This window comes from Nelumbo nucifera, chromosome 1, assembly GCF_055504915.1.
Source record: "Nelumbo nucifera cultivar China Antique chromosome 1, China Antique-T2T, whole genome shotgun sequence".
NCBI classification, from domain to species: domain Eukaryota; kingdom Viridiplantae; phylum Streptophyta; class Magnoliopsida; order Proteales; family Nelumbonaceae; genus Nelumbo; species Nelumbo nucifera.
Genome location: NC_142649.1, coordinates 71,479,597 through 71,551,685, shown reverse-complemented (window position 1 = coordinate 71,551,685; position 72,089 = coordinate 71,479,597). Strand labels below are relative to the sequence as shown.

The 72,089-nt window shown below is 40.2% G+C and overlaps 2 protein-coding genes, 1 non-coding gene and 1 pseudogene across 3 annotated transcripts; 2 read left to right on the top strand and 2 right to left on the bottom strand.

The window, feature by feature from the left end:
- The first annotated feature begins 15,645 nt into the window (after nucleotides 1–15,645).
- On the top strand, nucleotides 15,646–15,840 carry LOC148803412 (U2 spliceosomal RNA). The gene has a single exon (XR_016081501.1). It is a non-coding gene; the product is annotated as a U2 spliceosomal RNA (small nuclear RNA).
- Nucleotides 15,841–18,788: 2,948 nt separating this feature from the next.
- LOC148803411 (fasciclin-like arabinogalactan protein 17 pseudogene) lies at nucleotides 18,789–21,053 on the bottom strand (annotated as a pseudogene).
- A 19,574-nt stretch (nucleotides 21,054–40,627) lies between these two features.
- On the top strand, nucleotides 40,628–43,403 carry LOC109115859 (uncharacterized). The gene is made up of 7 exons (XM_088895658.1): nucleotides 40,628–40,653; nucleotides 40,759–41,385; nucleotides 41,489–41,723; nucleotides 41,843–41,948; nucleotides 42,078–42,147; nucleotides 42,233–42,285; nucleotides 43,198–43,403. The coding sequence occupies exons 1-7, from the start codon at nucleotides 40,628–40,630 to the stop codon at nucleotides 43,401–43,403; spliced, it is 1,323 nt and encodes a 440-aa protein (XP_088751784.1).
- A 5,429-nt stretch (nucleotides 43,404–48,832) lies between these two features.
- On the bottom strand, nucleotides 48,833–49,526 carry LOC104612811 (uncharacterized). The gene has a single exon (XM_010280397.2). It carries the CDS (start codon nucleotides 49,436–49,438, stop codon nucleotides 49,058–49,060), a length of 381 nt encoding a protein of 126 aa, XP_010278699.1. The 5' UTR covers nucleotides 49,439–49,526; the 3' UTR covers nucleotides 48,833–49,057.
- Nucleotides 49,527–72,089: the final 22,563 nt, after the last annotated feature.

The following is a 72,089-nucleotide window of genomic DNA, read 5'->3' as shown; positions in this document are numbered from 1 at the left end:
GCAATTGAAAGTTTAGGTACCTATCAATCACTTCCCCCAAAGTACAAGGTATCATTTACCCTATAATATATTATAAATTATTGTTAGATTATAATATATCTAAAATATATAATTATATATAATATTAATTACATGCATATTTTCAAAATATATAATTATATTATTCTATAGCATATATATTTTATTTTAGTTTCACTTTTTTATATTAAAAATTAATATTTGAAGCAAAAATGGCATTTTTAGCAAACCAATGCAGCAAAGCGCCTTTTGCACCTTGGAAACATGTAGATCTCAAAAAGTTGTCCAGAATAAAAAAGAAAAAAAAAAATAAATAAAGATCACTCCAATTAGACATCTGAATGCAAACTTATGGCGTTTAGAAGTTTACATTTATGTGCAAAAAAATTGTCAAAAAACCGTTTGATCTTTTAAAACAAGGACTGGGTCGCCGGTTTTCTGGTTTGACCATCCGAGTCACCAATTTTTAGCGAACTACAGTTTTGGGGGTATGACCGAATTGGCTAGGTCTGGGTCACAGTTCAATTGATCGAACTGACCGGTCCGGTGTGGTTTTCTAAACATTGCTATTGAGCTTTACAATATGCTGGAGAAAAGCAAATGAACGACAAAAATGGAGTCCAACCACATCCACAACACAACCTGAATAAGCTCACAAAGTTGAAGGGCTTAATGTTTTCAGTCTATCGATTTGGATTACTAACATTGCTAGTGTTTGCATGGTGACTCCATGAAGTTGAACGGTTCTATTTTTAGAATTCTGATTTTGGTTATATTGCGCAAAACCCAGAAATGTAGATATGAATGGAACCCAAAAAATGAAATAAAAACGGAAATAAAGAGAAGCAAGCAAAGGGGACAGAGATTTATGTGGTTCATCTTACAGCCTACGTCCACGAGCGAAGGAAGAACAAAAATCTACTATGTAATCTATAATGGAGAGAAATACAAAATTGTGCACTCACAACCTCACTCACAAAAAATCCTAAACCCCAAATACACCCCAAGTCTCATACCTTTCTCGCACGACAAAGACTAAGTATACAAGAGAAAAAGGCCCCAAAATACCTAACTTTTCATATTCAGTTCAGACCCATCAAGTATTCTCATTATACATACATCAATATTTGGGTCTCTCAATCATCTAATGGATAACCTAGTGAAGCCCTACACGTGAGTTTCTTGAACCGATCCTTCACACCTTGGGGTGTTAATGGACAAGGTTTGGGTTGGATCCATCCGAATCAAAACCAATTTGTACGCATTGGACGGTCTAATTAATAAAACATATTGAATTGGATCAGTCCAGACTTGATGATTCATAGTATGTATTGGACTGGGTTGGACCTGGTCCATCTGTATTGGATTAATATTAGACTGGATTGGGTTAAACCAATATCCAATCCATTGATAGAAGATAAGAATAGGGGTGTCAATGGACCAGGTTTGAGTTGAACACAATCTGAATTATAACTAATTTGAACAAGTTGGAAAGTCCAATAAGACATTGAATTGGACCAGTCCAATCCAAAATATTTATCAGATTGGATTGGACCTGATCCTTCTGTAACAGACTCATGTTAGATGAAATCAGGTCCAGGTTGGACCAATATCCGGTCCATTGACAGTCCTATTAGCACCTACTAAAAGATATACAGAGAGGTAGCTGCATGCAACTGAAAATTAAAAAGAAAAAAGAAAGAAAGAAATCCTTCTTTATGAGGTTCTGCATAAAGATGGATGAAAGCACATTCTCATTTTCATTTTTGAGAGCTTTGAAGGCACTCAGGCACAATGTTAATACCAATTTAGAGAGTCCATCATGATCAAGTAGTTCTCAGAATTTGAGAACACTTCACAAATAAATGATTTACGACGACCTTCGTTTGGTTGAGTGAAAGACGCCCAGTTGCTTGGAGTTGATACTATAAATTACCAAATCAAAGATTCTTAACCAGCATGCATCTCCAGCTGGTTCTTCAGTCATCCACCCACCATTCATGTGATATTGTAATTCAACCACATCCCTTCGTGGCTCACTTTTTCTTTTCTCAAATATTTGTCCGTATTATATACCATGATTTTCTTTTTAGTCAAACAAAGTTACTTTTTAGTACAAGAGTAGTACGGCAACTAAATATTAACAAAGTTATTTTCTTTCTTCGAATGACTATAAATCTAATATCTAATTATCTAGATGATTCTTCGTATGTTTTCTTTCTTCTAAATTGGCCATTTGAATTATTTGAGAAATTTGCATTTTGGGACATAAAATGTAAAATATTTATAATTGTTAGTTGATTCATTATTATTTTATTTAATACTTAACCTCTGAAACATATTGTTAATAAAATTTTATTTCATAAATATTTATATCCTCCATTAATTTAACTTGATATATTACATGTTATTTTTGTCAATTTATTAACTTTAACTCATTTTATTCTTAAGCTTTGAGGCTTACATCTCACAATGCCTTAAGGCTTATGTCTTACCTTTTTTGGCTATTACGCCTCAATTACACCTTTAGCCTTTTAAAATCTTGATGATGGATAGAGTTTTTTTTTTTTATATATAAAAAAACAGCCCCTAATTTACACATGTGAAATAAATAAGCGTCATTTTACTTTGGCCGTTAATTAATGTTGCTTATGTTGACAAAGTTTAGGGGGTATTTGCAAATTTTTGAAGTGTAGGTAGTAAATTGATAGACCCCCATAGCATGGATGGGGGGTTTTGGAGTTTATCCTATAATTTAATCAAAAGTTAGGTATGATTTAGTAAATTTCCGAGGCTAGCTGTAAGGGAAAAAGAAAGTAACTTAAGTAGGAGTGAGAAATTCTAGTTTTATTATCGATGGACACGTACATAGAAATGCCATAATATTGAAGACTCTCTCTAGAGTCTAGCCGGGGACTATTGAATGTACTGCTCCAGTAAAATAGCAAACTGTTGTGTTGGGCATCCACAGACTTGATTGAAAAGAAGAAAGAAAGAGAGAAAGAAAGAAGCAGAAGAATTTTGAGCTGACACAGGTTGAAACTTGCATCTTTTCCCAAGTGCAATTGTTATTCTTGAGGGCATTCTATTCCAAGCGAATCTGATTCAGGTTTGCAGCTGTTGGTTTTCTTCACCTATTTAGGACCATTTTATTCAACCGCAAGAAGGGAATCTTTGAACAACCATGCTTCATTAAATAGAGAATCAGATTCGGTCGGTGATTAGTAGTGTTTGAAGCTACTTCTCCTGTTACATTGCTGTTGACTACATCACCTTTGATCTGACACCTGCAACGTTTAATTTGGTTCCTTTTACAACTCAAGATATATAGAAGAATTAAGGCAATCAGGAAGATGCTTCTTATCTGCTCTTCACTGATGGAGGATTTCTAATTCTCCACCACAAGAGACAACTGGAGTGGGTTCCAAATCGGGAATTCATCTACCTGAGTAATTAACCAGACCAGGCAATTGTTGTTGCTAGTGATGAGTGATTAGATTCTCGTTTGAAAATGATAGATAGAGAAAGAATCACCAGATGGAGCACAAGTGTTTCTTTCGTTTTATTTTTTTTTTTAATTCCTGGATAATGATACTGCCCAAACTCAGTTCGACGAGTAATAGATGAGGTGTCCTCAGTGGTGGAGCCAAGAATTCTCTTGGCGGAAGGGGGCAGATACACTTGCATTCATGGTTTTAAAAAACGATCTGGAAATGAAACCGTTGCGGCCACCGATTTCCAACTCAACGATTTGACCATCCAATTCGAACAAACAGCCTGTTCTGACAAAAAAAATTAAAAAAAAAATAGCAAAAAACCATTAAATAGGTCAACGGTTCAATCGCCCGAATCAACAGGTCATTGACTGATTCAGGGACCGAGTCTAGGGTAAAATGGAACCAATTGCCTGGACGGTTCCCAGGCCGAACTGTCCAACTGTCCAGGTCAACAGCGGACAGCGGTTCGAAAATCATGCTTGCATATATGCTTAAAAATGTATAATATGGACAGGACAATCTTTTGGTCGCCCTAATAATCAAGCATTCTTTGATGAAATTCTCCACCAGTCCATCTCTCATATTCCCAATTTACACCCATGATTTTCTTGCATGGCAAAAACTTACAACAATAAATTTGCTCGTTTCTCTTGAACCTTCTTTATACAACTTGTTACATATTATCCACAAGAATCATGAATTAATATGATCGTGGGAAATTTCCAGACTTCTGATAGTGATTCATTTGAACTGAGAACTAGATCTCGGGATGATACCAGTTGGATATGCCAGATGAATACTTCAACAAAATTCCCCTCCCTATTCAGATATGTCGAAAATTCTGCTTTGAGGATGGAAAACATGCCGTTATGATAAGAGGAGCACAGATGGCCTATGTAAGAGAACTACACCAATGTCATCAAAGCCACCAAGAAAGCCACGATAAGAGGAACCATCAGGTCTTCTCCGCATGTGCCTGAAAAAACAAGTATTTTGAGAAAGATTAATCTTTGTCCTTTATCAGACTGATAACCAGTTCAAGTCAAACATGTGTAAAAGGACAAAAGGACAACCCCCCCCCCCCCCCCCCCCGCACCCCACCCCACCCACCCCCCTCAGAACACCCTCACATCCCCCAACCAAACCAAATATACAGATCAGTAAGTAGGGAGATGGAGTATGCCTTTCTGACATTAAAGGTATGAAATTTCATGACTCATGACATGAAATTTATCTCAGACATTATGTGGAATAGATTGACTGGAGAGGATACTGGATACGGGGATACGACTCCATTTCCTAAAATTCTTAGTTCCAAAGCACCCTAATTAACTTACCCACCTCAAGTGCAGACTGATAAACTGAGAAACAGCTAATGGTAGAATTAATTGTTAGATTTTCCATTGGAAAATGGAAAGCATTATATAAAACTATATGCATAATTGCAAAAATAGAATCCATATAAAGACAAGCCTCTTAACTTTTCATTAGAATCATTAAACAAAATCTTGTTTAACTTTCTTATCAATGCCACCCATAAAAATCGATTGAATTTCTGTAACAGCCGAGCATAAAGAAAAAAAATACTGTAAAGATATTCTAGGTAAGAATTCATTAGCATCCTTACTTATTTGTGCAGATGTGGCAGCTGGAAGTGCTGGAAGTTTGATTGCTGCAGTTCCATGGGATTACCATAAAATCAGCTTCAGGGATAAATCAGTAAAAAAAAACCATAAAAAAAAAGCCAACAAAGATTGGAATGCAAGCTACTTTCAATGGTGAAAAGAGATGCTGTAACCCATGAATAATCGCATCTGTTCTATCAAAATAATAATATACATGCATATAAACAGATAAAAGACAAACCCATCCAAAAGAAGACATAACATGTGTAGCATACTTTTGTTGCAGGAAGAAGATGGTAATTGAGATGTAGATGGCCAAGGGGCTGCAATGTTGTCATTCAAATCACAAAGGAAACTGATCCCTGAAGACTTGTCAAAAGTTGCATCTGAAGGTAAGCTTGGCAGAAGGCATCCAGACTCTGTTACCAAAATGACCGGGTAATATTAGAAAGGAGTGCAATACAAGGAGAAGTTTATAAAATGAGTTCAAATAAAACTTTAAAAATACATTGACAGTATGCAAGATACTATTCAAACTCAAATTCATAAAAAAGGGAGATAAATGATAAAACAAGATTAACATGACCAAAATCCATGAGATGTAATAAGTAGTAAAGGGCTACATCTGGAACATCAAAATCAACCAATGGGGTGAAAATGTCAGCTAGATGTCACGACCTGACTGCTCCAGTTGGCTAAGTCATGTGGCACTCACTTCGCCCTCCAAGCAAGTCAGCCAAACTGCACGCCCAAGACCCTTCTTGCCAGGTTGCTTAAGTGCTAAGGACACACACCAAGGAACACAAGAGCACACCAAGTATTGGAGGAAGAGATTGTATTGCACTAGAAGAAAGCTTACAACTCAAAGAATGTTCTTACAATAAGGATGCCTCTTGCAAATGAAGGAGGGAACCCCTATTTATACACCAACCCCCTCAAGGAATCCTCTATAACTATGTACACTTGACATCATCTAGAAGCACCTCTAGAACATTCTACCTTCTACACTCTTCTAGACGATGCCCATTCCATAAGATACAAGAACACTCTAGAGTAAATCTAGATAACTCCCAACCCTTCTAGGGTGTTTCACACAAACCTGGATTGTTCCACAAGGTTCTAGAGAGTTCCACCAACATCTAGCCCCTTCTAGACACATGGAGAACACTCTAGAACACCCCAAAACGCTCCAGAACAGCCCTGAAACATGCAGAATTAGCTAGGAGCCTTACGAAACATCTAGAAAACCTCTAGCCAAGCAACCTATTATGTCACCCCGTGACATTCTCCCCCACCTGATTGTGCAACACCCTCGTTGCACTCAGTTGGCTTGTGCATCCCATTACTTGATCAAGTCCTCGTGGTTGGCTGCAATCAACTCGTCCGCTCATACATATGATGCTTCTAATGTAGGCAACACCTTCCACTTGACTAAGTACTCCACCCATAGAGTTACCTCGGGAAAAGTGGCCATGGTTTCACCAATAATCTCCTCAAGTTCTCTGCCCTTTGGATATTTGGCCTGCATTGCTGCTATAGCTGCCCATTTGCTCCAACCTTGATCAATTGCCTGGCCCTTGCCAATATCCTTGCCTCAGCGTTTGCTTTGGCTTGTGCATACACGACTTTGTCCTTGCCTTGGGCCTGCTTGTCCTGTTGTGCTACCCTTGGTTGCTTGTCCACCCCTGGATTAGATTGGCCCCCATTGCCCCATGCCCAGTCATAGGGATGATAACTTCTTCACCATTGCACATATCCCATCCGCCAAAGGGACCATGCAAGAGGCTCCAGCCTCCATGATGCACAACACCCGCACATAAGGTATGGGCATAGCCCACACATTGTTGAAGAAGTTCATACCTAATATCATCTGGTAGTCATCCATTGGCACCATAGTTACATCTATGGCACCTTGCCAGCTCCCTAGCTAGATGCTCACCCCTAAAGCAATGCCCTTGATCTCTCGTGCTTGGGAATTAGCTGCCTTGATCATGCATGTGCTCTTTGTGATCTTTAAGCCCAAGCACTTTGCCTCCCCAGTTGAGACAAAGTTGTGAGTCGCCCCTATGTCGATCATGGCCAGGATCTTCTCACCATTGATCAACACCTCCATGTACATCAGCCTTGACCCGGCCGTGGTCTTGGCTGCCCCCTGAGCAGGCCCCTCCAGGCAAAGTAATTGTAGTGACCCACAATCTTGGCCTCCTCATGGCCATCTTCCTACTGCCCCATCTGTGCCACCAATGCACTAAGCACCTTGCGCTACAGACAATCACGAGCATAGTGGTCCCCTTCACAAATGAAGCAACTCAGCTTTGCCTTGCCCCTATCCTTTGACTTACGCAGATTTGTCTTGTCGTCCCGAGCTTTGGTCTGGGCCTCCTTGCCTTGGTAATCACTCTACATGCCCCGATCGTCCCTGTCGCTATGGTGATCTCCCCCACCTATGTTGTGGCCACCCCTTGCAGACTTGGGCTCCATTGAGCTACCCATGTTGCTCTCCCCCAACTTCTCCGCCTTGGCCATGGCAGTGGCTAGATCCTACACGCCCCTATGCTGTAGCTCAATTTCTGCCTACGGCTGAAGTCCATCCATGAAGTTGAACAGCTCCTTGTCATCCATGTCAAGTATCTCAAGCATGTGCCGAGAACTCCCGTACATAGTCCCTAACCGACCCAATATGCTTCAACTTCCTCAAGTTGCATCGCGCCAATTACTATACGTTCTCCGAATAGAATTGGCGCTTGATGTCTGCTTGAACTCATCCCATGTGTCAATGCGACACTGCCCCTTCTCCATGCTTGCACAACGCCACCTCCACCACAAGACAGCTGTATCGGTCAAGTACCTAGTGGCAACACGTACCTTGGCCTGCTCATCCCTTATGTGCATGGCTTCAAAGTACTGCTACATGTGCCATAGGAAGTTTTTTTTTTTTTTTTTTTGATGAGTAAAATTTTATTAAACCAACAAATAAGAGTTACATGCAACCCATAGAAAGGCACGAGATGTGACCTTTCCTTTAAAGCTAGTTACAGAATTATAAGTACAAAAGAAATTACACAGAAGCCCAAAATAAAGTATCCCAGAGAACCCCTTGTTTTGCAAGTGAATCAGCCATTGAGTTTGCTAATCTGCCTACCCATTGAACTCTGATTGTCATATTCCTTGTTAACCATTTAACCTTTTTGAGAAGATCTCTAAAACCCCAAGTCACAGTGTCTGGATCCTTCATCCAACCCACTATCACCTGGGAATCCTCTTCAATAATCAGATGCTCTATGCCTAGCTGATTTGCAAGCTGGATTCCTTGTACAGTAGTAAGTAATTCGGCCCTTAAAGAGTCTCCCACACCTGTAAGACCTAAGTACAAAGATATAATGTTACTATCTTTGTTTCTCAACACTCCTATTCCTGAAGGTCTTGGATTTCCTCGGCTACTCCCATCAAAGTTCAGCTTGATAAACTCCTCCCCTAGTGGCATCCATTCAACCCTGTGTCTGTCCTTCCTGGTAGAAGTATTAGCCACTACTAACCAGCTTCTCCATAGCTCATCAAAAGAGTATGCATCAAAGAGCTTTAGAGTTTTCAGCCACTGAATTCCCTTGTCAGAATACATTCTTTAACTTCCGAGAAGCTCCTTTCTTTTTCACAAAAGATTCTGGTGTTCCTTTCTTCCCAAACTGTCCACAACAAAGCTGCTCTTATGCACTTCCACATAATTCTCCCTCTCTGTGTGCCATTCAAAAATATACAGACTAAACAACAAGCTAGTATCAGATGGCAGGTTCCACCTACACTCAAACAATAAGAATCCAATTCCATAAAGCTGTAGCAAAGGTGCAAGAGATCAGTAAGTGGTGACAGTCCTCATTCTGAGATCTATAAAGAACACACCAATTAGGGGATAAGCACCAATTTGGTCTCCTCTTTTGTAGGTTTCCAAAGGTATTAATCTTACCATAATAAACTTCCCAACAAAAAACAACAATCTTTGGGGGAATGGGCCTAGTCCAAAATTCTTTAAATGGAAAATTCTGAGGTGCAAAAGTGGAACAAAGGGACGTGAAGAAAGAGGAGCAAGTGAAAAAACCTTTCGGGTTAGGGGTCCAAATTCTTGTGTTAGGTTTGAGGGGATCTAAACAAATAGACTCAAGTGAAGACAATAAATCTGAAACATAAGCACTTTTATCATCACGTAACCCTCTACGGAAACCAAAATCCTAGTTTAGGGTCACAGAAGAAGCCGAGGAGGAAATAAAACTAGACACCGACTCTTCCTTATAAAGGGAAAGAGAGTAAAGAGAGGGAAAAAGGTCTTTAAGAGGTTGGTTGCCCACCCAAATGTCTTCCCAAAAAAGAACATTGTTTCGAGAATTAACATCATACCTGACCAGATTGAGAAAATGGGGTAGAATTTTGTGAATTGCCTTCCAAGGTGTAGCAAGAGTCGTCCGTCAAGATGGCATCCCAACCGTTCTGCAAACAGTCATGAATACTATTCACCACCTTGTGCCACAACCTCTCTCTCTCTCTAACGGCCATCTCCAAAGCCACTTCCCTAGTAGAGCTTCATTCTTAAGATCTAGATTTCCCAATCCTAATCCCCCTTCTTCCTTATTCCTACTGACTATCTCCCACCTAATCAAATCACCCTTCTTCTCTTCCCCTAGCTCCCACAAGAAATCCCTCATCTTCTTTTCTAGCTTCTTGTCTTCCCTTGAGGGTATCTTGAATACAGAAAGGAAATAAACCAGAAGACTAGCAAGTGTCACCCTAATCAAGGTTACTCTACTCCCTATCGAAATGTAACTTTTTTCCAAGAAGCCAGCCTCTTTTCAAACTTTTCCACAATTGGATACCAGAACTGACTTTCTTTTGGGTTAGCTCCTAACGGAAGACCCAAGTAGGTTAAAGGCCAATCAGACATGGAACACTCTAGAGAACCCGTTATAGCCTCTACCTCCCAAACTTCCAAATTGATTCCCACCACACAACTTTTGTCAAACTTAATCGTTAGGTTTGAAGCAGACTCAAAGGATTTAATAAGATCTTTTAGGTTCCTCACTCTCCCTAAGTCTCTCCCTTCACAAAAGATGATGATATCATCAATAAACTGAAGATGAGTCACTGTGACACTATTCCTGCCTATCCTCCAACCCCTTATTAGCCCTTCCCTATCTACTTTAAAAATCATTCTACTGAGCACAACTGCAACAAGTGTGAACAAAAAGGGGGAAAGAGGATCTCCTTGCCTGAGCCCTCTACATGCTGGGAAGAAATCCTTGACCCCTCCATTAACTAGAACTGAAAATTTGCAAGATGTTATGCATTCACTCACCCACCTGCACCATCTATCCCCAAGTCCACATTTCCTTAACACTTCTAATAGAAAATCCCAATCCACTGAATCATAGGCCTTCTCAATGTCCAGCTTACAAATAAAACCTTGATTGCCTGATCTCCTCATTTCCTCCACACATTCATTTTCTATAAGGATCTGATTTCTAATTTGCCTATCTTGGACAAAAGCACTTTGGGTTTGAGTAATGATAGATGGAAGGACCTTTTTAATCCTTAAAGAAAGCACTTTTGCCACAATCTTGTATATGCTGGTCACCAAACTGAACGGCCTGAAATCTTTAGGGTGTTTGGCTTCTAATCTCTTTGGGATGAGAGTTAAGAAAGTGGCATTAACTCCACAACTAATCACATAGTTGTTTTCAAACTCCCTAAACACCTCAAACAAATCTTCTTTAATAATGTCCCAACACTCTTGATAGAAAGCCATGGTCAAACCATCTGGTCCAAGAGCCTTTGAGCTGTCCATAGAGAAAACAGCTTGCTTTATCTCTTCCTCTTCAAAGTCTCTTTCCAACCAAGCTGCCTCAACGATTGATAGACCTGGCCAATCTAGATCTTCCACTCTCACCCTTCTCTCCAGCAGCCTACTCAAAATGGATTTGAAGTGAGTTACAAAGCAATTGGCTATCTCCTCTTGTGACTCAATTTCTACTCCTTCAACCTCAATGTTGGCCACAAAATTTTTTCTCCTTCTCCCATTGGCCATAGCATAAAAGAACTTGGTATTCCCATCCCCTTCTTTTATCCATTTATGCCTAGATTTTTGCCTCCAGGATATCTCTTCCCTCAAAAGGACCTTTTCCAAATCTTTCTTCAACTTCCATCTCAATTCTCTTTCTTGTGCACCCATGGTCCTTTGATGTTCCTTTAAATCTAAATCCTCAATTTGGGCTGTCAATCTAGCTTTTAACTCTTCCAATCTCCCAAATTCCTCTTTTTCCAATCCCTTATTTTGGACCTCGGACTTTTTAATTTCTTGTGGAATCTAACCCCTTTCCACTTGACTCCCATAATCTCTCCTCTCCACCATTCCTTCACTATATGCACAAACTCCGGGTGTGTCAACCACATGTTCTCGAACCTAAAGGGTTTAGGTCCAATCCCAAAAGTCTCTTGGCCTAGCTCTATAGGGCAATGATCCGAGGTAACTCTAGGCAGAGCTCTAGCCACCAAACCCCTCCAGGGTGCTTCCCAACTTTCATTGAAGAGGAATCTATCCACATTTGCCAATAGGAAGTTGTCCAACACCCGTGCATCCCTGGCACCATTGAAGTGAGGTGGCTCAAGTTCCCTTACCTTTGGCACGTCCTGTAAAGTCCCCATGTCATCTCGTGCTAGCAACTTCTTGTAGAGCACCACATTTGCCTTCAGCTTATCAGCATTAGCTTGGACCTTGGCCAGGCTTCCCATCAGCTTCCAAGCTTCCCATCAGCTTGGCTTCCAACCCTTCCCATTCTTTGTCTTCACCATGCCAGGCAAGATTCACGACCTCTTCCATGGTTGCCTTGAGCTCCACCAGCTTGCCCTCCAGACTATCAACTCGACTGCCCATATTTGTGAACTTGTCTTACATGTCTCCCATGGCAAGCTCCAACCTTGCCATCCTGGCCTCCAAGGCAGCAAGGATGTCCCTTGTCTTCTTTGAGTGGCCCTTCTCCCGCTCGGGTGTCTTGCTATTGTCGAGTCTGTCCAACATCATGTCCACACACCCCTAGCAAAGTTGCTCTGATACCACTTATCACAACCTGACTGCTCCCATTGGATAAGTCATGTGGCACTCACTTGGCCCTCCAAGCAAGTCAGCCAAACTGCACACCCAAGACCTTTCTTACTAGGTTGCTTAAGTGCTAAGGACACACTAAGGCACACAAGAGCACACCAAGTATTGTAGGAGGAAGAGATTGTATTACACTAGAAGAAAGCTTACAATTCAAAGAATGCTCTTACAACTTGGATGCCTCTTGCAAATGAAGGAGGGGACACCTATTTATACACATACCCCCTCAAGGAATCCTCTAGAACTATGTACACTTGGCATCATCTAGAAGCACCTCTAGAACATTCTACCTTTTATACTCTTCTAGGGGATGCCCACTCCATAAGATACAAGAAAACTTTAGAGTAAGTCTAGATTACTCCCAACTCCTCTAGGGTGTTCCACACAAACCTGGATTGTTCCACAAGGTTCTAGAGAGTTCCACCAACATCTAGCCCCTTCTAGACACATGGAGAACACTCCAAAACACCCCAGAACACTCTAGAACAGCCCAGAAACATGCAGAATTGGCTAGGAGCCTCAAGAAACATCTAGAAAACCTCTAGCCATGCAACCCATTATGTCACCCCATGACACAGAGCTAACTAGATGCATTTTTAAGGTGAGGCCTGGACCTGGTTTAAATCCTGTCTTCAACCCCTAATCATTAACCACAGACTTGTTTACCCACCAAAATCAAAAACAGTGAAATTAAATACAAGCCAAGCATATTATGACTTGCAAATATACTCTTATTTAGAAAATAATGTTTTCAGTGACAAGGAGGTTATCAGACATGAAGTCTTCTAACTGTATCAAATGGTTAACTAAAATAATTTGTGAGCTTTTCATTAGTATCTTAAACACTGAGAATTAAAATGGTGAAGATACTTACTGCATCCATGGAATGTAACATACAGTCAAGATCATGGGACCCCCTTAAAGCACAACATATCTTATGTTCATATAATTGGAAGCCAATGGGTCCCACCTAAGAAACTCCCTATACCAAAAGTAGCATAATCTAACAGCTTTTAACCATCTGATTGTTGCATTTATTTCAAGAGATTTTATGGACTTCAATATAACTTTTCCATTATTCAAATAAAAATAAATAAAGAGATAATTAAATCATTCTTTCAATTTAACTAGTGACAAGTAACACTTAGATCAGACACAAAATAAGATAAAGAACACAAAAGCGGAAGCATCCCTTGCTGTACCCCTAGATCAATTCCATATGGAGCTAGGGGTACAGCAATTCAACGGCCAGGAGCTTTTGTTGTGAAGTTATTCACTTGGGACCCTAAAGAAAGGGGGCTGAGAACCCTTAGATAGGACCTACTCAGCGGTCTCAGTCTTGGATTTTTATGGGGGACCGACTGCTCCAGACTGTTCTACATGGTCCTATAGCTTCAAACCCAACAAAGTGCCTGAAAAAAGATTTATACTGAATATGAGTACCCATTACAAAAGGATGGATGATGATGAAGAGGATCAGTATCCATTACTGTTCAAACAAAAAGAGGATCCATTACATAAGTTACAGTTAAATGGAGTTAAGCAAGGACAGCCACCATGCTGCATCAATCAAAATAATGCTCAATAAGAAAAGAAGAAAGAAACTTGAGAACAAATAAAGATATTTAGGGAAATATAGATGCAAACTATAGAACTTCCTTGCTCTTAAGTTAACCGCCCCAGGAGCAGGAGAGCTAAAAGGAGTATAAGTGCGTAATATATTGAATACAAAATGATTAAATAAGCATTGAAATATATTAAAAAAAGACCAGTTTCATGAAAGCATACAAGGATTTTAAAAGCAAATCCAAGATATAAAGGGTGCCACATTACCTTGTGATCCAACTGATGTGATCAATTGTAGAATCCACCATATCCAAAAAATGAAAAGAACAATGAATCAGGTATTAGTATTAAATAACAATGAGTGGGTATTGGTAACAATGAAGACTTCAAACTTTTCCTAGACAAGGGGCATAAAACAACAACACCAACCTTGAAGAGAGAAATCCTTCAGTGTTATATGACAAAGGCTATAAACATTCTTGGTAATATTAGCCTTCTGTAACTTAATGCCAAGCATTGCGGCACAGTCAAGAGCTTGCAAGTTGGTTATGAATCTCTGACTTTGCAAACGAGAGACATAATTCCCCATGGTTCTGCAGCAAGCTGTCTGGTTACTTATCCCATTCCCACAGTCCTTTGTGACATTTCCCATGTCAGGGAAAACTAGTGGACAAACTGAAGCAGAAGAAAAAAAGAATAGATATCAGCGGAGTTAGCTTTACAAATAACAAGACAAAATTGAGGGGATACAAACAGTAAGATAACTTGAAGTCTACAACAGCAGTTATTGCTTGGTGCAATGGTCAATCGGTAATCGTGGGCATCCAAGCAAGAGAATGTGAGTAAGATTATCAGAGAGGCCACTTCATGAAAGTATGCTCCTCCCAAGACCCTGATAGCAGGGACCAATAACAGTGTGTTATGGCCCTATCACTTGGAAGTTTACAACATTAAAGCTGAACAAAACAGATTTTTCCATGAACCAACAACGTTTAATGGCTGTTGAAGATTAAAAGGAGAAATAAGAAAGGCAATGACTTCTCTATGAACAGTTTCCAAATTGAAAATTCTAAGAATTTGGACAGCCATCGTCAGTTTGTAAAATCCCCAATACAATTTCAGAGACATTTAGAGCTAATATCAACATTTAGGAGTGAGGACAAGGCCAATCCCAAGGAGGCCCCAAATGATGGCGAGTCTGGATCAACCGCATGATTCCTTTTTGTTAGAAATAGGTGGGTTCATCATATTAATTTACATAAATTACTCAATTAGGAAACATTTTTTTCCATAGGCATTCTTCATTTTTCTATTGCAAAAGAAATGAGTTAAAATTATGAAAGTGTGATAGTCCTGCAACCCCCCTAAATTGAGATTTTCAATGGATCAGGATCCACTGAACAATCCGATATGACAAACCTGGATGAAAGACTATTATATAGCTAATAGTGAAAATGATGTAATTTAAAATAATAATGAGATTCCAAGACCCTTCCCTCTGATTTAATTGAAAAGGATTCTCGAAATATTGCTGATCCTGGTTGTTTGTTTTTCATTAACAGAATTAATTCGGTCCACCCTCATGCCCAGATTGGCAGCTTACCAAGCCAAAAATAAAATAAAAAGAATTTATATGGACCCATATGGTTGACAAGGCAGGCTTTGAATTTGTTAGACAAATTCAATTATAATTGGATAATGACCAGATCCATAGATTGTGATCTGATTAGATGAAAGACCTGATCAAGTTCCATTTAATTGACTTCATCATTATCTTTAGGTTTACAGGTTCAATTTTTTAACTATAATTGGCTTTTGGCTAAGATCAAGTGTAGTATCTGTTCTTATCAGTTTAATATCTGATATTGCGCCATCGGCCTACATGATATTAAATTTATTTTTTAAGGGAGAAGACCCACCACAGTAGCTTGCTACTGGGGTCTTTGCACGTGACCCATGTGTTGCACTATTGCACGGGCCTGGCACACCCCATAAACAAAAAAAAAAAAAAAATCATTATAATTGGTTCGACTCTCACCTAATAAGTTCGGAGATTTCCTAGGATCCACCCACTAATATAGGCTATAAATATTTATGAAAGTGATTCCATAAAAGGTGTTTCTTCCCAAGCACCCCAAGCATACCTTTATTAACATTGCAATTGGAAAGCCCTCTAAGAACTTTATTTGCAGGAGAAGGATCAAGCCTACTAGCCAGCCATCGGAGGACAATACTTTTACAGTCATCAACCCTAGATGAGTGCCCAGGTAAGAGGTTGGCTTCATCTACGCTTGATAGACCATAATCCTTCAAGGCAATCACTCTTGCAGCTTCTGATATTGCATTCTGACAAATTTGGCTACAACATTCTTTTACAGGATCAATTGTTTCACAGGCAGCCAAAAGCTTAGATGTATCCACAACACTCTCGAACTCATTAACATTTTTTACAGGGCAAGAGGCTTCAGTGAGGTTCAATGGATGAACTGAGCATATATTTTGAAGATCTGTGCTTGCACCCTGACTTGCTAGAATCTTCTCAACATCTGAGAGGCAGTGCTTTGCATGGGTTCCATCCAAAGCAAGAACCCCGGTATCTTTGCTGGATTGCCCCATAAGAACTACAAGGGTGGATTCCAACTGTGGGCAACATATCACATTTGCCAGAAATGGAGCAAACACAGCCCAGCAATCAGTAGCTGTTGTGCTCATCATACTTTCAGCTGCAGAAAAATTTAAGGTACAAAATCCTGCAACAGATAAAGCAGCATGAAGTTACATTCACGATCATGCCTTTCAACCCATTTGGCTTCAAGTATATAATTCTACAAGGCTATGCATAATGCACCTGATAAACTTGGCACAGTGCTGTTTGTGAATGGTGCCAGTGGTGAAGGTGCCAAAAGAGGGAGAAAGGGCTGAGGAGTCCCACTTGGGGGCATAGCAGGCAACATGGCATTTCCCTTTCTATAGAATCGAGCAAAATCTTTCCGAGACCCCAATTGACTGCAGTGGCATTGAAACAAACCTAGATAATACGTGAACAGAATCATTAAAAAGAGAAAAGATATATGATTTTATTTATGTGTTCATGTCATTATAGCTAGGACATATAAAATCTGCTTATGTAACCTACCTATCACATACATAACTGAAGCACAGCGGTGTGAAATTGGATGGCCAATGTACAAAGTACAAAAAGTATGCATAGGTTCTTACTAGTAAAGGAATGAGTGTCTTAGAAACTCTACTAACAAATGTTCTAAAACCAAAGAATGCAACCTAGGATATGAGCAACAGCCATGTTTGAACATTATAATACGAAAGTCACTAGGAATTAGAGCAAAACCAAGTCATGGTTCCTAATAAAAGTCAGTTTTTGGAAATGGTTCCCATTCAGAGAGAATTAGGGCCATGATAGTGATAGAAAAGGATGCCACAATTTGAAGTGGTCTAAATTTAAATTTAACAAAAAAATACAAGTCAGTAATAAGACCTGGCTCCAAAAAAAATTGCACACTATCTGCACTGTGGATGGGGGTTGCACCTTAACAGAGCAAAGCAGACAACCGCTGTACGGTCGTAGTAAAATAGATCTATATCACTTGGCTTTCTTGATTTTCTTGCCGTTGCTAATGGACCCAGTAAAAGAGATCCATGTAGTTAACAGGCTGGCATCAGAACAGAAAGGTAGCAAGAAAAACGGAAAAAGATAGAATCCCAAGCTCACTTGCTAGCCCCGGAAGATAGCTCAAGATAAGCATACACGAGTTCAAAAGTGTTCCAACTTCCAAGAGCTCTGATAACCAACTCGGAGTTAAAATAATCCACTGTTGATTAAGAGATGCTTCCCAATTTTAAAAATAATGCACCTTTAGACTATCCAAGCAGGCATTTTTGAGCTAATAATTTTCAACTTGATGCTGTTCCAAGTTTGCAGCACAAATCTCGTTTGTCTGTCAAATATGTTCTCTGACAGTGTTGAAACAAAATCAAAACCGTCTTTTTTGTTTTCATTTCAGTAACGAGTTAAAAGAAGCGTCGACGTTTACACTTTAGAAACGAAGCAATAGAAATTGCGCATAAATGTCTACTTCAGCTCAAAAGCCTAACCCTAGCATTAGCTTAACCCGGAAGCACTGCAAAAGTCGTTTGTGAGAATAACAAAGTCCATGAGTGTGACTCGATACAAAAAGAAATGCAGGAAACACAAGAAAACAAAGTCCAAAGGAGTTACATTCCATAACCAATTTCCCCAAGTCCAACAAATTACAGAACAAAAGTCAAAACAAACCACCAAAAATCATGACCCAAACACCATACGAAGACATCAAGTTCCAAAGCCATCTCTTTAAACCCACGAAATAACACAAAAAAAAACACCAAATCCAGTAACTTCAAATCGATAATGCCCCAATTTCAAGATGACCCAAGTGATAAAATCCACAGATCATGGAAGAAAATAATCGAAATGGACGAAAAAGAAGAAAAACAGTAAAAGCGAAAGACTCGGTGTTGAAATGAAGGGACAGGCCATGAATACTTACAGATGAACAAGAGAAATACGCGTGGAAGATTGAGATTAAGATGGAATGGCACCCCTCCTTTCATGTTTGCAGTTGAGTATTCACAGTAACAGAGAAGCAACGTTATCAGAAAGAGAACGAAAGAAAGAAAGAGAACAGGCTATGACATATCCACCACGAATTTGCTAGACAGCGAAAGGGTAATGGATGGATGAGAAGAGAGGAGAGGTGGTGGTGCAGGGGAAGGGAAAGAGCGTTCAAACGCCATGAATGAGCTTTGTAGGTGCGCGGGGACAAAAGCAGTTCCAGCAACAGCTGTCCTTTGGAGAAGGCGAGGGACCCACACCGCAACTGAGACACCACCAACGCCATCAATACACTCTCTCTCTCTCTCTCTCCAGTCTCCAGTAGGCAGTAAGCTCAGCTGTAGCTCCCAGTCCCACACTCCACACTTCACATTCACACGTACCAGAGCTGAGCAATGCTAGCACCACGGGCCCTTGTCCTTCACGGTGATGCCAAATCAAGCGAGTAAACACTAAAGACTAAAAACAGGAGGTGTTAACTGTTAAGAGTTGAGTCTTGTTCTTTTGTGAGTTTAAAGAGGAGACAGTCCTCTCTCGGATGCTAGAATTCGAATCCGCCCGACCCCATACGCACGTGCTGGTGTCTCGGGCATTGCTAAAAGGCGTGTGATTTGTACGTTGTGGGGACGAGTCTGTGTTCCCTAAATCTGTAGCAAAATTGCTCTTTGACCCGTTCCAAATCAAACTTCAGACACAGAGGGGTAAAACGGCGCCTTAATGAGTTCTATTTGCAATTGGATGGGAGTGGATTTATACCCGATTGCACAGTTTCAATGTTTTAAAATTCACATGGGTGTGGGTCAACCTCAACCCGCCGACTAATTAGAAAATCCGAGCAATTCTATCTCAGAGTCAGAGTAGATTTCTCCTTAATACAGGTTCAATTGTATAGTGGGCCAACTAATAAGTCAACCAATTTGTCAGTGTTACTTAATTATTTGTCCAGATCTACTACATTACTTAATGTGATTAATCGAAGAAATTTTTGCGGTTCAGTTCAGCTTTCCTGTTCCTGACTCCTGAGTCTGCATCCGGTTCAGCTTGTAGGTCTGAACCTGAACCCTAATTAATTCAACCCTCAAGTAAAAAGGAATTTGAAAACTAATTTAATCAAATATTGGCTTAAGAATAGTATTTAAGGGTAAATTTATAAAAATACCCTTATATGATTTAATTAATTAATTAAGTGTACTCTTACTGTTTGAAAATTGACTGTCCTACCTTTATTGTTTCTGATAATTCTCTAAATCTTTACTAAATCGTTAAACATGGACAAAAAAGTCAAATGTCCATTTTACCTTTCTGCAAAATTACATTTGTGTCCCTTATTATAACTTAACTTAAAACCCACACTCGCCCCATCAGTCGAAAGAGGGAGGGAGCTCCATCCATCAACACGGCGGTCGCTTCAACTTCCAAACGGCATAATCATCACGAGAGACGACAACAGGTCCCAACACCCAACACTACATGGATTCCAGCAACCGGACCCAAGGTCTTAATAGTAAATGCCTGGGTTCCGGTCGCAACGCCTCACATTTCGATTCGTTGCTTCCTAAACTATTGTAGATGCAATGACGGATGAAAGACAATACTAATTAGAAGGATGAAAACATGAACCTCTCCTTGCTTTTACATAAGTCTTGGAAGGATTGACCGTTTCTGTTTTTGTTGTTTTCGTTTCGGGTTTCGACTGCTACTATTTTGGTGGGAACAACACACCGTCAATGCCCTGCACTAAAATCCAATCGTCCGTGTAGATATCTGGATTGAACAAATAGGCAGACCCATCGCCATGCCCAAATTTCACAGACTCATCAACCTCCTGCTTGGAGAATTCGATGACGATTGAAGTCTTCCTGCACGGGTCGCGGAATCAATAACCGTTCAGTCCCGTGGATAACACCATCAGGGCGGACTACAACGTCGGGGTGGATAACAGTCGCAAGATCAACGACCTTCTTGCCGGAATCCTTACAACACATCAAGTGGAGGTGATCGTTGGAAAGCGTCTGATGTTTGGCTAACTTGGTTGCAATCTTCGGCCACTCATCCGACGCTATCTGTTTTGAGAATAATGTGAAACATCAAAAGAGTCTGAAGAAACTTGAGATTACTAGGGTCAAGAAGGAACCACTTGAACTTAGGATCGAGGTCGCGTTCAAAGCTTCATTTTTTGGAGCAAAAATGGTGATGTTATACTTCCCGACCACTTCTTCTAGGGTTTGCAAAAGGAGAGCTTTCTCGACCAGCTCAGAGAGTTCGATATAATGTGAGTCAAGGAGGGCCAATAGGATGGAAGAAGAGTTGATTTAGCCAGAGTTAGATGGAGAAGACTGCTTTACACCCGAGTTTTCCGACAATACAGTGCCGCTTGCAGCAAAGAAGAGAAGGAACAACAAGTAGAACAATTTAGGCACGCCATAAATCTCAGAATTCATGGTGACCGAAGAGGGGAACCAGTTTCAGAGAGGTGCAAAATTTGACAGAAAAACCAGAGAGGCTTGAATCCTCAATGCTTGTCTCTACTCCTTTTGTTTTCTTGTCCAAGTCAAATGGGCATTTTTGACCTAATACTTTGGGTATTATGTAACATTAAATCAAACACGTGAATTCATATATAAACGGTCTTTAATGGAGAGTTAACGGTAAGAAAAGATTTAAATAATTATCAATAACGATAGTCAATTTTTAAACAATAAAAGTACATTTAATCAATTAACTAAACTGATAATTTAAGAAATTTACCATAGCCGAAGCCAAAAACCAGAGTAGGAAGTATTAATGTGTTGATGGAGTGATGGCACGAGGAACTAGATGAGGACCAGCAAAATAAAACGGTGACCCCACCTGGACCCACTTTGTAAGGCAAATTAAGCAGTATAGCTCTGAAAGTCATAATATATGGGGTGATAAAAGATGTTGGGCATCTCAACATTGAATTAATTTGTCCTTATTTTTTTTATGTGATTGTCTGCATCTTCTCTCCTGGACTAGGAGGAAAGCCAAGCCATAGAAGAATCTTATACCTTGTTTTTGTCCTTCCTTTCCCTCTCCTCCCCTTTAACCTTTTCTTTTCTCGCTCAAGACAAAAAAAAAAGTTTGAACAGAAGAGAGAAGAATATTTGAGTAAGAAGTTAGAACCTGATCCTCTCTCTCTCTCCACCCATTAGGCGTCTAGGCCACTAATTAAAGTATTAAACAACGACCATGCGTCCATACATGGAAGATTGCATTCAGATATCGATGTACGGACTGTACCAAAGCCCCACCAACCGTGAATATTTCATCGGGCCCACTTATTGATCAACATCCGAATCCGATGCATATTTTGAGCCCCACCAATCAGCCCCCCGGTTCTGTTTTGTACTGTTACCAAACAAATCAACAATTGTTTTATTGAGTAATTGCTTGTTTTAAACCTTAACAGAGGAGAGGAGAATCAGCGAGTCAGGTGATCAAATTAATCAAATGGGGATGTCAGGACTGCGGTCCAGGTGAAATAAAGAAAGGCATCTTCCAAGGAGCATTCATTTGTATTGGTTGTCAATTAAATGATACAAATTCTCAACAGCCACTTGTCTTCAACTATAAGCATTGAATGAGGGCCTTTAATCCCCATTGCCAGCTTAGCTTGTTGGGCCTCTCTCTCTCTCTGCTGCATTTAATATTTTAGCACCAAATCTACATAAGAGAATCCTATTTTATTTATTTCCTTCTGCTGAGAAATCACTACACCATTCACATGCAACCTGGTCATGGTTCATGATCATCCTCTCAACCGGAGGTGTAAAACGGGCTGTGCTGGGCCGATATGGCACGGCCCGCATGTAGTCCGCGGGCTGTTCTGGGCCGTGCCTCTTTCTCCTGGAATATTTTGGGATCAGTCTGGTATGGCCCACAGTCCGAATCCGTGTGGATTGAGTGGGTTGATCCGTGGGTTGAGTTTTGGGTCAGGTTGAGTTGTGGATCGGGTCAAAGTTATTTATTTAAAAAAACTTAAAATTTTAATTTTATATGAATTTTGACATATACAATAATTAAATAAAATAATATGATATAATTAAAAAATATAATTATTTTATTAATATATTATATACTATATATTATTATATTATTATATAATTATAATTTATATAATACATTATATTATATATATAAAAATATATAACTATATATATGGGTCGTGCCAACCTATGGGCCACAGGTGCCATGCCAGCCCGGCCCACTGACCTGAAACCCCAAGCCCAGCATGGTCCATTAGCCCATACAGTCATGTTTGGCTGCGGTACGGCCTGTGGACCATTGGGCCAGGCCGGCTCAAAATCATGCCTGGTCGTGTCCCAACTTAAACAACCTCTCCTACAAAAGTTTGATCACTCCAAAACTAGCACCAACACATCAAATTACTGTCCATCGTTTACTGTTCTTCTGATGAAAAGAACAGGGAAAGGAAAAATACTTGATGCAAATACAAGGTACCAACGTGCACTTTGGATTGTAAATATTGCACCCACAGCTTTGTAATGCAATACCCAAGATCAATGCACATGGGGTATAGTCAAGACATCCCATACGGACCAATGCACATATCGGGTATTTCGATCATGCACTAATTAGTTTTTTTTTTCAAAATTTTACAGGGATAGATCTTAGGAAGGTCTATTCTCTGAAAACAACAAAAACGCATAACACTAGTATCTAGTGTATCAATGTTAATTGTTTTGAACCTTGAATGATTGAAGATTATTTAGGGGCATTCTTTTGTTAGATTTTGAGAGAAGGGAAAGTTGGTCAGGGAAAGTTTATGCGGGGATCAAGGAAAGTTTATTTTATACCCATTTTCTAGGTGAATAAATAATTTTCCCACTTAGGAGGAAGTTGCCAACACTTGAATGGGACAAAAATGCCTCTTTTAATAATGAATTTTTATGTCTAAAATGGTCATTACCTTATTTGCATGACAAATAAAGAATATGGGTAAATGCACTTACCCAGGTAAGTGTTTCTCATGAAAAACTTACCCTGTATTTATCTGAATAAGTAACTTATCTAAAAGCAAACGGGGCCTTAGTATGAATTACATGTATTGAGTGTTGTTACTAGGGTGTAATTCAGGCAAGCTTGTTGGGATTTTGTCAAAATTTTAGTAATATAGCCGAAACAATGTAAAATATTAACTTGGGCCAACCCGAATAATTGGTACCCTCCATGACACCAGTCTGTTTACCACATGAATGGATATCATTTCACCATGGACCACAGGTTATGTATATAGGTGCTGCCTTCAATGGCAACAGGGTATATACCTCTTTCTCCATATGAGCTTATACCTAAAGAGGCAAAAATGAAAAGTAATAATAACAAAGCTTACAAGAACAAAAATAAAGATCCCTTTGTCCAAAAAATATATATATATATATATATATAATAACAAAATTGAAGAGGAAATCAATGAATAGGGAAAAGGAAATAAAGGGAAAAAGAATTAAGAGCACCAAAATGTATAAAAAAAAAACTTGGTTGAAGGAATTTTAATAGGTATTTGGCATTGGTGCTGGGAATACTGTACCATTTTCTCATAAAAATGTTGCTAGGCATATGTGAGTTGTAAGCACTTTGTTTGGAAGCGGTGTTGTTACATAAGCTATTTTTTAGGAAAATAACACTGGTTTTGTTTGGTATCGGTGCTGTAGAACTGTTTTCACCATTGGTCATATTATCCAACATCCAAGATGATGCCACATCATTACACTGCTAGCAGCAATGAACTATTTTTTGAGAAAACATCAAATTTGGCATTGTTTCATACCGCACTTTTCTGATTTACAAAGTATGGTATGAAGCAACGTTTTTTTATGAAAAAACAGTACCAAATAAGAAGTCGTTTTCTGAAACATCGCTTTTTTGATCTGGGGCCTATTTCTAATGCCAAACACCCACTTAAAGATGAAAGAGACTAAGAAATTGGTAGGTGGTTTTAAATTTACCAATTGAATGAATATTTTGGATTACCAAAAATGTCACATATTACTTGACAAGGGCAATCTTATTCCCCTGCTTTCTAGAGCAAATTCAAGATATAACCCACTATTGTAAAGAAAATTTATAGCACATGCTTTGGTGCTACTTCTACATTTCTAATAAGGACTTTTTAGTGAGAAAGATCACACTACTAGTGTGAACTTACTAGGTTCTTTAGTGAATTTCCACCTTTCACTCCTGTTTAGTAGTTATGATTTATGAAGTGCAATACTTTGAATGATAAAACTTTGGAAAAAGCAAAGCACCAGAAGGTTTTATAATGGAGCATGATGCCAAAATCAAACTTATAAAAGAGGTCCCACTGCAGGGGAAGTCCAAATCTATTAGACACAACATTATAAGCACATTCAATGAACACTTAATAAATATTATAAATTGTATCAAAAGTGCTTACCCACTGTACTTTGTGTGCCTACCTGATCTGGACCCAACGGCTTCCAGTCTTTCACATGAATTATTAATTATACTCGATAACAATTAAATGACCTGGTTGCGAGTTGAGGCTACTTTTGTATGTGTATGTGGGTATGTATATTAATAAAAGAGGGGGGAAATTAACGAAGAACCAAATGACTTAAGGGCCAATTACCCAATAGTCGATATGGCCACATGACACCCCTCCAATTAGGAGGCATAGTGGCGTAGGATTGAACCTGCAAGCTCTCTGTGGTATGGCCAATCAACCTTAACCTTACGTGCACCCTGCTCTGACCTGCTCCAATTCTTATGTACCAACAAAAAGGACCTATGGGTAGAATAAACGCCATTCTTAAAAGAAGAAAGAAACACTACAATAACAAACAACATGCAGATCACAGTTACAAACCAACCGTCAAAGATGTGCTAGACCCAAAGGTGGACAGTGAACCACAAATTATATAGCCAATGATCGACTAGTTGAGATGGTCATCAGGTGTCCACAAAAGGAGATGTGATATCAAATGTGTGGAATTGCAGGCTCTCACTGTGTCACTGGCAGAGTTAGTGTTCCTTAGGTGCATTCTGCTCTTTCACAACACAGCTGAATGGGTCATTTCAGTTCGGTTGATGTCTTTGTCACACTCCATATTGTTGACAGATAATCTCTCTCTATATATAACCTAAAAGCAAAAGTTTGTAGCGAAAAATGCATTTGTCAAATGGAATTTTTTGTTATATAACATAAATGAAATCGTAAATTTTATAATCTCTTCCTCTTTCATATTTAATACTAAAAATATAGTTATTCACAATGATATAAACTTCTACCTTTTTCATATTTGTTAAAAATTGTTTTTATCTCTCATGTTATTTACAATTGGGTTATGTTGGGCAGTGCTGTGCAGGTTGCGCTTCCCTCCCTAGGATACTTTAGGGGGTCAGCTCGGCATAGTCCTCGACCTGAGCCCGCATAAGCCTATGTTGTGCTACGGGCCGGGTTGGTCCACGGGTCAAATCTTAGTAAAAATATATAAAAAATTAAAAAAGATCTTAAAATTTTATTTTATATCAATTTTGATGTATACAGTTGAAAATAAAATTATATATATTAATATGTTATATAATTATTGTATATAATATACTGCTTGAGCCCATGCGGGCCCGTGCTATGCCATAGGCAGGGCTGGTCTACGGGCAAAGTCTTAGGCTAGGTTGGGCCACAAACCGGGCTAATCCATGCTTTTTAAAAATTAAAAAAAAATAATGAAACTTTTAACATAAATTAAAAAAGAAAGACAAAAGATTAAAAAAGATCTTAAAATTTTATTTTAGCTCGAGCCTACACGGGCCCGTGTGGTGCCATGGGCCAAGTCTTAGGCCAAGCTGAGCCACAAACAGGACTAATCCTGTTCATGGGCTCGGTAGCTTGATAGTCCAGCCTGACCCATTAATAAGATTATATTAATTAATTAAATAATTTGAGATAGCCTTTACCAATCTTGTGTTGATAATACATAAAGTTTTATTTATTTATTTACTTATTTTACTAAATTATTTAATTAGTTAATAATTTAATAATCTAACAATTCATTATTGTTAATAAAGTAAGACATAGAATCATGTATATATTTATATACATTTACTCTCTCTCACTTGATTATCTATTTATCTCATTTATTTTACTAAATTTATTTATTTATTAAATTAAATTAACTATTTACAATTATTTCCACTATATAAAACAAAAATACAATGACAAAAGTCATCTCTCCCTCTTTCATCTATTGCCTAATGGTTGTGATTATTTATTTATTGTTTTATTGATTAAATTAAATGTATTATTATCCATAAAATTTTATTTACTTTAAATAGATCTTTTTTTTCTAATAAACTTTTAATTAAAAATTTACGTTTTGCAATTTTTTTCCTATATAATAATTTACCTTTGAGAAGCCACTTGGAAAAGGTAGATGTGAAAAATGGATTGTGTTGGGCTGGCATGGCATGGCCCGCATGCGGCCCACGCAAAGTGTGGGCCAGGTCGTGCCTCCCTCTCCTAGGATATTTTAGGGGGTTGGTCTGGCATGACCCACAGCCTGAGCCCGCGCGGGCCCGTGTTGGGTCAGGCTGGTCCATGGGCCAAGCTGGGTTGTGGATTAGGCCAAAGTTTTATTTATTAAAAAATTAAAAAAAAACTTAAAATTTTAATTTTATATGAATTTTGATGTATACAATTGCTTATATATACAATAATTAAATAAATGGTATAATATATTTGAAAAAATATTTATTTTATTAATATATTATATATTATATATATGTTATATATATCCATGCCAGCCCATGGGCCACGGGTGGCATAGCACAGCCCATTGGCCCATACCAAGGTTCAAAAAATTGACACGTATTGGCCGATACATATTGTATTAGGAGCACTCCGATACGCCCTACAGAGGGTGTATTGGGGTTTTGACTGGTTCAGGGGGTGGAGGAACCTTAAACCACCCCCTAAACCGGTTTTGAAAAAAATAAAAAGAAAGTAAAAAAAAGTACCAACACTGCCTGATACACCCTTACTGACGTATCGGGTGTATCAATATTTAGAACCTTGGCCCATACAATCGTATCGGACTGCAACACGACCCATGAACCTTCGGGCCAGGCTGGCTCAAAATTGTGCCAAGCCCCAGGCGGCACAGTCCGATTTATACCTTTAGAAAAAGGTGATCCCATGAGAAGCAGCTACTCTCCGATCAAGAAAGAGAAGATATTCTAACTGCACTTTGATAACAGATATATATGCCCTCCTCAATCCTCATATGAGTCACCGTAGCAGAGTAAATTAGAAATTTTTTGGCTTGGCGAATCCCCCTTGTAATTAGAGTCTGTCCGAAGTTCTAGGTGTAAATGCTTATTATCAACCGTGAGGCAGAAAATTTGTGCAGTTGCATTGGGTTACATTATTTCTTGATTAACCTTTTTACATCCAATCCCATCCAAATGAACTACCCAAACTGCTTCAAAATTCAAATTCAGTTTTTACTTTTCAAAAAAAAAATATCATAAAAAGCAAAAAAAAATTATGAGTAATCCATTTTATAGTTACTATCTCTCTTCACATTCTACATTTAACATAAAGGGGGTGTTCTTTTTTAGGATTTTGAGAGGGAAAAGTTGGTCAATGGGATTTTGATTCCCATTGACCAAGAATCCCATGTTCTTTTTTCAGATTAATGTGGGGATTAGAGAAAGTTTATTTTCCCAGGTACCATCTCCTAGGTGGGTAAATAACTTTTCCACTTGGGGGGAAGTTTCCAACACTTGAATGAGATAAAAATGCCCTCTTGATAACGAATTTTTATGGTTAAAATGGTCATTTCCTTTTTTACTTAGGAAATAAAAGAACATGTGTAAATGCACTTACCTGGGTAAGTGTTTCCTTAGATGATTGGTTATCACACAAACTAAACATATGAATGTTGGAAAAAACATTAAAAATAGTATTTCTTCCGATAATTGGTTATCACACAAACTAAGTATATGTTTGGCACATTGTTGTTGCTCTAGAAAACTTTGACACATCAGTGTCATGTCGGAAAAAATAGTGCTCCAGGAAACACCTGTTTGTTTGGAACCATTTTTCATAAAAAACGGTGCTCCAAGCCACACATTGGAAATCGAGAAGGCATGGTTTGGAGCAACACCGAATTTGGCATTTTCTTGGATTGCAGCTCATTGCTGCCAACAAGGACATGAGGTGGTAGTGATGTGGCATCCAACGTGGTCATTATTTGAACTGATATGGTAAAACGCTTCTCCTCTACTTTTAACGAACCTTAATCTTCTTTTGCATTTTTTCAGTTGTTGGAGGTCGAGTGCAGCTAGTCACCAGAGGTCTACCTGCGCAACCAGTCATCTGAGGTCTACCCGCGCAGCCAGTCACTGAAGAATCAAACAAAGCGTCGAAGATCTAGAGTTATACCGTATGTTCGGTCACCAGGCTTTTTTTCATTCACTGGAAGTTTGTATTCTTCAAGTTCTTTTTTCAGTCACCATCTGCTCAGTCGCCGAAGATACCAGGTTTATGTTCTTCAAGCATTTCGAGTTTTCTTTTTCTATTTTTTGGTGAATTCTAATTTTCGGTCGCCGGAGATCATGTTTTGGTCGATTAGTGTGATATTTGCTCTTTCATCACTTGGAAAAGTAGAGCGGTGTTTCCTTCACCATTGGATCCATTTGAGACTCTTATATGTTTTAGGATATATAAATTCATAATTTTTGTTTGTTGAAATCGAATTACTCTCTGATTTCAGATTAACCCATTTTCTGAAACCATATAACCTGAACCAACAACATCAAAAAAAAAAAAGAAGGATAGAGGTGACTTAAGTTTGTTGTTCTTTATTTTTTCACTATAAGTAAAATAATTAAGAATATCTTTTATAACCAAGAAAGCGATTGGCATTCATCTATTAATTGTTCTCTGTCATAAGTTAAAATTCTGGCATTTTAAAACCAAGGAAGATATCAGTATATTTCCATGGTTAACATATAGTGTAAAAGAAATAAAATAAAGACATTGGTATATATATATATATATATATATATATATATATATATATATATATTCTGTTTTTTCTTGCAATTTCATTCAATTTTCTGATTTTCATACTTTGTTCTATATTTTCCATTTGTCTAGAATTTTTCAATTTTTTTTTCATGTAATTTTCAGATTTTTTGCCATTTTCCTCATGGTTTTCTGAATTTCTTTTTTTTTATAGTTTATTCAACAATTGGGACCATAGGATGAAATAGGTGTTTTTTCCTGGAAAATTGGTATCAAACAGAAAACGTTGTTGTTGCTCCAGGAAATGTCATACCTGACAGCAATGTTTCTAAGGTAAATGGTGTTGTATCTACAGTATCAATGCCAAACATATACTAAGAAAATACAGTCTTAAGAAATAATGGTATTTCCTGACACCGTTTTTTCAAACAAACAGCCACAGAACCGAACATAGACAAATCAGCTATTGCCAACAAAATAAACAAGTCTTTTTTGAAAAATATAGGACAATTCCAGAAACAGAAAACAGCAATCGAGTTCATGGCAGTGATAAAAAAAAAAAAAGAAGTAAATGATAACAACATAGTATTTTCTAAAAGTAGATAGTCTGGGTTTCTACAGTGTAAATCCCAAACCTATAAACTCGAATAAAGAAAAAGCCACCCCACGAAAGAGAACTAAAGAATGGGATTAAATGCCATTTGACGAAATTATAAAGGCCAACAGCATCACATTGTCCTGTGTTTCTTTTCTTTTTAGCTGTGTTCCTCATCTGTTCATCATTCACTTTAAGGGGCTGTTTGCTAGCAGGTTGCAGTTACAGGTCGCTATTTCCCAATTTGGTGCAGAAACTGTATTCTAGGCCAACTTGAAAAAAAACACGAAAAAAACAAAAAAAAAAAAGAGAAAGGGAGAGGGGGATTAAGAATCTCTAGCTGGTAGCCCCTTATTCTAATCAGGGAAAAAACTGAGGGTAAGTATAGATGTGGAAATAGGGTCAGGAATAAGGAATTTTGATTCCAACTATTTGATTGGACGGAATTGAAATTCATTCCTAATGACATTCAACCATTTGAGTGAATAAACCAATGGGATCCAATTCCAACTGCCAACCAAACAGACCTGGAATTAACTAAGGCAATTTTTTATTTCTGATACATATAATTAAGGTAGTGTTTGTCAATCTCTTCATCAAGAAAAAAAAAACCCAGAGAAGTACGGATTTTGCCCAATGCAGATTTCTGATTTCCACTGCAGAGCTATAAACATTCAAAAAGTCAACAATCCACATTCTATACACCAATGTCTGCCCTTGAATTGGTATCAATTCCGAGCTGACACCTACCCCGACAGTACTTTGAGCCTACAAATTCTGATTCTGGGCTGAACCATCATTCTCCCAAAGAGAATTATCTTGGAATCACCAAAAACGTTACAAGCACTTTTTTCAGTTTTTCTTTTGACCCACGCAAACACCAGTAGATCAAATCGGATTTCCCATACTTAATACCAATCTAGAGAAGTGGATCGGGCTAGTCCGAGACACCAATAGGTAGGGTACGAAAGTGGTCACATTGGTTAGAGTAGGACTAAATGGAACGAAATCCAGATGAAAACACAAATGGGTAAATGGGTTTAGATACTGGAATAATCCAACCTTATCTCAAATTTAGGTAGGATTGAGTTTTCTGTTTTTGGTCGAGGCCCAGCCTAGCTACCACCCAAAAAAACTCAGGCCCAAGAAAAGAAAAAATATGGGTCTGTTTGGTTCATAATTGGAAGTAGAATGGGAATTAGAATAGTCTATTTACATAGTCTGTTTGGTTCAGATAGAAATTGAAATGAGAATTGAAAATCAACTGAAATGGAATTTTATTTTGAGGGGGAGGGTGAAGGAATGCCATTCCACAAAGATTGAAAATGAGATTCTGATTCTGTCCAATCAAATAGTTGGAATGAGAATTGAAATGGTCCAATTTAAAACCCCTATTCTCACAAACCAAACGCGACATAGTAAAAAGATCCAAAACCCTGCTAAATTACAGGTTGGGAGTAGGTGCTAAAGATTGATCCCAACTCTTAAAGATTGATCCCAACTCTTAAATGTTGGCAGAGAAATATAGAAACAACGCTTACTTTTGCACCAAAGCTAGCTAGCTGCCATTTCTTCTTCTTGTTAAGGAGTTCGTTGCGTGGAGCAAGGAAAAATGGAGTCTGAATCTGCTGCACTTATCTTGCACTTCATTTGATGAGTATGTGACAAGTATCCAATTACACGTTTGGTTTCGCATGTACAGATATCTAGAGACGTATATGAAATATATACATGTCGCAGACTGAATGGATGAACACAGGATAAGTGCAGTAGCAGACGGGAGCCACCCAGGTACATGTATGTCACAGACCGATTGCAGTGTGAATTAATATTCTTTTGTCATAACTCATAAAAGGGCCGTATATTAGGAATCATCTAAAAGAATTCTCTTTCAGTCTCTTGTTTGTGTCTCGGTGTCTCCATTATCCCTCTATTAGGTGAAATCACTAACTACAGTCGTACAGACACATGATGCACAGGTATGATTTGTAAGAAAATAAATAACATTGACATTTGCCATTGCTCAACACAGTAGGGTTGCATTAACTTCACTTTAAAGGTAATACTGAACGGAATTTCAAATCTTTGATGAAAGAATTCTGGGATTCTGGGCTTCATGCTCGGATGGGCTTGAAATAAAGGGCCCCTCTCATAAGATATTGATGAGGGCAGATTTGGCTCTTCAGTAAAATTGTGACACCTGGCACCTCATGCAAATTAAGTGTAGCCTTTTGACAACTAGGTAACTTGCCATGGGCAGTTCGTCATAGGCAACTTGTCATAAGTAGCTTGCCACAGGCAACTCGCCATAGGCAGCTCGCCATAGGCAACTTGCCATAGGAAGCTCGCCATAAGCAGCTCGCCATAGGCAACTTGCCACAAGCAGCTCGCCATAGGCAGCTCGCCACAGGCAGCTCGCCACATGCAGCTAGCCACAGGCAGCTCGCCATAGGCAGTTCGCCACAGGCAGCTCATCCTTAGCCTGGCAACTTAGACAACTCGACATTGCATAGGCAGCTCGCCACTAAGCAGTTCATCCCCAAGTATCGCAGGAAGATCTCCTGCCTGACAACCTGACCCAGACACCGACCCGCCGGCTGACACAGGCGCCGACCTGACAACCTAGCCCAGACATCGACCCGCCGACTGACGCAGGCGCCGCCCTGACAACCTGACCCAGGCGCCGACCTGGCCGCTTGACACAAGCGCCAGCCTGACGACCTCGAGGAGTTCAGCACCGTATCCCGGTTCTGACGAGATGTGACGAGTCTTACCGTTTGGAGGCTTTTCACCCACCTAACCCGCGAGGACTCCGGTATATAAAGACCTCACCCCCCAAGGAGGAGGGAGGGAGAAAAAAGGAGGGTAGCCCCTGCTCTCTAGCTCTCTCATTTCTCTCCAAGCTCTCTGCAATCAGAATGCTAACTTAGGCATCGGAGAGTCCCCACCGGGAAAGTACCCCCAGGTCCTCTGATTCAGTTTTCGTAGGTCCCTCAGCTCCCGCCGCCTACAAAGGAGAGGAAATCACCTCACGCGAAGGGTAGTCGGGTTGCGTTGCACCAGGGAGCTCCACCATCCTCTGAGTTGCAGGCCGCCTAGGAGCAAGTCAAGTGACGAGTCCACCAGGCAGTTCGCCACCAGGGAGTTTGCCACCAGGCGGTTCGCCACCAGGCAGTTTGCCACCAGGCGGTTCGTCACCAGGCAGTTCGCCACCAGAGAGTTCGCCACCAGGCAGTTCACCACCAGAGAGTTCGCCATCAGGCAGTTCGCCACCAGGCGATTCGCCACCAGGCAGTTCGCCACCAGGCGGTTCGCCACCAGGCAGTTCACCACTAGGCAATTCGCCACCAGAGAGTTCGCCACCAGGCAGTTCACCACCAGGCAGTCCGCCCCCATGCGGAAGAAACCCGTGCGGTGGCAAACTGGCCAAGGCAGGCCAGGACAAGCCTTTATGCGCTTAGAGGCTAGGAGTTGCCCAATGGGATGGCTCCACCAAAGTCAGTAGCACTGGATCATGACCTCAAGTCCAATGGCCGGGGCACTCTCCTGGCTCAGACCGGTCCATGGGAGGCGCCGCTTACGTGTTAAAGGGGGACAACCATAATGGAAGGCGACCATGCGCCGATGAGGTGACTTGGCACCGATGTGAAGGGTCTCCTGTATGCCGATGATGATAGGCACCTGTGTGCCATGATGATAGGCAATCGCTTGGGCCGGAACACACCCGTGCGCTAGGGGCAACGGGATAGCTCAATCAGCTTAGGCAAGGGGCTGGCGAGGTGAAGGGACATGCTTGAGCTAGGCCCGCATGCCAAGCCTCCCTTGAGTATCGGTAGCGCAGTGCCGGTCCAACACTGTCCCCATGAGCAAGTGTGCGCCCATGAGGAACCCTGGTAGCCATGCTAGCCGTTAACCAGGGCCGCCCCGCAAGGGGATGAAGGTCTAGGAGTGCCAAGGTTAGGCACCCAAGGAGGTCGACCACCCCTCCTCAAAGAGTACGTTAAGCTTTTGGTGGTTTGCCTGAATATGACATCAGTTCTCCCAAAAATCTTACAGGCGAAAAGGACGGGCATGTCCCAAACGTAAGCCTGCCAAGCGTAGGCAAGGCTAAGCCTGTGCTGAACCGTCACACCTAGGCATTTCGTCACCAAGTAGCTCATCACCAAGGCACGTCACCACCGGGTCAAATAACGAGGTACTTAGCCAAAAAAATTTATACATCACAAAAAATGGTACATGACCAAAAACGGCTACATCAATTGGTGCCGTCTGTGGGAACACGCTTCAAAAAGCTAAGTTCTCATCCTACAAAAGCTAAGTTCTCATCTTACCAAAGCTAAGTCCTCACTTTTTAGAAATTGAAGCTATCACTCTATAGTTTACATTTTTTATGAACTCAAAGACTATGCAGGGAGCTAACAGACTAAGTAGCTCTACCAACCTTACTTTCAATTCAGATAATGCCTCATCAGTCCTCTCCGCAAGGTCCCCCCTACAAAGATGAGCTCTTCATAGCTTCCGCGGGAGTTGACGGCCAACAGACTACATAGGTGCCCTTACCGGTCGAGCCTTCCAAGGCTCTCGTGTGAGTTGGCGACCTAAAGTTAGTAGTGTTGACCTCGAAGGTCGAGCTCCTAGTAGCTTCTCATAGGAGTGGGTGACCGGCATTACGAAGCTGATGCAGCACAATCATAGCTCGACACCTCACAGGCAAAGCCTACAGGCCACATTACTGCTTAAGACCCGGTCGCCTCTCTGGCATGGGCAAAGTCAAAAAAGATTAGACTACGAGTCACTCCCAAAGCCTACGGGCCACTTTACTGCTTAAGACCCGGTCGCCTCTCCGGCACGGGCAAAGTGAAAAAAGAGTAGACTATGAGTCACTCCCAAAGCCTACGGGCCACATTACTGCTTAAGACCCGGTCGCCTCTCCAGCACGGGCAAAGTAAAAAAAGAGTAGACTACGAGTCACTCCTAAAGCCTACGGGCCACATTACTGCTTAAGACCTAGTCGCCTCTCTGGCATAGGCAAAAGTCAAAGAAGAGTAGACTACAGGTCACTCCCAAAGCCTACGGGCCACACTATTGCTAAATATCCAGTCGCCTCCTCAGCAGGAGCAAAATCAGCAAAAGTGAACTATAAATCGCCCCAGAGCCTAAGGGCTACACTACTGAACTAGTGGAGACCCCTTCGCCTTACTGGCAATTCGCCACATACAGGCAGCTCCCGAAGCCTAAGGAATTGGATCGGCACTTACTAGCTCGTCGACTTACGGGCCAAAAGAAATCTACTCCCTTCGTTGAGTTACTCTCAACTCAGGAGTGGGGGGCAATTGATGAGGGCAGATTTGGCCCTCTAGTGATATTGTGACACCTGGCACCTCATGCCAACTAAGTGTAGCCTCTTGACAACTAGGCAGCTCGCCATAGGCAGCTTGCCATAAGCAGCTCGCCATAGGCAGCTTGCCATAAGCAGCTCGCCATAGGCAGCTCGCCATAAGCAACTCGCCATAAGCAGCTTGCCACAGGCAGCTCGCCATAGGCAGCTGGCCATAAGCAGCTCGCCATAGGCAACTTGCCATAGGTAGCTCGCCACTAAGCAGCTCGCCACTAAGCAGCTCGCCATAGGCAGCTCGCCACAAGCAGCTCGCCACAGGCAGCTAGCCACAGGCAGCTCGCCATAGGCAGCTAGCCACAGGCAGCTCATCCTTAGCCTGGCAACTTAGACAACTCGGCATTGCATAGGCAGCTCGCCACTAAGCAGTTCGTCCCCAAGTATCGCAGGAAGATCTCCTGCCTGACAACCTGGCCCAGACACCGACCCGCCGACTGACACAGGCGCCGACCTGACAACCTGGCCCAGACACCGACCCGTCGGCTGACACAAGCGCCGACCTGACAACCTGGCCCAGACACCGACCTGCCGACTGATGCAGGCGCCGCCCTGACAACCTGGCCCAGGCGCCAACCTTGCCGCCTGACACAAGCGCCAGCCTGACAACCTCGAGGAGTTCAGCACTATATCCTGGTTCTGACGGGATGTGACGAGTGTTACCGTTTGGAGGCTTTTCACCCACCTAACCCGCGAGGACTCCAGTATATAAAGACCTCACCACCCAAAGGGGAGGGAGGGAGAAAAAAGGAGGGTAACCCCTGCTCTCTAGCTCTCTCATTTCTCTCCAAGCTCCCTGCAATCAGAATGCTAACTTAGGCATCGGAGAGTCCCCGCCGAGAAAGTACCCCCGGGTCCTTGATTCAGTTCTCGCAGGTCCCTCAGCTCCCGCCACCTACAAAGGAGAGGAAATCACCTCACGCGAAGGGTAGTCGGGTTGCGCTGCACCAGGGAGCTTCACCATCCTCTGAGTTGCAGGCCGCCTAGGAGCAAGTCAAGTGACGAGTCCACCAGGCAGTTCGCCACCAGGGAGTTCGCCACCAGGCAGTTCGCCACCAGGCGGTTCACCACCAGGCAGTTCGCCACCAGGCAGTTCGCCACCAGAGAGTTCGCCACCAGGCGGTTTGCCACCAGAGAGTTCGCCACCAGGCAGTTCGCCACCAGGCAGTTCGTCACCAGGCAGTTTGCCACCAGGCAGTTCGCCACCAGGTAGTCCGCCCCCAGGCAGTTCATCACCAAGTAGCTCATCACCAAGGCACGTCACCACCGGGTCAAATAACGAGGTACTTAGCCAAAAAAATTTATACATCACAAAAAATATTAAGATTATTTTGATAAAAAAAAAAACAAAGACTTGCAGGATATTATTATACACTTTTCAGATATGCACACACTGCAAACATATACAATCCAAACAAATTGGGCTGGGCTGTAGAACCTAAACAAAATAGAAGTTCAAAAGATGAGCAACAAATTAAACCCAACAGCCTGGCCAATCCTGCCAAGCCCTCCTAGGCCCATCTAATAGGCCTTGTGTCACCACTCACCACGGTTCAGACTTCAGACTTCATAGCATGTAATCTCTCTTGCTAGGACCACAACTGCACAACTGGCCAGTGAAGGATTAAATATTTGCCATCGGATCGAATGTCAAGTGTCAACGTCTGTTACATGGTCCCCATCGATCTAATTCCTTAGCTGTTTCAACGTTAAAAATATAATTTCAAGCTTGTGCATACAAAACATGTAATCATCAATTGGTATTTGGAAATTATATTGGTGAGCTAGCACTAGTGTCTTATAGCTGACAAAACTAATTATTCGATAAATTTTTTTCTTTATTTTTAATGTGCCACTGGTCCATTTAGATCAAATGGTAATGCATAATTCATATAAATCTAATTAATAATAACCAACTTATAATTTTCTATTCTTATTTAAAACATCTAGATCTTCTTGAAAGGAGTTTCTCAACTTCTGCCTTTCTCATATTCACAAAAGAATATAATAATCAATTAATCACATGTTAATATATATAAAAGAAGGCAAAATGTAAAGCCTAACCTCGGCCTTGTAATTCTTATTGATTGATTCATTGGAGACTGATTCTAGTTTCCACCCTTTACGTAATTGTAAATCTAGAAGACTGAGATTGCAAGACCAAACCTTAAGCTTCAACCATTACTTCATCAATATTGAATTGATGGTTTTTCAGAAATACTTGAAGCCAAACCTACAGATTTGGTTAACTACATTTTTCAGTTGGGTTTTTCATTTTGGATCATTTTTTTTTTGGTTTTGTTCTTTTATGAGCACCCCTGATACCCACATTCGCTACCACTATTGCAAAGACGATCAAATAAAGCAAACCAGTTAAAAAGCACGCAACACAAAAAAAAAAAATGAACATTTAATGTTGTGTTTGGTCTATTTGTAATGTTTTAAGTTTATCAATGCAAATTTTAAAAGAATATAAATTTTTGGGTAAATTTCTTAAATTTCCCCTACTGTTTGCAAAATTAACTAACTGTACTCTTATTGTTTATATATTATCTTAAAATATCCTTACTGTTTTTAAAAATTGACTAGATCTACTCCTATTATTAGCATCTGTTAATACTTGGTCACAATTTGTGCACATGTGACCCCAGGTGACCTATAAATTTTTTTTAAAACCCAATACTATCCTCGTCCCCCCTCTCTCTCTCTCCATTCTCAGACCTTCCCTCCGCCTCTGTCTCTCTCTGGTCTCTCTTTCTCTCCATTCTCATCTCAGACCTCCCCCTTCGCCTCTGGTCTCTCTCTTCCTCCTTTCTTCTTCTTCTTCAACTGTAATAACAGCCATGGCTCTTTCAATTCCAACAATATTTTCTCGACAACCGAGTCGATTAACTCGATTGAATCGAAACATGAAAGCAACTATCAAACAGCGAGAGAAATAATCTTGGACACAGTAGATGCGATAGAAATAAAGGCAGCAACTAACAAACAGCAAGGGGAACTGTGGAATCGAAACATGAATGCAGTATTTTAAGCAAAATCGAGCAGTTAGCTTACTGGGTTCAGACCGGCCAGGCATGGGATACTACAACAGGGGAGACTTCTAGACGTTCAATTTGTATTTCATTTCAGGAGATGCACCACCTTGCAACTGGGAAACTAATAATATGGGATACTTTTGTTGTTCGAATTAGAGAAGATTATGGATTTAAATGATGGTTACTGCTGTAGGTTATGTTCAGCCCCAAAAGAAAAAAAAGAAAAAAAACGGAGAACAAGGGAATCGTCACTAGTTGTGCCAAAATGACAGAGAAGAGGAGGAAGGTTCGGATGTTGCAGTGGCAGTAACGAAATGGGCAAAACTCTGATGGCAGTTGGTGGAGGTTCGACGCTGCAACTAGATGCAGTAGATAGAATGAACGGGAAGGGGTCGGGAACGACACTGAGAGATATAAAGAGAGAAGAGAAGTAGTGAGATAATAGAGATATTGTAAGATATTTAGAAAAATATATGGACTTTTAGGAAGTTGCTAATTTTGTCTTGCTAATTTTTATTCTTGCTATTTTTATTCTTGATGTATTTGTATATATATGGGCAGTTTGCTCCATTGAAAGGCAGAGAATTACCATTCTTTTGGACGACGATTCTTGCAATTATTCTTTATGGTATCAGAGCCATACTTACACTATGGCTGATTCGAAATCTCCTTACTATCTTGGTTCGTAGGACAACCCCGGCTTGGTCGTGACACTTACGTCTTGAAAGGCGATAACTATGATGAATGGGCTAAAGTCATGAAGAATGCGTTCCGGGCAAAGAAGAAATTGACTTTTCTTGAAGGTAATGTGATGAAACCTGGTGATGGTTCCAGCGAATTAGAAGATTGGTATAGTGTGAATTCCATGTTGGTAGCATGGATATTCAATACCATAGAACCTGGACTCCGGTCTACGATCTCCTATATGGAGACAGCAAAGAACTTTGGGAGGATCTTCGGGAACGGTTTGCCATTGGGAATGATTTGCGATTTCACCAATTAAAGAGTGACTTGGCCAATTGCAAACAAGAAGGCATGACCGTATCTACATATTATGGGAAGATGAAGACCATGTGGGAGGAGTTGGTTGGGTATGTGAAGAACCCACAATGCACGTGTAGTGGATGCAAGCGTGGAGCGGCGACCGAGCTAGCATTGGAGCGGGAAAATGAGAAAATTCATCAATTTCTCATAGGCCTTGACAGTGCAGTTTATGGCACTGTTAGGTCAAATATTTTAAGTACAGATCCTTTACCTTCATTGAATCGAATATATGCAATAATTGTGCAAGAGGAACGACACAAAACAGTGGCTCGAGCACGTGAAGAACGAGGAGAGGTTATGGGATTTGCTGTCCAAACTGGAAATAGAACCAAAGCTATGAACAAGGATGAGAAGATGTGCTCTCACTGTGGAAAGACTGGACATGAGGTGCTTGAATGTTTTCAGTTTATAGGCTACCCAGATTGGTGGTTTGCAGGCAAAGGAGGTCGCTCTGGTGGTCGTGGGGGACGAGGAGGTCGAGGCATGGGAACTAGAAGGGGTTGAGGAGGGTCTGGTACAGCGATTGCCAATGCTGTCCAGGCACAAGGAAGTTGCGGCGTCAATACCACTACTGCGGATGTCCGGACCAGTGATAAAGCTGGTTTTCCCGGACTTAATGATGAACAGTGGGCAACGCTAATGGCAATGATCAATTCACACAAGGAATCCACTTCAGAGAAATTAATGGGTAAGAAAATGTGGTTGATAGATTCGGGATGCTCTCACAATATGACCGGGAATTTGGAGCTATTGAAGAATATGCATGAAATCCCTCATTGTGCCGTTGGACTTCCTGATGGAAAGAATATGATGGCGTTGCAAGAAGGAGAAGTGCAGCTTGGGAAATGATTGATCTTAAAAGATGTTTTATGTGTTCCCAACTTGAGTTGCAATTTGATATCTGTGTCTCAATTTATTGATGAATTAAAATGTATAGTCACGTTTTCTGACAAATTATGTGTAATGAGGACCCCACTTCGAGGACAGTGATTGGTGTGGGTGAAAAGCGTCATGGGGTCTATCTTTGGCGCTGTGTGGCAAGGACTGGTGCATGAAGGCTGGCGAAGATGGACTCATATGAACTGTGGCACAGGTGAATGGGACACCCCTCAAAAAGAATTGTTAGTCTACTTTATACTATTAAAAATAAAATTGCTAGTCAAGAAACACACAGTGAGTTATGTGATATTTGTTTAAGAGCTAAACAAACACGTGATGTGTTTCCTTTGAGCCATAATAAAGCTTATGCACCTTTTGCCTTGATTCATTGTGATGTTTGGGGACCATACCGTACTCCTGCTTCATGTGGTGGTATATACTTTTTGACCATTGTTGATGATTATTCACGGGCAGTGTGGATTTATTTGATGGCAGAAAAGAGTGAAGTTAGTGCTAACATTGTGAAATTTTGTGCCATGGTAATGACCCAATTTGACAGTAAGGTTCGGGTAATAAGGAGTGATAATGGGTCGGAATTTGTAGCCTTGAGTAATTATTGTGATATTCATGGCATTATTCACCAAACATCATCTGTTGGGACACCTCGGCAAAATGGTAGGGTGGAACGCAAGCATTGCCATATTCTGAATGTTGCGCGCGCTTTACGTTTTCAGGCAAATTTACCAGTGAGTTTTTGGGGTGAATGTGTGTTGACTGCAGGATATCTGATTAACCGTACTCCAAGTCTTTTACTTGATGGAAAGAGTCCTTGTGAATTGTTGTTTGGGAATGAACCAACTTACAAACATATTCGTGTTTTTATGTGTTTATGTCATGCTCATTATCAAATGCGTGACAAAGACAAGTTTGGTTCTCGAAGTCGAAGGTGCATATTTGTTGGGTATCCTTTCGGCAAGAAATGATGGAGACTCTATGACTTAGATACAAATGAGTTCTTTGTATCTCGTGATGTTGTATTCTCTGAATAGTGCAGATACTTCGAATGATGATGTGCAATGCTTTGATGATAATGAGCTGGATAGTGCAGATACTTTGAATGATGAACCAACTCCTGAAGAAGACTTGACTCCGGAAGCAAGGGGGAGTGGTGAGGTTCTTAATGAACAGAGAGAGGGCGACGTGAACTTGGAAAGTAACAGTGAAGGTGAAAACCTTGGCCGAGGATGTAGGGAAAGGCGTTCTCCTGAGAAGCTGAAGGACTATGTATGCCACATAGCGCAGCGCATCAACGCCCCCCTCGCTGATCATGCCACTCCTTAGGTGTGTCTTATCCTATTACACGTTATGTGACTTGTACTAATTTTTCTTTGAGACATAGATAGTTCTTGGCAGCTATAACTGCAGGGAAAGATCCCACATATTTTTCAGAAGCAATTCGTGAGCCACATTGGAGACAAGCAATGAAGGAGGAAATTGAAGCTCTTGAGCGTAATGACACCTGGACTCTTGAACCGTTGCCCCCTGAGAAGCAAGCGATCGGGTGTAAATAGGTGTACAAGACCAAGTATAACTCAGATGGAACGATTGAAAGACACAAGGCTAGATTGGTGATTTTAGGGAACAATCAGAAGGCTGGGATAGATTATAATGAGACATTCGCTCCAGCGGCAAAGATGGTGACTGTTCGGTTGTTTTTGGCTGTAGCGGCAGCACGAAAGTGGGAGCTTCATCAGATGGATGTGCATAATTTTTTTTGCATGGTGACTTGGCAGAAGAGGTGTACATGCGATTGTCGCCCGGTTTCTCATCTACACATTCAGGAAAGGTATGTCGCTTGCACAAATCTTTATACGGATTACGACAGGCACCCAGAAACTGGTTTGCCAAATTGGGCATGGCCTTGAAGATGTATGGATTTACTCAATCACACTCAGATTATTCTTTATTCACTTACCATTAGGACGGATCTACACTATGTGTTTTGGTGTATGTAGACGATCTTGTTGTGGGAGGAAACAATGGAGAGATGATACATTAATTGAAGCAGTATCTGAGTCGGTGCTTTCACATGAAGGACCTTGGGAGGAGCTAAACCGGAGATGAGGGCATCTATCTCTGTCAACGAAAGTATCATCTCTCTGTCAACGAAAGTATGCACTAGATATTATTTCAGAATCAGGATTGCTAGGAGCTAAACCGGCTCATCTGCCCATGGAACAAAATCATCGACTCGCACTGGCCAACGGGAAGTTAGTTGATGACCCCGAAAAATATCGACGTCTAGTCGGGAGATTAATCTATCTTACTATAACACGGCCAGAGCTTTGCTATTCTGTGCATATATTGGCTCAAGTTATGCAACAACCACGACAATAACATTGGGATGCAGCTCTACGGGTGGTTTGACACCTCAAAGGGAATCCGGGCCAGGGTATCATTTTGAGCACCAACAGTGATCTCAGACTGTATGCTTATTGTGACTCTGACTGGGCTAGTTGTCCTTTGACACGACGCTCTTTGATTGCGTACTTTGTGATGCTTGGACGGTCTCCTATTTCCTGAAAAACCAAAAAGCAACATACCGTCTCACGTTCATCTGCAGAAGTAGAGTACAGGTCCCTGACTGCCGCGACGTGTGAACTGAAGTGGTTGAAGAGTGTTTTACGTGACCTTTGGGTGGAACATCCCAGACCTATGAAATTGCATTGTGATAGTCAAGCCGTTATTTATATTGCAGCTAATCCGGTGTTTCATGAGCACACCAAATATATGGAGGTTGATTGTCACTTTGTTCGTGATGCCTTGCAAGACCGGACTATTGAGACTGCTCATGTACGAACTTATAATCAGTTGGCAAACATTTTGACAAAGGCACTTGGCCGACGACAGTTTGACTTTCTTCTTCGCAAGTTAGGCATACATGACCTACATGCTCCAACTTGAGGGGGAGTAATAGAGATATTGTAAGATACTTAAAAAGATATTGTGCATATGGACTTTTAGGAAGTTGCTAATTTTTAGTCTTGCTAATTTTTATTCTTGCGATTTTTGTTCTTGGAGAGAATTACCATTCTTTTGGACTACTATTCTTGCAATTATTCTTTAAGAGAAAGAGAAGGAAAAATGTGGGAGGTCACCGCCGCTGCCAGGACTTGCAGTGGCGGGAGTGATTCTAAGATTAAAAACTAGGGGGCAGGAAAGACATTTTGGTGGCTAACGGAGAAGAAAAATCAGAGAAAATCTAAAAAAAAATAAAAAAAAAAGAAATGAACGAAAAAGGATAGAGGAGATCGATCTCCCTTGCCACAGTTTGCTTGCCGTTGTGCCACCTTCTAAGGGATGATGAACGGTAAGAAATCGGGAATTATAATGGAGAGAGAGAGAGAAAGGAAGATGGGACAAAATGGAGCCGGAGAAGATATGAGGGAGAGAAGGTCGCCGCCGCCTCTGGTTTAGGTTGGTTAAGGTTTGAGAGGTAGGAGAAAATGAACAATGTCTCTCCTTGCATTCAAAACTTTCCGCTATTAGCGCCAACAGGCCCAGGATAGGATAGTGTGATTGATGTTGCGGCTGTGCTATGCTCTTTAATTTTGTTTTGGGTTTTGATTGAATTTATCAGGAAGAAGAAGGCTGATAATACTGATCGGCCAGATATTATGCCTGAACTAATCAATTCAATGCTTTGGTGATAAGAAGTAGCTCTGCTGCTATTGCGGAGATGTTACGGGTCTAGCTCCAACTGTTCTCTCTCCCCAAGCACAGATGTGTCAAAGCCCCTATGAGAAGGTGATAGAGCAACTACCTACAGATCTCGAACTTCCACTCAGTGTATTACCGCCGTTGTTGTAATAAGTGTATAAGTTGCAGCAGCGGCAGTGATTTTGAAAGATCCAAACACAGAGGGGTGAAGGTGAGGAGGAAGAAAAATATCGCCCCTGCTAGTTATAGTGGTGGCGGCGATTTTGGCACCAAACCCCTGTGAGAGAGAGAGGAAGAAAGTTTGTCTGGTAGGCTTTGTTCGGGGACGAGTTGTGTGTTTCGCAGCCGGAACTCTTTGGTTGAATTTTTTATTTTGAAATTTAAGGAATAGTGGAGGGTTCATTTGTTTCTGTTAGCACTTAACAGTAAAATAAGGATACTGTAAACAGTAAGAATATAATTAGTCAATTTAGCAAATAGTAGGAATTTAAGAGATTTCTACCACAAAGTTATCAATACAACATTTGGTTTCATTGATGTAAACATCAAATTTGGTGTTTATACTATACCAAACCCAATCTAATACCTATATTTTTTTAGTACAATTAATTATTGATATGATTAACTTAAACATCGTTACTTTTTAGCTAATTGACTAACTTTATCCTTATTATTTATATATCCTCTCAAAAGCACCCTGCTGTTTCTAATAACTGACTAATTACTCGTTACTTAGGATTCCGTCATAATCCACTCATATGCCAAACCACGTGACTATTATATTTTGAAAAATGGCAATAATACCCTTCCTTTCACCACCAGTTGGAGGTGGGGGGGTGTTTGTATTTGTCATATGAAAATGGGTTCAGTCCTACGGACCATCGGAAGCAGATCTACTGGTTCAAGGCTTATTCCATCTAAAGAGCAAACCTTCACGAATATTCAACAATGGAAGCTGATCAGTTTGAACCATCATCTGCCGCAAGGTGTCAGGTGTATAAAAGATTTTTTTTTTCTTCTGTTTTTTCTCTCTACCTCCGTCCTTGCAAAAGAGGAGATTGCCGACCTCAATTGATGAAGAACAAGGTAATCATGGTTGAGCTTTGATCTCTTGAGCATCTCGAGCTGAAATAGTTGGCTCTTCGAACTGAGAGGTGGTTTGCGTCGATGGCAATGTCAGCCGGGAATTTTTGGTGAATCTTGGACGTAATCGACAAGTTACATCCAGAGATAATTTTGTTCGGTACAACTTTGTTCGGGAATTTCTAGTGAACAACATTATTTGGTGGAGGAGGTGGTGCCTTCTCCAATCGGTTCTCCCCACTCAAACGTAATCGACAATTTGCATCGGAAAAATGGTGGAAAGGAGGTGGTGCCGTCTCCACTCTTCTAATACTTCCTGATTTCTCTCAGAGCCACCGCCTCAGGTCTGAACCTTGGGTCTTCTTCACTCCACCAATCGCCCTGATTTCTCTCAGAGCCACCGCCTCGGGTCTGAAACTTGGGTCTTCTTCACTCAACCAGTCGCTAGAGCTGACTTCCTGGCTGCTTTAGTTGCTAATTGCTTTTAGGTTTTGGGAACCCATCCTTGTCCAGTACCGATTGAACAAAACCCAAAGTTAATCCTTCAGGCGGAATCCCTCTCCAAAGAGATTCATCTTCTTCTCATCCCTCACCCCTAAAACCCCTGCAATTCTCCGCTAAGAATAACTCTAGCAACGCATGTAGCTCCATCGGCCTCCACCTCGCTCAGTCCCTATATAATGATACCCTTATAGGACCATCTGCATCACAGAGTCCATAATTCCTTCACAACTTTCTTTCTCTGTTTCTGTAGGAAATGGCAAGAACCAAGCAAATTGCAAGGAAGGAACATTTTCTCTCCGTCTTTGGTTTAATCTTCTTCTTGATCAGAGATGAAGGGGCTTCCAAGTTGTTCATGATTAACCCAACAATCGGCAAATCATTCATCGTTTCGAGAAGGGGCCCTACCATTCCATCTGATTTATTGTTCTTTCGTATTATTTTGAAAATTTGAAGAATGGTAAAGAGAAAATTCAATATTTCATTTTTTCGAATTAATCAATTAGCTAAATAATAGAGATAATTTAAAAAATTTATCCTTAAAAATAAAAGTGACGTAGTACCAAACACAACCTAATTAAGCCCATGGGCTCGACTCTCTCTCAGTTGATCCGCATCTCGCCTCTACTCTTAATTATAACTTTGAGTTACGCTCCTTCAAGGAAGCGGGGGAATTAGGTCGGTCGATCAAATTGAACTTGTCCGAGAAGTGGATGGATTTCAACTGAGTAAGAATGTGATAAGCGGGGTTGAGTAGGGTATATGCCTATATGGTGGGCTAAGCCCAATATCAAAGCCAAGCCACATGGCCCACATTGATATCCAAAAAAAAAAAAAGATTCTACCTCTTAATCGATATTGTGATCTAATGGAACTGATATTTAGGATTATTTGCGCCGAATTAATAATTTCAATATTAGAATATTCGTGACTGAATGGCGTTATTGCATTCTTCTAAGAATATGAGACCAGACAGAGACGTGCTGGTAGTTGACTCAATGAGTTATGAGAGAGAGAGAGAGAGAGAGCAGATGAAAGCGTACCGCCGTCCATCTGATCAAAGCTACAAATTAAAGGCTTCATATCACGATCATGGCATGGAGACCATATCGTCGGTAGGCGGTACGTAGCCGCTCATTATTCATGAGTTGTGTTAGTTCTTGCCTGGTCGGCTCCTCCGTACGTGTGTAAGTAGTGTAAAAACAACTAACAACAATCTGTCGCAACGTAGAGTTTGAATTGGGATCGGGCCCGGCCGGAGACCGGAGTGATAATTGAATTCTGCGGCTTTCTAGATATTCCTCTGGTCGAGTCCAATTTTGTGGCCAATTGCAATCAACAACTAGTCATCTAAATCTGGGCTTTACTGGATAGGCAGGCGCAGGCCCAGATTTAGAGGAACAAACATCCATGCTTTTTCTTTCTCGCTTCGTGCATTTAAAATTTCGTGTACATGATCTCGTAGCGGATCCCAACTCCCAAGTCTCTGTTATCATAGTTTTTTCTTTGGTTTTCTTTTTTCTTAACTAGAAACAATTAATAGTTAATTATAATACTAACTGTGCAAATCTTCTGTGTAGGATTAGATGGATAATTGTATGTTGTGACCATTCCACTACCTAAAACTAAAAGTTGGTAATTAAATTACGAGGAAATTGAGGAAAAAAACAGAGCATCTGTAAAAGGTCATCACCCAATAGAACATGGACATGTCAGCAAAAATAAAAGCCAGATCATTCAGTGTTAAATATGGGACTGTTTGACAAGTCTTTCTATGTGGATCTTTCAACCACCCAGTAGACAAGAAAGCGCACCTATTGGGCTGTTAAAAACAATCGAGAAGAAGGCTATTTTTAGTGTAGAAAGACCAAAAAGCTTCATTTAAAAGTTCTCAATTTTTGGTCTTTCTGTGCACTCCTTCGAGTATTTTGCCCTATACGATACAAAACATAAAAAAGACAGATGAGGGCAGATTTTGCCCTCTAATGATATTATGACACATGGCACCTCCGAACAAATAGGTGATACTCGGAATCACTTTGGCAACAACTTGCCTTAGCCAAATTAATGGTGTCCCACCTGGCAGCCTGACGCAGGCGCGACCTGGTAGCCTAGCATAGGCACGACCTGGCGGCCTGGCGGTCTAGCACGGGAGCGACCTGGCACAGGCACGAGCTGGCAACCTGGCCCAGGCACCGACCTGCCAACTTGCAAGACGTGCTCGCTGACTAATTCGGCATGCATATCCTAACACTCCCACGATCTTTGGAAGTTGGCCCACGTGCCGAACGATCTGGAGGGTGGTCAGCATGCATGGCGGTTATCTCTAGGAATCTCGAACCACTTAGACGACCTCGTAGAAATCTTGGATATGGTGCGTGAAGCCCATGCCAAACAATGCCTATATAAAGGCACCAACCCCAGAAGCAAGGGGGGCAAACAAGTAAGAAAATTCTATCTCTCATACTTTGTGATTTTTAGCTTGCAGTCTACTACGAGAGTACTGACTTAAGCATCGGAGCGACCTCGCCGGGTTAACCACCCCAGGTCCTCTGACATTTGGTTCCTTGCAAATCTCTAAAGAGCAACGAAGCTCATCAATTCAGCTCGCCACCAGGCAGCTTAGCACCTGGTCAGCCTGGCGCCTCACAAGCAGCTCGCCACCTGGTCAACCTAGCACCTCACAGGCAGCTCGGCACCTAGGAAGCTTGGCACCTCACAGGTAGTTAGACAGCCAAAGTTCTCCACTTTGGCCTGAATCATCGGCCACTTGGAAGCAGACCAAATGATGAGGTACTTAGCCTAAAAAGTTGGCCATCAACCAAAAATCGATTCATCAAAGACCATTTTTGATCTTTTGATCTTTTGGCAAACCAAAAGATCGAATAAAAAATACATGCCAAACACCACCTGTGTTTTATTGGCTGTCGCAAGAAAATGCTACTGATGTTTGACGGCATACTTGGTCATGTATGTCCTGCAGTTGCAGCCTTGCTGGCCGATTGGGACCGGCCAGAACTCTCGCCGAGATATGTAAAACAGAAGTAGAAATGAAAAAACAAAATGAAACCAGAGAGAGAGAGAGAGAGTTGAATATAAGAGATATATATATATATATTTTTTTTATGTATAAAATCTTTACAGGGTAATATCCAATTTCTCTACCTGTATGTACAATGAGCTGCAGAAATTACAAAAGCCTTCCAACACCTAATGTCAATTGTATAACACTAAGGAAACTGAGAGATGTGAGTTTATTATCATTTCCTCCGGTTATCGTCGTCAATCATCTCCTTTGAATTTTGGAATGCAACTCAATTTTGCTCAGTCACGGACTCCGGAATACTTTGTAGGGCAGGTCTCCAACTCCGATGCTGTGTCGTTGTTTGATAGTGATCGCTAACTTTCTGTAACAGACCTAAGATTTGCTCTACCGACAGCCCCCGTACATCCACTCTCCCAAGCAATTCTTCCAATTGTTTCTTGCTGATCTTGATCTTTACCTCCGTGGAAGTATTAACGTTGCCTATCTTTTCTCCCAATAGACTCTCCTTCTCCGTGTCCGACGTCCTCCTCGATTTGTCAGATAAGACTCCATATGGAGAATCATTTACAAACATTCCGTCGGACGCCGGAGAGCCCCAATCCTCGCCGGCCCACGTCATCGACGATTCATGCCTCATACAGTTTCCCATCTTTGTCTCCTCCTTCTAAGTCTTGATCTGATTGTTTCTGTGCAGCTGGTTTTTGTATATGAAGAGCAAGATTTGAGAATTGTAGAAGGTGGCCTTATTTATAGATGTAGATAATATATAGACGATAGCTAGCTTCTTCTTGGAAATTATTGGTGGGTGGGAGACTGAGACAAGACTCTAGAGAGAGATGTACAGACCACAAGAAGTGACGGCGTCAACAATAAGACCAAACACCCGCTAATCCGGTGCCACGTCAGATGAGAAATAGCCATCCTATCTTACCTGGCATGTGCCATTTGATGCTGTTGACCTCATCATCCGCTCAGCTGAAGCCGGTGCTATCGGTGGACTCTTCGCCCCTCGGCTTCGGCTTCAATCTCATACGCATTATCCAATGTAGTGTTTTTAACCCGCCGTTGATCCGATCAGTTAAACCGTTTTAACTGTCACTCGGTTAAGAATTTACGTCCGACTTGAATAAAATCCGGAGAAGGTTAAAAAATCATTGACTTGGTCAAAATCCATTTGACCTGGACGATTGTATTGTTGATCTATTCGACCTAGTGACCGGGTCGAAGGTTGCATATTAACTGTGCATGCAAAATTTAGGAGGCTATAATTTTGCACTCTGATGCCTAATTAAGGTGATTATTTTTGATAAATTTTTAATATCTGTGTCCTAATGCATTATTTTTTTCCCAAATATTTTTACAAATAAAAAATTTAAAACTGAATTAAAATACATAATTTAAATATAAAATATTTCATATATTTCATGTGAAACATAATTATACATTATTTGATGATAAAATACATGTTTATGCATACCTACACACACAGACGAATCAATGACCTGTGACCTGGAGGCAAAAATGGTTCAGCCTCCAGGTTGGTTTTTAAAACACTAATCCAATGTTGTCCACCCTCAACGAATCTTAAGGTCTGTGTGGGAATAGGGTTTGGAATTTCAAATGTTTCATTGGGTGGAATCTAAATACCATTCTTATTTCTAGTGAAATGATATTTCCCATATAAGAGAATGGCCATTCCCTCCCCCTCTCCTGAGAATAAAAATCTGATTCCAATTATAAACTGAACCAAATAGACCATTCTAATTCCAATTTTAAAAGATTCCAATTTTGGCTATAAACCAAACGAACCCTTACATGTTGGCCATCCACATCATCGTTAGAATTATAAGATCATAAGATCTCCACGAATGCATATAATTCATCATACCCTATAATCAATATGCCAGAAACCCTATCTCCATCATCACCGTTCATTTTTTAGTTATTTCAGAATGAGAGTTCAAGATAGTACATCTATTAGGTAGATCAACGATACGGAAGGTCCCAGTTTCTGTATGGAACTATGGATCCAGCATATATTCATCAAGAGCATGGCAACCTTCCTTACATCCTGCGCCCGAAGTACTACAGAGATCCCATTCTGCTAAAAACGGTAAAGCCGAAAGCGGTAGAAAATATTTAAATATCTGGACATCCGTGAAGTCGTGAACCCAAGTCGAGCCAAGAGGAGAAATGAGCGGAGCCGTGTTTGGCTTTCTTAAAGCTGTAAACATAGAAAGCGTGTGGTGAATGATAGTGTGAACGGGGTTCAAAATGGAATCTGTTTTCATAAAGCTAGTGTGAACGCAATTACGCCAAGGGAATCTTTTTTACCTAGCGTGTCACCTGTCACGTGTGCAGCAGCTTCATCGATTATTGATTACTAGGTTTTACGCGCTTCCCGTCTTACGTTAATTATTTATTAATTCCAGCGTGGGATTAATCATCGACAACTACAGACGACAAGAAAGCCCCCAACACCAGAGACAAAGATAATCCTGTAAAGTACATGTTTTAATTTACTTAATCAGGAGCTTCGTCGTATTTTTATCCCTCTTATTATGTATTAAATCTTAATTAAAGGTTGCCTATCTAAGGAAAAAACAACGAAGAAAACCTTAATTAAGAGAAGGTGCAAAGTTTTATCAAAACTTAAAAGTATCAGTTTGGAATACATACAAAATAATACTAAATAAATATTTGTACTCCTTCCAAACTGAGCCAAAAAAAAAAAATCGCTGAAATCAAATTTCCAAAATTGATACTTGTATTATTGTTCTAATGCATTGGTCCGGTCATACCAGTTGACCAAGAAACAGGTCAAGCAACCGGTTCCATTGACCCGGGTGGTCGAGTCATCGATCCATTAACCCGGATAAAGAATTTTTTGCCTTTTTTTATTCTAATTATTTTTTAATTTATATTTTTTAAAATCAGAATAGACTATCCGTTCAAACCAGAAGATCAAATCATTTGACCCGGGAGCTGGTCTCGTTTTTAAAATGGTTCCAAATCCAGTCTCGTTTTTAATGCCTTGCTCTAATGAGTTGGAATAATTGGATATAAATAGATAGTAACCTCAAATGTTCACAAAAGGGGGCGCAAATGGATTGGATTTTGATTGGATCCGATCCATTATGAGATCCAATCATATTTTGTCGTATTCAGATCCCCCCTCCCCCTATTTGGGTCGGATCAGAAAACAGGATCTGATCAGAAAATTGGATCAAATTTGAATCACCCCTATCCGCTTTGAGAAAATATGATCCTATATATATTATTTATTTATTTATATAAATATATATAACATATATATGTTATTTATTCATTTATAAATATATTATTTATGTTACATTTTATAAATTTGTTATATTAATTATTTTTATAAAAATATGTATATATATAATGAAAATAATTGAAAAGATACTTATATTTTTTGTTTTTCTTTTTTTTAATTACTATATTTTAATTTTTTTTAATAATTTATTATTTTTTAAAAAATTTAAATGAAATCCGATCAGATCCAAAAATCCGACTTCTTTATCAAATTCATACTTATAAAATCTGATCGGATCGGCTCTTAACGGTGTCGGTTCGAATATACGCTGATTCGAAGCCGATAGGATCCATTTGCACCCCCAGTTCACAATATGTGGGCTCAATGCTTAATTCCATGCCTAACAATGATCGCCACTTGTGATGCTCTTTCCGAATTCCGACATTGAGTTGATGTTGAGGGTTCTCTCGTTGTGTTGATGCCACCATCTACCAACTCACCAACTTTTCCTATCTGTTGCCTTGCAAGCTGCAGTCAATTTGATTAGGTATTGGTACCACATTTTTTGAACTGTTTTTCTCTATTGTCTTTGCTCTTTATTGCAAATTGAAAAAGTTAACATAAAGCGTTAATATGTGTGTGTACGGAAGAAAAAAGTTAATATAAAACACGACGAGAGAGAGAGAAAAGGGACAGGCCAACAAACATATAAAACAAAGGAATAAATATAGAACTTGGCAGGGCAACCAATTAAATATCGAAAAATTGAATGGTTCAACCGATTAATTGGTTGATGTAGCAGTTTGGTTTCAATTTGATATATATATATATATATATATATATATATATATATATATATATATATAATCGAAAAATTGAATGGTTCAACCGATTAATTGGTTGATGTAGCAGTTTGGTTTCAATTTGATATTTCTCAAAAAATGAAGAATTGCTTCAGTTTTAAATATACGGTTCAGTTACCCTAGAGGGGGCTCCCTATCCTCAACCGAGTGATGAGAGGATTCTCCACTAGCCCAATGATATCATAATAGAAACTCACTATTACCCGTAATTTTCTTATTCTCTACCAACTGAATGAATTGGCATGACATCATTTAGTCAGTAGAGGACTTGGAGCAGGTTGTATATATGCACATATATGGTTGTGTTTTAAAAACCGATTTAGAAAGCAATTTGGTTCTCTTCCAGGTAATAGGCCCCCACTCTGCAGTTTGATTATACAGGTGGAACAGGTTCAATGGTGAAGAAAACAACATCATATGAACCCTCAGATCAGAATATTGGGGGGATTTATAGAAGGTTCAAAGCATCATAATGTATTTGATCAAAATATTGATATGCCTGATAACTACAATTAGGTATTAATGTGTATCAACAAGACTGATGCTCTTTCTTTTCGTTTTTATTTATTTATTTTATTTTAGGATTTTTATTGATTCTTTCACCCTATAACAAATGAGAGAACCCATCGGGATACAAAGAGGGGAGTATTATAGCATAGGTGGGGTTTGGGATAATATATTAAAAAAAAAAACCAATAAAAATTTATAAGAGGATTTAAACCATAATTTCCCTTTATTTTATTAGCATGAAAGGGATGACTTTCATCATTCCAAGCTTTCAAAACCTCCCAACCATGTACCTCCATATCCAATGGTATGGATACGATATGCTTGATTAATTCCATATATATTTTGATTCTTGAATTGGGGTAAAAGGACATTTCTTTGATTCAACCACTCGTGTTTTGGATTTTGAGAGGGGGAAAAGTTTGTCAGAACAAGAATCCAATGTTTCTTTTTTTTTTTTTTCAGATTTACATGAGGATCAAAAAAAATTTATACCCTTTTCCCAAGTAGATAAATAACTTATCAATACTTAAATGAGATAAAAATATCCATTTTAATAATAGATTTTTATGGTTAAAATAATCATCATCTTATTTATATGAAAAATATGAATAAATAAGTTAGGAGACCTTAAGTGACAGATTGAATGGTCCGATGGTTTGATTCAGTCTGATCTCAAACATTATAATACAGATATATCGGATAGAAATAAGAGAGTACAATGGTGAATATGAATGATATGTGTTCACTATTCAGCTGCTACACAATTAGCTTGACTTCACGTGAACATGACCACCATCCCAACATTTTCTTGTACGCATTTTCAAGTTCAATTGATTTGGATTCTAATTTCTTCTTTTATTTATTTATTTATTTTTATGTAAGAAAACGCCTACATATCGAGAGATTCCATGAAAGGAATTAAGGAAAGATAGCTTTTCTTCTCTCCACATTTTTGCAACATAATAATCACTCTCGCTCACTGAAGAATGTAGTTCATTTTAATTATGGTTTCTGGATCATGGTTTGGGAAGTATGAACATGTGAAGATGCCAAAGTGAATCTGTAATTAATCTATTAATAATGGTGAAAAGCCAAATATTATTTTAATATTGATCACATATTGTAGTATGGATGGGCTGTGAAGCATCATCAAGAGCGTACGTAGACCTTTGGAGCTTTTGGACGATCCATGAAGACTTTAGCTAATTGCTTAGTTGTCCAAGAAATTTGGGAAAAGTATTGCACCACCCCTTTAAATTTAATTTTTTGAATTGAATTGGCATCAGTATCTGATGATTTCATACTATTGTGTAATGTGGAAAATGGAAATGCAAGGCAACAATCCCTTGTTGTTGTGCTGCTGCCATCTGTGTTATTGCACATGCATATATAATCGCGTCGTTTATTATACTTTTATTAATAATTAATAATGGATCTGACTGTTTTTTTTCCACAAACAAATGTATTTTAAAGATTTGACCATAAATAAATAAATAAAGCTAGCTTTCCGTCATTTTCTATCCCTATTCAATTTTAATTTGATCTACTTTTCATGGCTATATATATACATATATATATAGCCTTGTCATACGTGGCATGTACATAAGTCCCACCCCAAATGATGCTGACAAATCTATGATCATATATATATTCATGCAATTGAAACATCTCTTTTATTGAAAATTTGGAGCAAGCTAGTTTAGTGACGTAGTGAGCTCAAAGGATTGATAGCATTATACTCTGATATTGCTTATGATTCTGTTTGTCGCATGGAATGCTTATGTGTGGATAATGACAAAAGGACGTGGCGCAGGACGAGTTTTGAACAGTCAAAGTATATTGTGAATTTTGATGACTATTCTCTTAGGTTATGTTTGATTTGAAGGAAAATGTAAGGGAAAAAAAAGGAAAAGTAGGGAGACATTTATAAATCTTGTATTGATTTTTTTGTCTTTCCCTTCTTTTCCCTACCTTCAAACTAAAAATAACCTTATTGATTATCTTTTTTATGATATCAGTTGATTTGTTGTAATTCATAAATTTTTGATTTTTTTTCAGTCATAAAACACAAAACCTTAAATAGGGGCATTGTGCTTTAGGGTTTAAAAAACACAAGACCTGAAGCTTATCCAAACACAAGCTTAGCTTTTATGCAAGGAGAGAGAGAGAAGGGACCATTGAGTAAAAAGGCGGACAAGCCCTAAAAGGTGGAGAGTAAGAGATCAAACCATAAATGGAAGAAAAAAATGACAAAAGTTGACTACTCCTAGCTGGAGGGCAATCCGAATTCCAGATGGACGACGAGCTGGATCGATCTGTAAAACAGTCTATCAGATAAACCGGGGTAGCTAACTCAACGAGGTCGCTCCAATGCTTAAGTCAATAATTGTGTTGTAAATGCGAGCTGAATGCTTGAGAACTTGAGTGCTAGAGAATAGAGTAATCATGCGTACCTCTCTTTTTTCTCCTCCCCCCTGGGTCTTTGGGGTCGGTGCCATTATATAGGCATTGTTCAGTGTGGGCCTCACGCACTGCATCCGAGATTTCCGGGTGATCGTCCCTGACCGGTCTGAAATCCTTGGAGGTAAACATCATGCACGTTGACCACCCTCCAGAACGTTCGGTATGTGGGCCAACTTCCAAGAATTGTGGGAGTATCGGGATATGCATGCCGAATTTTTCGGCAAGCACATCTCGCAGGTCACCACTTGGACCTTAGTCAGGCCGGCACGCCCTCAAGGGAGGTTGCTCCTTGCGTCGAGGTCACTTCTGCTAGTGACAAGGTGCTGTAGGTCGGCTCTAGACAAGGTGCTTCTAGCCGACCTGAGTTGTAGTCGAGGTCGCTAGGTTGGTGGTGAAGGCAGGTCACCAGGTCTGGGCAAAGAGAAACCACGATCTGGGACTCCAAGTCATTGCTTAGGTGGTGCCTATGTGTCAAATAGCTATTCCAAGATGCCATGTGTCATGATGTCATTGGAGGGCCAAATCCGCCCTCATCAATTGCCCCCCACTCCCGAGCTGAAAGTAGCTCGGCGAAGGGAGGAGATTGCTCCTTTTGGCTTAAGATGACTGATTCAATTAGTTCGTAGTCGCAAGCGTTGGTCTGATTTACTTCTCAGATTGGAATAGTTCGAGTGTTTGTTGCCTTACGCAGGACCTCGTTGTCTTGATTCTTGGGGCACGAGAGCGAACATTCTCTTGAGGAGAGGTGAAACAGGTACCTCGAGGACATCTCTTATTAGGGATGCAAACGTCAAGGGGTTCTGCAATCCAACCATTACCTCGAGAGCGAAGCTTACCATACTGTCCTCAAGGGGGGTTCTAACTGTGTGACTACTTTATAAGGTCGCTCCACCTAGGTAGACTTCGACGTAGTGTCACTTGAACTGGTTCTCAAAAGATTAGCTAGGGAGTTCAACGTGGAGCCTAAAACCAAGGTAGAAGTCGACTTGAAGAGATCAGCCAAGTTTGTGTTTGTCATAGTGCCGAACTGGTATGCCGAATAAGTGTTGTATTTTGTCCTTCACTCTATTGCGTAAAAGTTTTCTAAGTGTGGATTACCCCAAGGTGCCAAACTGTATGCACACCGATGAGGCTAAACGCGAACTACTTTTTTTATTTTGCCCATGCTGAAGAGGCGACTAGGTATATGGTCGAGCTGACGTGGATAGGTGTGGATTACTATTGAAGTGTCGAGTTGATGAGCTAGGCTCTAATAGGAATAACCTGATCTAAATGTACGCCGAAGTGAACAGACATTGTAGGGTATGTGCCCGTCCTACCTGCGCACAAGCTACTTTTTTATTTGCCCATGCCGAAGAGGCGACTGGGTCACATGTGGTGCCTAGGTCTTTTATCAGTTTGGCACCTTAGCGCTTGGGCTCTGGGAGCGACTCATGGTCCACTGTCCTTATCCTTATTTAGCCGACGTGCGACTTGACCTTTCTGCCTAAGCGGGTGGTCATTCTGTAGTAACTTCTCATATGACTGCTTCTACGTCATCCCGTGGGATTGTCTTCTTGGGTGAGTGCTTGCAAGACCACAATGTACATGTTTTGCCCCCCTTGTATGGGCATAATGTTGTTGTCAGTGTGAGTTGGCAGTTCAGGGCCATGGCTATACTGCATCAGCCTCGTTAGGGACGCCGATCATCCACTCCTACAAGAAGCCACTGGGAGCTCGACCTACGGGGGTAGCACTACTGACTTTAGGTCACCAGCTCGCACGAGAGCCTTGGAAGGCTCGACCTGCAAGGGCGTCCATGCAGTTTGTTGGCCGCCAACTCCCGCGGAAGCCACGAAGAGCTCATCTTCTAGAGGCGACCTCGTGAAACAGGGCTGATGAGGCCTCGTCCTGGCTAACTACTGTTGAGGATGAGTTGATGATGTTTTGTTGTTGTCTAGATCGGGCTTCTCCAATGCTCAGATATGAAAATTTATGCTTCATCTCATAGAATTGCTATGCTTCAATCCCGACGGGAACCACTGATGGCTCTACCACGGGGAGAGGGGCGTTCACATACAGTAGCGGTGTATTTATGTAGGGCATTGGGGATGCTGAGTTTGGCCTGAACTTGTCTACTTGTCAAAGGGGAGTTCTCCAGGTTCATCATAGATGATTTTGCCCCCCTAGTAATCGGTATTCGTTTTGGGTGTTGATGCTGCTCAAAAGTGCCTTTGAGTTCATAAAAAATGGAAATTAGAAAGTGAGAACTTTAGTTTCTAAAATGTGAGATCTTAGCTTTCTAGAAGAAGAGGACTTAGCCTTTTAGAAGGTGAGAATTTAACTTCTTGTAGCGTTTCCCACAGACGACGCCAATTGATGGTGCGCGATCTGACTACTCCTAGCTAGAGGGCAATCCAGACTCCAAATGGACGATGAGCTGGATCATCTGCAAAATAGTCTATCAGAGAACCCGGGGTAGCTAACCTGGCGAGGTCACTCTGATGCTTAAGTCAGTAATTATGCTGTAAATGCGAGCTGAATGCTTGAGAGCTTGAATGCAAGAGAGTAGAGTAATCACGCGTACCTCTCTTTTTTGTCCTCCCCCCTGGGTCTTTAGGGTTGGTGCCTTTATATAGGCATTGTTCAGTGTAGGCCTCACGCACCGCATTCAAGATTTCCGGGAGATCGTGCCTAACCGATCCGAAATCCTTGGAGGTAAACATCATGCACGTTGACCACCCTCCAGAACGTTCGGTATATGAGCCAACTTCTAAGAATCATGGGAGTGTCGGGATATGCATGCCAAATTTTTCGACGAGCACATCTCGCAGGTCGCTACTTGAACCTCAATTAGGTCGGCACGCCCTTGAGGGAGGTCGCTCCTTACGTCGAGGTCACTTCAGCTAGTGACGAGGTGTTGCAGGTCAGCCCTGGACGAGGTGCTTCTAGCCGAGTTGAGTTGTGGTCGAGGTCGCCATGTTGGCGATGAAGGCAGGTCGCCAGGTCTGGACGAAGAGAAACCACGATCTGGGACTCCAAGTCATTACTTAGGTGGTATTTATGTGTAAACTAGCTATTCCAATATGCCATATGTCATGATGTCATTAGAGGGCAAAATCCGCCCTGATCAATATTAACGCAAATTATACGATTGTACTGTAATTGTATTATGAATTCTGAGATAAAGTGAACAATAAAAACCCCAAATATAAAATAAAAAAAAATATATAATAACCACTGACATAATCCAAATCGGATTTGCTCGTGTGACTCACACCAACTCACAAGTGATATAGTAATAATAATATAATTTAATATAATAGAGGCCATGCGTAATATACGTAATGCTTATGTGGGCAACTATGGTAATTAAAAGGAAAGCTAATTATGTGATATTACTTACATGTTACGATTTCATAAGTACAGAGAATAAGCTTTGGACCATGAATTACGCTCAAATTTTGTTGATGTACGTTTCTTCTATATATCGCTTACGCTATTGATGTTAGAATTCATTTTTTCGATCAATTGATTGGGTGTAAGATTTTTGAGTTTTGTTTATCACTGTTGTACAGCCTTAGAAGACTGTGAAGAGCCAAACTAGATATTTAATTGACCCTTGCCTTACTTGTGTATATTGATTCAATTTTACAGGTATTTGTATTTATAATTCCTTCTAAACTGAGCCTTAAATGCTTTCAATATTGTATTCTGTATGTATTTCTTTCTAAATTGAGCCTAATAGGAAGAGGAACTTGTTCACTGTTGACTGTTGTCTTTATGGGTGGATACTAGAATCTTCTAACTCCCAAAATTAAAAAAAAAAATTATATATATTTTTTTCTTTACAAAAATCTGTAATAAATCCAAACCTTCTCGTTTCATTTCTCTTGAAGTCTTATCTTTTTTACTTTATTTTATTTTCTTGTTTAACTTCCTCACCCTAAAATATCAATACTTGCTCGTGTATTGGCATCAATTCTGAACTGACACCTATCCAACTATAATGTGAGTTTGCGTTATATGCACTGGTGGGTTCACCGGATGCGTGAACCCGTCGATCAGAAACACTCACTTCAGCGTGTTCAAAATTCACTAATTTAATGGTGCTTTACTCGTTAGCTGAAAGAGTTTGGTTGAACCGGATACAAAAAAGACAAAAAAAAAAAACTTAAAACGCAACTTACATGTCATTTTCAATCTCCTTCAAATGTTTAAATCTCCCTCCCATACTCTCCTCCGCCAAGCCTAGTCCAGAAGCATCCATTGGCGACCGACGATCTCACTAAACGTGGAAGCCACCGGCAACGGCGCAAAATCAACTTAGTGAGTTCTCTTCTTCTTCTTGTATCCTCATATTTTTGTTGTTCTAATCAACAGATCCTCATCTTTTTGCTGTTCTTATCAACAGATCCACACCATCATTTATCACACAGGACCTGGATACTTAAAATTAACACGGGCTTTCTGTACCGGATTTTCCAAGGTCACACTGAACCAGGAGCTGGAAAGTGATGAAAATTCCCTTGGGCCGATCATTTGATTAATCAAGACTCCAGTGGAGACCAAGCTCATTAACTCGGGTCATGTAATTAAATTGCTCCTATTATAGAACTCAGCTAGAAAAGCCATACTTACTCTGAAGTGGGTGGTTTAAGGTTGAAGAGTCCATAGTCCACATATTCTGTTAATTTCCATTATTGCTTAACTTCATTAAAACTTGAACCATGACCTACAAACTACAAGTGAAAGTTCATTACACAAAAAGCCCTTTTATTAAACATGTAGCACCAATAGGTCAGCCTGCCAGGATCAACATACAAAAAACAACCATCCACTCGATTCATCTCAAAATGCTGCGCTCCTCCGCCTTGTTCCTCGTCGGTGCTAGTGGAGTTGCGAGCGGAATAATTGGCACGGATCTCTCCTTGGGTCCCTGTCAACACACTTAGTTGACCCATTTTAAGCATGGCGTACACAAACTTCTCGAAGACCGGGGTCTGGTTCAGTGCAAAGCTAGTAACGATGGGTCGAGTCCTTAAGTCAGTGTACAAATCTTGGTTGGAGGTGAACAGCCCCTGCTGGTTCATGAGATCCACGTAGTACTTGCTGTCGAACACATTCGGAATTTGGATGTCCAAATCGGTCGTGGCTGTGGGACAAGCGAGCTTGAGTTGATTGGAGAAGAACTTGTCCATGGTGGAGTCTTGGTTGGGAACAAGCGATTGGTGAACGATGTGCACTGGCCAATACCAATGGTGTGGCCGTTGGAGAGCACGACAACGTCAGTGGCGTTGAGGTTCTTGGTGGCCAATGAAGTTAGAATGGTGTTGATATTGCTATGGGTTTATTAGCCACCGTTTTGTCCCTTGTAGTGAAGCTGAGTCCATTGTGCCTCTACACTTCGACCTGTCGAGAAGAGAAGAGTATAAATAACATTAGAAGAAGAAAAAGGAGTTTGGGAGTGAAAATCGGGAGGGAGTTTAAAATGAGTATGAAAATCGGGATTTTTACCTTTTTTGTGTCTGGTTGAACCGGATACGTGGCAGATTCTGATTGGTGGGTTCACGCGTTCAGTGAACCCATGGGTGCAGAGAACGCAAACTTATAAGGACATTAAGGAGAAGGGAAAGATAAGAAACCTTTACAATATAGCCTAAAGTTCTAATATTTAAGCCACGTATTCCGATATTATTAATGAATTATTTTATGGCTGATCAAACAAATTATTAATTTGTAAAGGTTTTGTACCATTCCCTACTTCTTCCTTCAAACCAAACATTGCGTAAAGTTCTAAGATTTAAGCCACGTATTCCGATATTATTAATGAATTATTTTATGGCTAATCAAACAAATTAACAATAATACGTGTGATTGGTTTCAATTTCCGATAACAATGTAGATCAGAAGAAGTAACCCACCATTACACTTTACACAGCAGTGGTGGGCCTGGTGGCGATTAGTAAAACCTACGTTAAAGCAGCGAAGGTCCCAGAAGCCTTATCGATCAGAATCGGAATTGTTCAGTTCAGAATGCGGACTCTAGAATCTGGATTACGTCGGGTCTCAATAAGTCTGAACGAAAGACAAGGACATAAATATCTCGAACCATTGCAGTCGGAATTAATCCCCGCTGAGACTATTTTTAAAGTTTTATTTAACTAATGATCATCGGAATTCAAATATTCATCAATATATCGTCTCTAGAAGTTGACGAGTATCCATGTATTATGCTGCTTGTTGAATAATTTTCTGGTGCCAAGCTTCTAGGTACGTAGAAGAGTAGTACCCTTTTCGATGAATTCAAAGATTTCTTGAGTCTACCGGATGGACTAGAAACATAGCCGAGCCGGTTAGACAATCCAATAAGACTCCGTTTAGTTTGTAGCATGGAATGAGAAAAAGAGAATATTTTAAAAATATTTCTTTTAATTTTTTTTCATTTATTTTGAGGAAAATAGAGAGATGAGATGAGAAAAATATGGGATGTCAGATCTCAAAATCGTGGAATCTGGGTTGCACCAAAACCATATGACCCCGATGGAAAAACTTGAAAAATTACTGTTACCATCGAACTGGCAAAGAACCACTGGCTTTCTTCTTCACCAGATGCTGGCAAGGAACTAGGGGTGATTATTTGAGCCCGGGCCCATATCAGGCCTACAAATTTTAGGGCCAGGCTTGGGCTTAAAACTTCAAACCCGGCCTGCATATATTTAAACTTACATATTTTGTGTATAACGTATACATATGTAGACAAGTTAGTTTACATTATATTATATATTTTATATATAAATATTATAACATGACATGTATAATTTATATTATATACTGTATAAAATAAGTTTATATGCATGTTATGTCATTTAATATAAAATATTATAGATATGTAATGTTTTATATATGAAAGACATTGGCCCAGAATTAGGCCCGACCTAGCCCTGGTTCGTGTAGACCTGGGCTAAGGCTTATGTTTTAGGCCTGGAACCCTGGGTCGGGCTGGGCCCAGGTCTAAGCTATAACCCTTATCATAAGTGCAAATCCTGGCCTGGCCCATGATCACCCCTACAAGGAACCAGTGCGAGGGGTAGCGGTGATTTGCGAGGGATCTACAACAATCTCCCTCAATTTTCCTCTTCTCTCTTCTCCCTCACCTTCTTCTTCTTCCTATTCTTCCTGTCTTCCTCCCTTTCTCTTCTCTCTTCTGTGAGGGGCAGCGGCGATCTTCACCAGATACTGTCTCTCCCTCCATCTTCCTCTTCTCTCTTCTCCCTCATCTTCTTCTTCTTCCTATTCTTACCATCTTCCTTCCTTTCTCTAATCGCCGCTGCAACTCTCGACAACGGCGATCTGCTTTCTCAGCACTCCTATTCTTCCCGTCTTCACGAGATCTGCTTTCTCAACTCTCGCCGCTACAACTCATGGAACTTTGTTATTCAAGTCCCAGCAATTCTCACCATTGCAACTCATGGAGATTTGCTTTCTCAACTCCGACGAAGAACCCACCCTTTACAATGTTTTCCTATTATGTTCCCATATATAAAACCAAACAATGGAAGGTAAATTTTTACACTTTCCCATCCCACACAAATCTGTGCACAAACCAAACAGAGCCTAAGAGTGAACATGCCAGCAAGGTTTTTAATATTGAATCGAACAACGAATCGGTCAGGGTTCAATTTCCGGGTCGAATAGTTTGACCGTTCAAACTGAATGGATGGCCCGTCTTGACAAAAAATAATAAAAAATAAAAAAACAGCCAAACTGTTGAATGGTTTGACCACTGGGGTCAGTAGTTTGCTATCCAAATCAACGGTTTTTGGCAAAATAACGATTCTGTGGTAAAACAGAACCGGTCACCTGACTGATTCCCAGTTTTTTCAGTCCAACCATCTGGGTCCAGTCTGGTTTTGAAAACCATGCATGCCGTACGTTTTTTTTTTCTTTTATTTTTTGGTATTTTGGTGATAAGTCGAAACCTCCATAGGCTGGGAGCATTGGGAGCATTTAAATAAAGCACATTTCCAAGTGTAAGAATCAAATCCAGGAATAAACCAGCTAACCTATCAACTGAGCCACCACTCAATTGGCTAAAAAGTTCATTGACATTGGGTCATCTGAACAAATGATATCGCTTTTGTTATATCCACGAAAATAAATTCAATTCAACGCTATATTACATGTGTTAGCGGGCCATGTTGAGATCAAATCAGCCCCCCACAAGACTGCGCCCCATAATGTTGCACAGCACATCTTTGATGTGTTTAAGAACATCACCCGATGATAATACCAGAAATGATGATCTGAAAATGTTTCCAATACACGCTAAAATGTATTGTGGAAGGTTGTGGGGTGCGGTCTCGTGGGAGGCTGATTTGAAGTCGGCCATGTCGCTTGTCACATTAGCCTTAGGCCTAATATTTGTTTTGACCCTCACCCAGCCCAGCCCTGGTTTAGACCCCATTATGGGCTACAGCGTTAAGCGTCCAATAGTAATGAAGGCCCAATCGATAGTTCATTATTGGGCTCAGTCTTTTATTTGAGAACACATGAACACTTCATTATCCATGGTAACACCAAGATCTTTACTATATGCACGGTTTGGACAAGTGAAATAAGCTTAATCTAGTCCATATGAGTGTCCAATAACGATTAAAATATAGATATTATTGGAAAAAAAGGAAAAAATATATCGATATATTGTAAGCTCCTTTCTTCACCAAGCAATTGCTACCCTTTTACTAAGGCCCTGCTTTTCAGGAATTTATCCTGAGAAACACTTATCCTGATATGTATATTTTATTCATGTTTTTTATTTTTCAAGTAAATAAAACAATGACCACTTTAACTAGGGGTGAGTATGGGTCAGTTTGGTTTGGTTTTATAGCAAAACCTGGAACCTATTCTATACGAGTTGGTTCTAAGTTTTTGGAACCTGGAACCTACCCTGTTCTGGCCTTGGTGGTTCTGGGGTCGGTTCCAAGGTCTAACCAATGATCAAATAATTAAATTGATTAAATTGAGTAAGTTAATATATAGACCATCATTATATGGTAAGTTAATATATAGACTATCTTTATTGATTAAATTGAGTAAGTTAATATATAGACTATCATTATATGGTTCAAAACTTTTAAATTTAAATTTTGTAAATATTACCTTTTATTACACATTCAAATATTAATATGAAAACAAATGATTTTGGGGTTTATTTCAAGTGAGACCATGGCCTTTGCAACTGTGAGTGCTTGGGTTCAAGTCTTCACACCCTAAAATATTTTGGGGTTTATTTCAAGACAAATTTGATTCCAAGACAGGTTCCACCAAGGTCAACTAAGGTCGATCTATTGGGTTGGTTCAGGTAGAGTAAACCCCTAGACCCTAAAACCGGCTTGGGTGGGGGTCAGTTCCAGATCGGGAAGAGTCACTTCAAGGCCGGTCATTCAATTCTGGGTAGAACCTACCCATTTGCTCAACCCTAGACCCTCAACCCTAGTTTTAACCATAAAAATCATTTTTGGCATTAAAAGAATTGTGCCTATTAAAGTTCTGGTTGGCATTCAGAGAGGAGAGAATACTCTTTCTGGCCCAATGATATCATGCCAACTCAACTAAGTTAAACCACAACCGAATGGTCCTTTGCTGGACCCATAAAAGCTCTTCTGGTATCATGTGTTTCAGTATCATCGGCAGTACTCTTTTCAAACTCATCAATGCGATGGGTGTTGTATCTGATCAATTGTGTGCATGCATGATACATGATACAATCATAATTGAGCAAAGAGTGGAAATCCAGTTAGAAAGGCAATTGAAATTAATAAATTAAGGTAAGCTAAAAGCAAACAAACAAACAAATAAATAAATTAATAATTAACAAAGAAGATTGTGTCAAGTAGATTGCTGAGAAGTCTTGTGGTTTGTACCACATTGAACTGAACGAAGAGCATTCTAGTAGCCAGGCAATCCATAATATCCTACTCAAGGGTCCACCGTCCACTAGTGGAGTGGATGCCTTAACCCACCCGGCCGGGCGAGAGGAGGGGTTGGTGGTTAATTTGCTTAACGAATCATTAATTAGTCTTCCCTCTAATAAGGAATTCATCAAGCACTTAGTTAGTGGATGGATATGCACAAGCTATATATGTCTTCAGTCCAATCCTGCATTGATTGTTTTGAAGAACAAGTCCAAAATTGCAACGCTGTGGCCATTCATGCATTTCACAGATATTAAGTAGTACAGCACTTGCAATTGACAACCACACTGATAAATGGAGAACCCACCAAGAAAATTCTTCCACAAATAATATGATTATGGGAATTATTAAGCTCTCTGCTGCAGCCTGTGGAGTAGTGCTTATTAATAATGTTAGGTCCTGTTTGGTTTATGGTAATAGGGGTCTTGAATCGGAATCGGAATCGGAATAGATTATTTCGATTCCAATTATTTGGTTGGCTATATAGAATCGAAATCTCAATTTCATTCTATTCTCTACCCTTTCCTTGAGAATGATTTTAATTTCCATTCTTATTTCTATCTGAATCAAATGAACTATGAGAATAGACCATTCTAATTCAGATTCTGCCTATCAATCAAACGGACCCTTAATCTGTTGCAAAGACACTTTCATCAGTTAATATGAAGTGGATGGGGGGTTGATTGTTTAAACTTTGGCTGGCAGAAATGGACCCTCCAGCCACGTGCATGCAACTCAGTCTCCGTATGATTTCTTAACAAGTATTAATTTACCTAACACCATGTGCCACCACATTCCACTCTCGACAGTCCTCCATTTTCAACGGACTGTTCAAATTGCAAACGACAAACACGTAAACTCCAGGTAGAAACTTGAAAGGATATAAATACGCGCACTCCAGCTTCAACAACCATGCATATCCCCATTTATGTGGGGAACGCCCATGTCCCAACCAATTCCCTCAATGGGTCCGTCCATGCATGAACCCGTCTCTACTTGAAATCCTACTTACACGGCATTTCACTCCAAACACAATTATTAATCCTACTACCTTGGAATTACAATAATTTTCTCCAAATAATTGCACTCAACAGCATGTTTACGTATCTAATAAATCTTAAACTGGATTTAATTTGCTCAATTTGATAAAAAAAAATTAACAATAATAAAGAAAAAATTACTATAAATATCTTGTTATAATTTAAAATTAATACATATATATTTCTTTGCACTTAGCTTCCAATCTTAGTTGAAGCAACTCTTAATTACCAAGAAAGGAATCTAATAGAAGCAACAGTCATCAGCGACCTATTGCCCTCTTCCCATTTCCTCTCTCTGCAATGTCATGAATTAGATTCTAAGCTAGCTAGCTATATAGGAGTTACAATTGAAAATTGTTTATACTGCTTATATAGGTAATTGAACCAACCCTATTATCACCTCGACTGCTGTAGATCAGACTTCAATCAGACGGTTGATATTTGATAAGAAGAATATTAGCTGCTAATGAAAAGGTGAAGAAGCTAGCATATATGATATTACGTGCACACTACTACCATCAAAAAAAAAAAACACAGTTTTATTAATTATTAGTCAAGTATTAGGTACTATAGTAATAGTACGGTTGATTATTACTGAAATCACGTCAAACCTAACTCCAAATCCTAACATTATTATCATCCAACAATATTATATATATAGGCCAAGCTACTTCAAGAAAAATGGGGGTATTATGAATTTATTTATGCTGAAATGGTGTATTTATATATAAACTAAAGAAGTATAATTCCCTGGTTATTAATTATTAGCTTTGAGCAAAATTAATATTAATTAGAAGTACTGGTGCACATGTAGGTGGTTTAGCTTTTAAAAATGGACTCGAAATTGGAACCGTTTTGACCATTGGTTTCCAGATTAATAGTTCGACCATTAGGTTCTAACTGATGGCCCATTTCAATTTAAAAAAGTAAAAAATAATTCAAATAAAAATAAGCAAAAACCATTAAACGAGTCAAACAGGTTGACAGTTCAATCACCGGAGTCAATACAACACTGATTAAATCAACGGTTTTTGGCCAAAGTCTGTATTAAGGGTAAAACGGAACCATTTACTTAGATGGTTCCTGGGCCAAATGATTCAACCATTCAGGTCAATCGCGGTTCAAAAACACTGCAAAACAGCAATGGGTGTAACGGGAATGTCATATATACATGATAACTAAGCAACCAATCTAATCTCTACTTTTAATTAAATAAGCATGCGTAGGAACAATTAATTAAAACCGAATAATGATTTACAGAAGCATATAATTTGAATTAGTGTGGACCCTTCATGCAAATTGGTGAAGAATAGTGAAGCTACTCTTTAATGCATAATATATATTGCAATGGTTAATGGGACAACAAATAAAGAAATATCTCAGTTCATGCTTGCTACGCCCATGAGTCAGCGTCAGAACCGGCAACCCATGTGCACCCTCATGTCCTAAGTCTCAACCCTCTCTCTTTCTCTATATGAGGACGTCTTTGTTGCCTCTTCTTCCCCATGTTAATTTCCATCTTTCTTTCTTTGAAAATCACACTGTCATCTGTCAAACCTGTTTTGTTCATCGTTGAGCTTTAATTTGATTTATGCAGACAAGCCCCAAATGGGGAATTGCTGCTTGAAACCCAACAAAGTTCCAGCATGGGAGGAGCCACACCGGCGGCCATTGGCAGAATCGGGTAAGATACCTGCAGAATCATTGGAATCTATGAAGCCCAACGAAGGTGGTGTGGGTGTGGCGCTGATGAGGTTCAAAACGGGCAATGAGGTTGTAAGCACTGAAGAGAGCAACGGTGACGGAAAGGGAGGTGGTGGTGGTGTGAGGTTCAGAATTATCTTGACACAACAAGAGTTGAATCGGATTCTGAATTACAAGAAAGATTCCAAGTGTGTTTCGGCAGAAGAGTTACTAAGTTTAATGAAGGAGAAAAGGAGGATGGTCGGAGCCAGAACCGACAACAGAAACGAGAGCCGTGGTTGGAGGCCAACTTTAGAAGGTATTCCAGAGGATCGATCCTTAACAACTGGTAGCTAGCTGGTAAACGAGTCTGCTGGTTGCGTTTGATCATATAATTAATTACTTGAGTCGATGCTCGTTGTGTACTTATCGTGTTGGTCTGTTAAACGTCTGTAAAGTGTGAAGCGATGCTCTCTAGTATTAGTTGGATATAGTTGGGATGATTCTAGTGATTAACATGTGCAAGGTTAGGTCCCAATATTATAATCAATTGATTTCTGAAAATTATCCAGGAATGCATCCTTTAGATAAACTGCAGGCGGCTTCTCCTCTCCTTTGATTCAGTCTTGGTTTATCATGTCAAGATGAACTTCAATTGTGTTGCTCGTAAACTTGTTAAAATTGGTGACAATGGTCATTATTTTTGAGATTATTATCAATCAAGATATTATGGGTGAATGAAAGTTAGCTCCCTGAATATCAATAAAAAATAATATTTTTATAAAATAATCAAAATAGGATAACTTATTTGAAAAAAAATATCAAGAAAGGGCAGTGACACTGTTCCTCGTCTTCTCCTCTGCCTCTATATTCATGCCAATACACTGGATTCAAAAACAACGTTGAGGCTTGAAGGAAGACGAGGGCAGATAAGAGAAGGAAGAGGAAGATGAGGGTTTTGCACCCTCTCAAGATCTTACCTATGAATTCTCAGATTTTCCATGGCCATCTACCATAAAAGAAGAGTTTCCCAACAGCAACCAGATCATGGAGTATCTTGATTTGTGTGCTCAGGAGTTCGACCTTCTTCGCCACATCAAGTTCAATTCCAAAGTCATCGGCATCGACTACAAGGGAGCTTCTAATGATGAGATTCTCTCATGGAGGAAGACGAGGAACAGTCTCAACTGACATGGGTGAATCCATTTTTCCTTTCATTCCTCTTCCTTCTCTTATCCGCCCATGTCGGTGCACAAAACGAAGGAAGATGCTAGTCTTATCCACCCATGTCAATGTGCAAAACCCTCGTCTTCCTCTTCCTTCTCTTATCCGCCTTCGTTTTCCTCCAAGCCTCACCGTCTTCACATGAATAGAGAGGCAAAGGAGGAAGACGAGGAACAATGTCATTGCCCTTTCTTGATATTTTCCCAAAAAAGCTATCATATTTTGGTTATTTTATAAAAATATTATTTTTTATTGATGTTTTGAATGCTGCTACAGTAACCCGAACCAGGAAGAGAAGAAAGAAGAAGAGAAAGAAGAAGAGAAGAAGAAGAAGGAAAAGAAGGGTCTGTCGAAATCTGATGGTTATCACATTCAGTCGACCCCCTTAATAGTCATTTAGATTCTAATGACCTTTACAAAGACTAAACTGCCCTTACTTAAGTGTGGGGCAGAGTGTCTCTAATAAAACTGCCACATAAGCAAATCACTTAACAAACATAAGATGACTAAACTACCCCTATTCGGCTCACTTTAACACTCCCCTTCAAGCTGAAGAATATATGTCATATAATCCCAGCTTGTTACATAGATAGTTCACTTTCCCTGAGCTTAGAGCTTTTGTAAACAAATCTGCCCACTGATCATTAGAGCCCACATGTTCTGTGTTTATCTCTCCAACAAGAACCTTCTCCCTCACAAAGTGGCAATCAACCTCTATGTGATTTGTTCTCTCATGAAAGACAGGATTCGATGAGATATGGAGTGCAGCTTGATTGTCACAGTACAATCTCATAGGTTTATCCATGTGAAACCCAATTTCTTGTAGGAGATTCCTCAACCACACTAATTCACAGGTAGTGTGTGCCATGGCCCTATACTCAGCTTCAACACTACTTCTGGCCACAACCGTCTGCTTTTTACTCTTCCACGTCACAAGATTTCCTCCAAGAAATGGCAATAGCCTATAGTAGATATTCTGTTAATCACTGAGCCTGCCCAGTCTGCATCTGTATACCCAACTAATTCAAGTTTTCCTCCTAGTTTATACAATAGTCCACGGCCTGGAGCTCCTTTCAGATATCTTACAATTCTAAGAACTACATCCCAGTGAGGTATACGAGAGTTCTACATGAATTGGTTCACCACACTGACTGCAAAGGAGATGTCGGGTCTCGTGAAAGTCAGATAGTTCAGCTTCCCCACTAGTCATCTATACCTTCCGGGATCTTCAAATACTTCTCCTGTATCACTGCTCAAGTTAACATTTGGTTCCATAGGTGTCTCAGCCGGTTTTACCCCTAACAGTCTTGCTTCTTCCAATAGATCAAAAACATATTTTCTTTGGCACAGATGTACACCTTGTTTCAACTTGGCAACTTCTATTCCCAAGAAATACTTTAATGTTCCAAGGTCTTTTATTTGAAAATGATTTTGCAGAAATACCTTTAGTTTGTCAATCCCCAATTTATCATTGCTAGTAATGACAATATCATCCACATAGACCACTAATAAGATCTTCCCAGCTTCTGAGTCATAGTTGAACACTGAGTGATCAACTTGGCATTCCTTCATTCCAAAACTCTTCACCACTTCGAAGAACTTCCCAAATCAAGCACGTGGCGATTGTTTCAACCCATAAATTGCCTTCTTCAGTTTGCACACCTTACCATCCTCCCCCTGAGCAACAAGCCCAGGTGGTTGCTCCATATATACCTCCTCCACCAGATCACCATGGAGGAAGGCATTTTTTATGTCAAGCTGAAACAGAGGCCAATCATACATAACTGCTAGGGAAATTAGTACACGAACAGAGCCAATCTTAGCCACCGGAGAGAATGTCTACATAACTGCTAAGGAAATTAGTACACCATTCAGTCGACCCCCTTAATAGTCATTTAGATTTTAATGACCTTTACAAAGACTAAATTGCCCTTACTTAAGTGTGGGGCAGAGTGTCTCTAATAAAATTGCCAGATAAGCAAATCACTTAACAAACATAAGATGACTAAACTACCCCTATTCGACTCACTTTAACATTTGATATTTAGGGCAAAAAGTTGCCCTTATATGCTAGAAGCCGGAAATTTTTCTTACAAAAACTATAGAATGGTGTTAGGCTAGTCTTATCTCTAACCCATTATTTTGGGCCGGTCGAATGTCCACGTTGCACTTTATTTTGTGTTGCATTCATTGCAATTTGTAGGTGAGATACCGTGGACCATTACTCAGCTCCATACATGGTTTTTGAATCGTCGTTGACCTAGACGGTTGGACCATTTGGCCC

Coding starts and splice junctions, on each gene's coding strand:
- LOC109115859 (XM_088895658.1), top strand. CDS start 40,628: ATGGACTCATATGAACTGTGGCACAG. Junction 41,949..42,077: donor GGAAATTGAAGCTCTTGAGC/GTAATGACACCT, acceptor TGGTGATTTTAG/GGAACAATCAGAAGGCTGGG. Junction 42,148..42,232: donor GCAAAGATGGTGACTGTTCG/GTTGTTTTTGGC, acceptor GTGACTTGGCAG/AAGAGGTGTACATGCGATTG.
- LOC104612811 (XM_010280397.2), bottom strand. CDS start 49,438: ATGGGAAACTGTATGAGGCATGAATCGTCGATGACGTGGGCCGGCGAG.